Source organism: Elaeis guineensis, chromosome 2, assembly GCF_000442705.2.
Source record: "Elaeis guineensis isolate ETL-2024a chromosome 2, EG11, whole genome shotgun sequence".
Lineage (NCBI taxonomy): Eukaryota > Viridiplantae > Streptophyta > Magnoliopsida > Arecales > Arecaceae > Elaeis > Elaeis guineensis.
The window spans coordinates 78167536-78226087 of record NC_025994.2 but is presented as its reverse complement, the minus strand read 5'-3'; the positions used below and the strand labels follow the sequence as shown (position 1 = coordinate 78226087).

Below are 58552 nucleotides of genomic sequence, written 5' to 3'. Positions count from 1 at the left end.
CCAGAGTTTGTTCTGTCCTAACTCTTAGCTTGTTAGGCCTAAACCTATAAGTTGTTAGTCGTGGATATCTATTATGCCCATGTGACCACGTTCTGAGAGCTCATTAGAAGATTCCAATTGCTTTCTCGTGCGACAAGTAGAGTTGATAGGATGAAGTCAGCGTGTAGCTGAGATGTTATCCTATCCCATTCTGCGTCAGTGCGGTCCACAGGACTTTATCCTTGATGATCAGTGATATTCTAACCTGAAGGTTGGTGAAGCTTGCGGGTTCCATTCCCGTAGATGATAGAGTACCGACCCAGAGGTCGATCACACTCTGATCCCGGGATCGAAGGATCGTCGAGCTGGTGCGATCATTTTGCTATGACATCTCTGACGAACTTGATGGTGCCCGTCGTCATCTCAGCATTTCCATCATCTTAGGATTTTTGATGATGAGTCTCAAGAATCACGGCAGAGGTGGCACAACCCCATAACACTTGCCCCTCAATTTTTGAGTCCGAAGTGGAGACTTCGGGCAAAGAAAGTAGTCTTCAGAGGTGATGTGTCCTTAAGGCCTGATCGAGCGGACGAATCCGAGCAGCCTAATAGTTGCATCATCATGAGGGATTTAAATCCAATTTGATAAGTCACTTTGCGAATCGTATCTTTACAATTCTGGAAGGATTCATTATCTCAGAGATTCCAATGTAATAATGAGGGTCGAGTGGCTTGAGGTGGATTATTATTTTGACATCAAAAGCTATTTTTTCGCAGTTACAGACCCACAAACCATGAAACACCATCTGTCGAATACCAACTGGATCAGTGCTGTTTCATATGGACTAGTCAGCATGGCCAAATCATGAGGGTAGTGCATCGAGGAGTCGCAAAGTCAAACAGCCTCGATTAGAGACACATGGTAGGAATTTGATGGATCGGGAGAGGGATAGAGTCTACCTCTATTTTGTTTGTTACTTTGCCTCTGGCGACTTTGTAAATGAACTTTTGGTAAAGTTATGAAGTATTTTTACCTCTTCAAACTTAGATATTCTGTGGCTATGAGGTTAATAGATTTTTCTAAGTCTTGAATCTCAGTGTGGGTCTAAACTCTTGGACAGCATATGATTTGTCATCGGTGGTCTAGAGAAGTAACCAATTGGATGTCAAGGTGGTTCTTCGAATTCTTTTTAGACTCCTAATGTTTCCCCCCGCGTCGCTTGTTTCAGGCAAGGCTTTAATATGGATTGGTGTGGAATTGTCAAAGTTCAATCAGCAATATTGTTGTTTGGGGTTGACTGAATCAGAGGCTTCGATCTGGTTTTAGGAAGTATCTTGAGATCCTCTTTAGATGTATTCCAAGAAACTTGATCCTAGGGGTTCTAACTCAAGTTAGGATATCCCCGATGTATCTAACATTGTCTTGATCAAGATCTCGAAGAAGATCAGTTTACTGATTTGTTCATCCGGCTCTTTAAGCACTTATTCACATGATGCTTTGTGACTTTAGCCATCTTTAAGGTGGAGGGATTTTTCTAAGGGAATAAACTCGAAAACCATTCAGGCCTGCTCTAGCTTGCCATGTGGTAGATTGAGATGAGTCTCAAAGCATTTTTGTGGCCTGCTCCTCAAGGTTCAGGATGAACAAGGGTACAATTAATGGCCGCGACGTTTGTTATTTTAGTATTGGCCACTTGGTATGACCTGATTGCTAGGTGATCGAGCACACATCACTTGGGACTTGTATAAATAGGTCTTTTTCTGTGGCGGATGTACTCACCAGAGAACCTTCCTCCCCCCATGTGTCACCTTGCCATGATGGAGCCAATGCCCTGATCAGTGAAGGAGGTCGTAAAGAAGAAAATTGGCCTTTCTAAAGTGATGCCTTCATCTAAAAAGACCAAGGCTATTCCGCCCGAGTCTTTCAATATCGATCAGACCTCACTCTCCCCAAAGGCTCCAGGGGAGCGAGAGCAAATTGGCGGGAGTTCTTCCTTCTCTGGAGGGTTGGTTCATCCGGAGACCTCTGTGGAAACCTCTGTGGAGGCCTTAATTTGTCGAAGCCAAGCTCCGCTGCATTGCGAAGCACAAGGCCTCGGAAGCCTTCAGAGGAGAGTTTCTCAATACCTCCGCCATTGCTTTCATTCAGGATTTTGAGAACTGTAAGGCCCACCTGGAATATATGATGCCGCAGCTGGACCTCCACAACCTCCATTCTAAAAGCAATGACAAAGAAGTAGAGGCGTTCTCCTTAGACGAAGATTGAGTCTTCATTCTTTTAAATCTATCTATTCTCCCAGTATCTTTTTGGGCATCGTTTATGTAATTAAATTATAGATAAAAATATTTTTGTATCATGCGTACCTCTTTTATGAATGTTTTCTAATTTTTTTCTTGGGGACACATCTTTGCCGAAGCCTTTGATATTATATGCTTCTACGACTGTCAAGTTGTGGGCTTTGGAATATGTTCGATCTCAGTTGTCAGATGCACTATCAAGGTACTTAGATTTTCCTCTGTGGAGGTTATGATTTGCTCAATGAAGATTTTTGAGGTCATTTTTTAATTGACTTTTCAGTTATGTCTATGCTGAGTCATTTCTGTTGATTAGTTCAACTTCGATCATTGTCGTCGAATTATTTTTGAGACTTCTATTTGTGGAAGGTCCTAACTTGGATCAAGATATTTTTCTATTGTCGATATTTTATTAAATAGCATTTGGAGGTCTCGACCCTTAAGCCAAGATATTCCAAGGGATCGATCCTTCGATCCAATTATCAAGGTTCAAATAAACATCCGAATATCTCATAGTTGTATTCGATACCATGCCAAACATCTTTTTCAGAGGTCTTCATCGAAGCTGAGATATCTCTAAAGGATCATGAATTAAAGAGCTATACCCCTTGGGCATTTAATATTGGATACTTTTCTGATAATGATGACACATCCAAAAGATCAATTGAGATTCTGATCCCCATGTGGTGTGGTCTTTAAGACCTCTCCCTTAGCAACATGCATCCCATGGTTAGTGGGGTAGTTGAGGGTGTCAGGGTATGGCTCCTCTCTAAATGAAGTTTCCTACTGCTTGAGGCCAGAACTATCCAGCCATCTTCCCAAGATGTCATCTTTTTGGGCACCGGAGCATCGTCATCGCTTGCTTCCGCCTAGCAGAGCTTTCTCTTACCTTAACGTAATCAAGGTTTGTCTCAGAGGAGTGGGTTGGCTAGTGCATTTGCTTGGCATGGGAGGTATTGAAAACTTTCACCACTCTACTCATTGAGTTGAGTGGTGGTTGTCAGGGGTTCTCTAGGATATCACTCCATTGGAAGATCTTTGACTTTTTTGGAGGGTGATCCTACCTCTTAGCCAATGTAGCCTTCTAGTAGTCTATAGGACAACATCCTAGAGGTGGATGGGTCCTTGGAGGTGCATCGGTTATACCCTTGCCATATATAGGACCTGCTTGACTCGCCAAAAGATGCTCGTTGATCCAAAAAAGTTGTCCATGCAGCCTGCGCTCGACACACCCATAAGCGTGGAGTGATGTTTTGGGTCAATGTTGTGTGATCCATGCTCGACCTACCCATAGGCAGGGAGCATTGATTAAGGCTGACGTCAGTTCAGCCTCCACTCTACTTTTCCATCGACAGGGGATGGATCAGAATGAGGGCCTTTACTCGATCTGCCTATCAGAATGGGCCAAAATGATGCCCTCCACTTGACCTGTTTGTAGGTAGGGAGCACACCGAAATGGTGGCCTCCACTCGACCTGCCTATGGGCAGGGAGCGGGCTGAAGTGACAGCCTCCACTTGGCTTGCCCATAGGCATGGAGTGGATCAAAGTGATGGCCTCCACTCAACCTATCCGTAGGTAGGGAGGGGGCCAAAGTGATGGCCTCCACTTGACCTCCTCATAGACAGGGAGTGATATTTGAGGCTGATGTGAATGCATCTTGCACTCGATGTACTCGTAGGCACAGAACGACATTCGAGGCCGATGTCGATGTGTCCCATGCTTGACCTACCCGTAGGCAAGGAGTGCTGATTGGTGGTTCAAGGTCCCCAAAGAGTTGTCCCCTTTTAACATCATCCGGCCATTGCTTATTCACCCATAATAAGAGTTCACAAAAAGATAATTTTACTAATGAAAATAAGTGATTACAAGCCTTACTGGTGGTATATTTGGAATTCCTCGATGTTCTAGGCTCGTAACATAGGAGCGGTGTCAATCTGATTTCCTACCCCTCGATCGATTTTGAGGCTTGAGATCGCATTGATGACATTAGCTGTCTGATGATTGTTGTTGTTATCCTCGTTAGATTAGTGCTAGGATTGCTCCTTGGAGACTCGGCCCTACTGCTTTTAGACATATTTGCTAAGGTAGCCTCAATGAATTAGAGCTTCGATCTCATTTCTTAATTGGAGGTACTCTTCGATCTCATGATCGTGGTCGTGATGGAAGCGACAATACTTCCACTTGTTCTATCAAGTTGATGGGGTCTTCATCAATGGTGGTTGGCGAAGATAGTCTTTACCCTCGATCTCCATCAGTATTTGGGGTTGAGGGATGGTCAATGGGGCATAGCTGTTGTAGCGTCGAGGTGGACTCCTTGCCCTTAGTGCCTTCAATGGTTGGGAGGATTCAGCTTCATCTTGGGTTGGGTGCGCGTTCTCTCATGCGTGCTTCTTTTTGGAGGTCGACCTATCTCCTACCGATGTGTGATTCGATCCTCTTTGGCTCACATGTGCTTGCAGGCTCGGGCTAGGAGGTTAGTGTAGTCCCTCGGATAAGTCTTGTCGAGGGAGTAGATGAGGCGCTCATGGCAGAGAACTCGCTTCAGGGCCAACATGACGACGATCTCATCTAGATTGTGCACCTCCGACATAGTTGCATTGAACCACGCCACATAGTTTAGTAGAGATTCTCCCTCTTCCTGATAGAGGGAGAAGAGGTTGTCCAAGGTCCTCAGTTAGATCCGGCTATTACCAAAGTGAGCAACAAACTAGCATCCGAGTTGCTCAAAGAAAGAGATGGACTCCGATCGAAGCCCAGAGTATCAAGTTCACGTGGCCTTCTTCAAAGTTGCTAGGAAGATGAGGCAGAGGAGGACATTCGTGGTGTCCTGGAGCATCATGAGGGCTTTATAGCCCTCCAGATGATCTAGGGGGTTGGTAGAGCCATCATACAGTTCCATCGTTAGCATCCTAAACTGACTTGAGATCAATTCTCAGAGGATGGAGTTGGTGAAGGATGATCGAAAATTGAAGTTGACAGCATCATCATCCCCTTAGTCATCCATTTGGACCTCAATGAGTCAGTGCTCGATCTCGCAGATCCTTCGCTTAAGACCCTATCCTGGTGAGATCGTTCGGATCGAGGAGCATAGTGTAGCATCGAATCTCCTTCGAAAAAAATCAAGAGATCATCGGTGTTGTCTGCAGTAGATGGACCCGTGATAGGAGGGTGGCTGCCAAATGAGAGAGACCGATCAGAGCATCCCTCGAGGAGGATTCTTTAGGACTAGAGATTGGTCTCGACAGTTATGTTGAGATGGCACCATCAAAGGAGCGGGCTGCGGGGGTTGCTATTGCTCCATAGCTTGCTGCAGGTGCTGGACAGTGTTCATCAGCACTTAGACCTAGGGGATCAGGTCATCGAAATAGTGGGCCTCCGCAGTCACTGGTGGTTGCTCTGGTTTCACTTGCCCATGTGAGGCAGGTGGTCAGACGGTTCCATCAAGTCGATGGTCGAAGGGAAGTGGTGGAGCGCTACGGCATACTCTCTTTGACTGGGTTGCTAGGCCCTCCTTCTAGCATCAATTTATGTTGTGTCAGGGCTTCGGAGTGCTGATGCGGCTGATGACGGAGGCAAGAACCATGACATCAGGACACCAAATCGGGTCTGCTAAAAAGAAAAGTCTGCTCGCACTGGAGGAGATGGTGGGGGCCTCCGATGGGAGATCCTTCGATACTTAAGTTAGTTAGAACTTTGAGTACAGAAAGAAAACAGAGAGAGTACGGTATCTCTTGAATCAGCATGTTAGAGTTCTTCTCTGAGAGTTCTCCTTTTACCTTTCTATATAAAGAGGTGTGAAAATTTGTTATGCCCTAACCTATAGGTTATTAGTCCTGAGCCTGTAAGTTGTTAGTCATAGGTGTCTGTTACGTCCATATGATCGCATTCTAAAAGCTCATTGGGAGATTCCAATTGCTTTCTTGCATGGCAAGTAGAGCTGATAAGATGAGGTTAGTGCGTAGCCGAGGTATTGTCCTATCCTATTCTGTGTCAACGTGGTCTGTAGGGCTTTATCCTTAGTGATCAGCGATATCCTAATCCGAATGTTAGTGAAGCTTGTGGTTTTCATTCCCATGGATAAGAGAGTACCGACTCGGAGGTTGATCACGCTTCAATTTAGGGATCAGAGAGTTGCTGAGTTGGTGCGATCGTTTTGCCATGGCATCTCTGGCGAACTTGATGGTTCCTGTCGTCATCTCAGTGTTTTTGCCATTCCAAAATTTTTGAGGATGAGTTCTGAAAATCACGACAAAGGTGGCACGACTCCATAAGATTATCCATGCAAGAATAGGATCATTTGATAGTTATACCTGAAAATAGTAATTTTTATAAGATAAACACATAATAAATTATATTTGTAAGTATGTATGCAATTTTAATAAATTGAATTTAAAATATCTAAATCCAAACAAAAAGAATAAAGAAATGCTTAGATCCAAAAAAATCCACCACTCTTCGAGCTCTATCCTCAGTTCTGATGCGGCCTTAATGGTGCTAATCATGCAACACATGATTTGTTGCACTTTTGGATATCACCAATCAATCTCCTCCTGCCACAACAAACCAAGAACACAATGGAGAACAGAGTGGTGCAACATAGCATTAATTACCTACAGAAAACAAATTTCCAGTTATCAATTTAGCTAATATTGGTGCTTAAGGTTAAAGAATGAAGCAAGCTCAGACCAGATCATCCATCTTTCCAATTGGATCTCCGGTGGACCCACCAATTAACAAAAAACCTAGCAACCTTCCATCAGCCCACTTTCTCCCGTCCCCTTCTTCAACGTCCGACAAATGTGACGTTCATTGCAGCTTCCAATTCCCAATTCCAACCGGCCTATCCACGAGATAGTATGAACGTCATTGCCACCAGCCGGTCTCCCTTGGACTTTGATTTCTCGCGGGCACTCGGGGCCAAGACCTCTTCAAAGTCATCTATCTAGAATCTCCCCTATCCAAAGCAAAGGAAAGTCCACGCCTACCATAAAATAACGCCATCCGACCCACAAAAATATATCATCGGTAATCACTCAATCAGAACCGTTTGATCTGTGAGCCAAGGTCTCCGGTGTACCCCAATCTCCTGCACGAAGTCATCGGCGCTGGATGCCTGCGACGCCAGAAGCCTGCGACCAAACAAGGAGACAGAGTCCAACGGTCTAATTGTTCTAGCGCAGGCTCGCAGCGGGGGCAATAGAATATCTCAGCCGTCCTAATCTCTTTTTTAAAAATTCTAAAAATTACAGAAAAATTATATATAATAATATATCTAAATTTGTTGGACTGGGACCTCGTTCTCGGTTTCTTACCACTTTCGCAGCCTCGCTGCCCCATGTTGACGTGATCGCCGCGTGGGAGGCGAGGGAAAGCTTGTCTTTTTAACCTTACTCAGCCTTCGTTTCTTCGACTTGCCGTGGTGCTTAGAAACCTATCCTTCTGGGATTTTTTTTTTTCGAGGTACTTTTCTTTCTTTGAAATACTTATATTTGATTACTTTGATATCTTGGTTTCAGCGCGGGTTGGTGATCTCTGTTCTTGGTCGGGGCTTTTAAATTACTGTTTTATTGGTTATTTTTTGAGTTCTCGAAGAGATTGGGAAGAAATGGTTCCGTTCGGCCTAACTTTGATCGTCGTATTGGAAAGTGTTTCAGTTCTTGGAGTTGTCGCTCGCTTTGTAATTTTCGGTCCCAGTTCGATCTATAGTTTATAACCGGATCCATTAATGTTTTATTTGCTGATTTTTTTGAGCGTTTACAATTTCTCTTCCTTTTCTTCCTTTGGACTTTTTTTCTTGTTTCTTTTTTTGGGGAGATGGGGTTTAGGAAATAGGAAGTTTTGATTGTTTTCCGTTGATTTTATTTATTTCCGAATCATACCCATGTTTCAAAATTCTCCTTTTTTCTTTTTCTGATGTTGATGCTGATTCTGTGGCTAATGGATTCAGTTTCTGGGTTCTGATTGGCATCCCCTTTTTTGATTCTGGAGGCTTTTACCTTTTTACTGATGGTGATGCTGTAATTTCTCCTTTGTTTTTTCCAAAAGAAATTCTTGTATGGGCTGAAAATTTGCTAGTCTGGGTTTTTATCAGAATCACGTGTCTTTTATTATCTTTGTAGCTACTTTCGTTTCTAAATTCCTGAATCTAGGGTTTGCTCTGCTCTTATCTATCTCTGTTCTTATCACTTATTAATGTTTCTATTATATGATCTTTTCTCGGAGAGAGAGAGAGAGAGAGAGAGAGAGAGAGAGAGTAAGGTATCTAATTTATACAAGCTTTTTATCTTAGTGCCTGCTCCATTTGTATTTGTAACCGTTGGTGATTGGTATTTGCATCAAGATGAAAAGCTGAAGCAAGGGAGCTACTATTCCTTTTTGAAGTATTTTTGTATTCTAAAATTTAATATCAGATTTCAATCGCAGTTCTTTCTTGATTCACATCTATTGAATATCTGATGCTTGGTTATTCATTTCAATTGTTATTGCTTTTAATTTCCAGCTTCTTCTGCTACAGAATTGTTACTCTTTGGTTTTCAACATATGTACTTGAATATGCTTCAGATTTTTCATCGATATGTCCTTATATTGTGGTCACTGATGTTTCTGAGTATACATTTTGTTGGGTGGATGTCTGATCTGGACACTACCTTCCAAGACCTTTTCAGTACCATGCGATGCAGCAAGAAGAAAGAAGAAACAAAACAAAAAGAAAAAATAATCAAAATACGTGGATCAGCCACAAAAGAGCTCACTTCCACAGGACATGCAAACTTCATTATGAAAAAGAAATTTTACAAGAGGAGACCTCACCCTCAACTCTTGTACACCCAATTCTCTCTCACTAGAAATTTTTCTCACAAAAGCTCTCTCTCTCTTGGAAGACCCCCTAAACCCCTGCCTGGCGACCGCTGTCCAGGAGCCTCCTACTCCTTATCTCTCAGCACTTCCGCCTCTCTCTTCTCTCTTCTTGGGTTCTGCGCGGCTGAGAAAACAAACCACACCTCTCTCTGTTCGTCACAGGCTTTTTTAAAGGCTTAAACTGGGTTTAAACCTAATTAGATTAGGTTTAGGTCTCCTTAACAAATCAAATCATGCTCCTGAACCGTCGGATAGTCACTGGGAATTCACTGGGCTGTTCGATCGCGACCGGTCCATAGAATAGTGCCGTGGACCGCATGAAACGCGTGGGAAACACCCACGTGGTCCACAGGCCAAGCCGTGGACCACCCGGTCCACGGTGGATCGGTGTAAAGGGCCAGGCAGGCCGCCTGGGCCTGGGTCGGTCCGCGCGCGTGGGCCCGCGCACGGGCTAGGCCGTGCGCCCGACTGCGCCACCCGCCCGCCGCCGCCTGCGGCCACGCCGCCACCGCCGCCGCCCGCCGCTGGCGGTCCTCCACCGCCTCGAGTCTCGTGCCGACTTCAAAAGCTCGTATCTCCTTCGTCCGAGCTCCGTTTCGGATGATCTTGATCTCGTTGGATTCTATTTTTCGCCACGAACCTCGCTGTGGGCTCAATGTGGGCTGAATCTTAAGGCATCAAATCCTAACAATCTCCACCTCGACTCGATATTCAGCCTCCTCCAAACTCCGAGAGCTTCTGGATCTCCTCGCCCCCATGCTCTGGAACAATCGCCTGCTGATCATGGATGGGCAAATATGGGAGTCGAGCCAGACTGCTCGATCCCATCTCCGTCGTATGCTGTGCTCCTCCTGACCTGAGACCTGCTCGGGGCATCATCCTGCGGCAATAGGAATCTCACCTTGCGACGTCGCCTCTCATCCTCCCGAGTCTCCTGTCTCGTGCCCGATCCGCCTCCTAGAGCTCCACCTCGCTCTGGACTCCACCTGGCTCCCGAAGCTCCACCTCGCACTGGGCTCCCCGCCAGGTAATAATGTCCTCTGTTCTCCTTCTTCCCCTCCAGCATAATCCTATTGCCGCGTAGCACCCTCAGAATTTCTCCACCAGCTACCGTCCTGTAGCCTCTCGAATCCAGTCTGCTAAGTGAGATAAGATTTTGCCTGAAATCGGATATATATCGGACCTCCCCCAATCTCCTCACTGCACCGTCATGTGTCCTCTAGCTGACCGTCTCAATGCCTCTGATCGCACAGCTCGATCCATCCGACAGATATACAGTACCCTCACTGTTCTTCAGAGAGTCAAACTGCTCTTCTCTGCAACATATATGATAGGGGCATACAGAATCTAATATCCACTGCTGGGAAGAAGTAGATTCCTCGTCAGATATCTCAAAGACATCTCCATCTGAATTGCTGCCGGCCGTCGCTATAGCAGCCACTGTCTGATTTTTGAGTTGAGGGCAATTTCTGGCTAGATGCCCTAACTCCTCACACCGGTAACACCTGGTTTTGCTCAAGTCCCTCCTGGACTTAGACCGCCCTCGTTGCGATCTCCTGTTGCTCCGTCTACCGCCTCCTGCTCCTCCAGAAGCCACCAAAGCTGAGCTATCGCCACCTGAGCTCGAAGCTGGGTTCTCCCTCCTGAGAACCTCGTTCTGGAGTATCGCCGCGGTGACCTCGTCCATCTTGATAGTGCTCTTCCCCACTAGAAGAGCAGTCACCAAGACTCGTACGAAGGGGGAAGCGACGCTAGCAAAACCAGCGCCCTGGTCTTCTCTTCAACATTCTCGCCAATGCTAAGGAGGTCGGTGAGGATCTTCTGGAAGTGGCTTAGATGCTCCTGCACGCTCTGTCCCTCAGTCATCCGCAGTTAGTAGAACTGCCTCCAGAGGAAAAGAGTGTTGGTGAGAGACTTCACCATATACAACTCCTCGAGCTTTGACCACAGTACCGTCGGGGAAGTCTCGCTCAGCACATGGATCACCACCTCATCCGTCAGGTACATGCGGATAGTACTCACCGCCTGCATCTGTAGCCGTTTCCAATCCCGCACCTCCATGGTGGTCGGCTTCTCATTGCACAAGAGAGCATCGATCAACCCCTGTTGGATGAGCACGTCCTTCACCCTTGCCTGCCACAAGGAGAAATTGCTCTTACCATCGAACTTGTTGATTTCCATCTTGATTGTTCATGTTTTCTCCATCTTCAGTCTTGCTCACCACTACTGCAATCTGCGTCCTTGTACCGCCTTGCTCTGATACTACTTGTTGGGTGGATGTCTGGCCTAGACACCACCTTCCAAAACGTTTTCAGTACCATGCGATACAGCAAGAAGAAAGAAGAAATAAAATAAAAAGAAAAAACAATCAAAATATGTGGATCAGCCACAAAAGGGCTCGCCTCCACGGGGCATGCAAACTTCACTATAAAAAGAAATTTTACAAGAGAAGACCTCACCCTCAACCCTTGTACATCCAATTCTCTCTCACTAGAAGTTTTCCTCACAAAAGCTCTCTCTCTCTTGGAAGACCCCCTGAATCCCTGCCTGACGACCGCTATCCAAGAGCCTCCTGCTCCTTGTCTCTCAGCGCTTCCGCCTCTCTCTTCTCTCTTCTCTCTTCTTGGGTTCTGCGCGGCTGAGAAAACGAACCACATCTCTCTCTGTTCGTCACAGGCCCTTTTAAAGGCTTAAACTGGGTTTAAACCTAATTAGATTAGGTTTAGGTCTCCTTAACAAGCCAAATCATGCTTCTGAACCGTCAGATCATCATCGGGAACTCACTGGACCGTTCGATCGCGATCGGTCCACGGAATAGTATCGTGGACCGCGTGAAACGCGTGGGAAACACCCACGCGTCCACAGGCCCAGCCTGGGACCGCCCGATCCATGGTGGACCGGTGTAAAGGGCCAGGCAGGCCGCCTGGGCCTGGGCCGGCCCACGCGCGCGGGCCCGCGCACGGGCTGGGCCGCGCGCCCGGCTGAGCCGCCCGCCCGCTTGGGTCGCGCGTCCCGCACGCCTGGGTCACGCATCCCGCACGCCGCCGCTTGCGGCCGCATGGCTGCCGCCTGCTGCCGGCGGTCCTCCGGCGCCTCGAGTCTCGTGCCGACTTCAAAAGCTCGTATCTCCTTCATCTGAGCTCCGTTTCAGGTGATCTTGGTCTCGTTGGACTCCGTTTTTCGCCGCGAATCTCGCTGTGGGCTCAATGTGGGCTGAATCTCGAGGCGTCAAATCCTAACACTTTTGATCCTCTTGATTATGTTTTTAAAATCGCTTTTATAATTTTTTGGATTTTTCTTTCTACGATGCTTGCATTCATTGCCACATAAATTAATTCTAAAGTCAGCTAACAATATTTTTCTAATACCTGATATGCGGCATATGCCTGTTAATTTTCCTATCTCAAATGCGCAGCTTCTTGACACTCTTCTGTAATACCTGATGTTATTATTTTTCTTCTTCCCCCTTGACTCCACTATCTTATCTGCTGTTTCTTCATATCATATTGATTTCGGTGATGCTTTTAACCTGTCCTTGTTCTTTCTTTTCCATCACTTTGATCCGTTTACTTAATTAATGCATTTGGTATGCTAACTTTTTCCTCATCATCACTATACCGGTTTTAATTTGATCTTTATCTTGTTCAGGCACTTCACTCTTTTATATAGACATTTTCTTTCATCTTGTTTGTGACATTATTTTTGTGTTTACCTCCTTATCTCCACCTCCTTTGGTCTGATATTATGTTTGTGTTGTTTAAGTAACATCTTTTCCAAATTCAATGTTGGATAGCATTGATGTTATACACTAATAGTTTTTCTTGTGCTGACAGGAATAACATTGACAGATTCCTGTGGTGATTAGAGTTTCACGGTTTCTTTACTGCTTGTATTGATATCTGTCAGCATTTTCAGCAAGCACTGGTGTTGACATGTCTAAAATTAGCACAATGAGGACACCTATGTCTAAGGCCTCTAAGCAACGTTCTGCCAATCCTGGCTTTTTGGGTTCCAATCCTTTTGATTCTGATTCGGAATTAGACTTGAATCACAAGACTGCAAGAGCTTCCTCAGCCCCTGTGGTTAGTGAGGCAAATAAGAAAAGCTCCCAATCTGGTTACAGTGAGGATGAAGGAAGAGGTACTTCTTCTTCATCATCATATTCAGGCTTTTCATCTGCAAGAAACAAATATAAGAATGACTTCCGTGACTCCGGGGGTTTGGAAAACCAGTCTGTGCAAGAGCTAGAAAATTATGCTGTATACAAAGCTGAGGAAACTACACAGAAAGTAAATGGCTGTTTGAAGATTGCTGAAGAGATGAGAGATGATGCTTCAAGGACTCTCGTCACCCTGCATCAGCAGGGCCAGCAGATTAATCGGACTCATCTAACTGCCATAGATATTGATCATGAACTTAGTAGGGTATGCTTTCATTACTTGATGCTGTTTTCTGTTGAAAATAGGTCTTTTTGAACATGATAATCTAGCAAGATATGAAGCCCTTTACCTTTGTAAACTTGTAGGGTTATGGTTACTTTGTTTTTTCTTCTCCAGCAATAAGGCACAAGATTAATTCATAAGATCTTGTGTTATACTTTATAAGACTCTTGTTCTTCTGAGGTTCTGTTTCTTAAATTACTATGTTGGTGGGAGTGGATAACATTTCATGCCATTTTTCCTATTATATGCTATAGAATTGTTAAAATAGAAAGCTGCTATTTCCCTTATTATTTTTTTTCATCCCAAGTCTGATTTTAAGCTTCCTCTCTTCCTGAATCGCAGCTTTAAGATAAGAATTAGAAAACTTTATCATATGGCAGCAATGTATCTAATAGTTCAATATTAGCTGACATTTGGCATTGCTGCTGACATTGTGAGTTTTGAATTAGCTGCAGAGACACTTCCTAGTTGTTGGTATCTTTTGGTGAATCATGGGTGAAGAAAGTAAATCATTAAACATTTAATGAGTGCGAGCCTGTAAAATAGGATTTGGCCCCTATCTAGGAGTTATCTTTGCCTTTTCTATTTGCCAGGGGGGTTTGGAATAAGTTGTATTGGTAGGGATGCTAGTTGGAGCAATACTTATGCCATTGCTTTATTTTAGCACCTTATAGAGATGATACCTCATACGGTTCCACTCATCGTAATATAAGTCCCATCTCAAGCCTAAATCATCTAAACTTGATGTATTTGTGTGGCTTTCACTCTATCATTGCCCAAAGATGAGAAATGCAGATCCTTTTTTTTTCCTTTCCTTTTTTCTCCTCCTGTAAACAGAAATTATGCAAATGCTTGTTATGCAGCTTATTCTATTTTAAGCTTAGTATTAAGGCCACTTGTTTATTGAAATTTGATGAATTAGTTGATTTGAGAAATATATGGTATTACAAATTTTCTTGATTGTTTGTTCATTAATTTGTTTTAAGATTTGCTGCAACTTGAAGGGATTGCCCTTTGTTAAAGATCCCAACTTCTCCAACCTAAACAAGATGGGATGTGCAGCAAGGCATTCAAGTTAGGTTCCCCTCTAATCACGGATCCCTTCCTAATGCATGCATTGTTTCTTTTTTTCCAGGGTGAAAAGCTTTTGGGAAGTCTTGGGGGAATTTTCTCCAAGACATGGAAGCCAAAGAAAAATCGTGAAATAAAGGGGCCTGCTTTAACAAGAGGTAAATCTTAAATAAAACGTGACCGGGTGATATAACTTAGTTATAGGTTCTCTAATTTGGTCAACCTATGCAACCTATACGCAGATGATTCTTTTATACGAAAGGGTAGCCACATGGAGCAAAGACAAAAATTGGGATTATCAGGTCCTTTGCCTCGGTCCAATCCTCGAACTTTTCCTTCTGATCCGACATCTGCACTGGAGAAAGTTGAGGTATAGCTGATAGTAGTGTTGGAAAATTTTTAATTATTAGTATTATAATTTTATGTTTGATACTTAATTAATAGCTTTCTACACACAATAAATATATAAATTAAGATTGATGTTACCCGATTCGAGGCATGTTTGAAAAGCGCTTCCTTTAGAGTAGAATTTGCCCTGCCCAGATGCAAACAGTTGATGGGGTCTACTCCCAAGATACAACGAACCACTTTGCGTTCCCTTGAAGTGCACTCTAACAAAAGACAATGAGAGTCGAACCCGAACTAGCCAAATCCAGATGCGTTAAAAATCAGCAAATTTGATTGAAATAATTTCTCCCTCAATCCTCTTTATGTGACATAACATTCTTTTCAAATGCTTAATAGACTTCACTCAATTTGTACTCTCAACTCTCTCTCCTAATCTCGGATGGAAGGGGATGTTGTTCTGATGGAGAAGTATGATCTTTTTCTTATTTATAGATATGAAAAGGTGAGTATGATTAAATGCTCACTAGATACATCCCCTTACTAATCTATCCGTTCATCAAGAGTGGGATCCTGCAGCTTCTTTAGCGACGTAACCCGATCTCCAGACAGTAAGATCCGTTATCGTTTCGCTTCGCCTGCTCTACTTCTCATCGTATTCCGTATAGCTGTACTTCCCGACTTCTTATCTGAGTACACCATATGGTAGGAAGGATGGCTGAGTGGCTTAAGGCATTGGTTTGCTAAATCGACAAGGGGGACAGACCTCGAACTACAAACTAGTCCTGTGTGGAAGTAATGCATCTTTACGTGATAATGCATTACGGGGAGAAAGCGACGTTTAAGATATCTCGTAACAAAAAGATATGTTTGTAGAGAGGAGAGAGAAATAAAGATAAAATTCTAAATCTTATCTTTTTTGAAAATCAAGGAATCTGAATTAAAGAAGTTGTTTATATTTATGGGATTCTTTAAAAAATCAAAATTTTGAATTAAAAAAAAATATTATCTGGTTTGTTCAACAGGTAGAGAAGGCCAAGCAAGATGATACCCTTTCCGATTTAAGTAACTTGTTGGGCGAGCTGAAGGACATGGCTACTGACATGGGTGCTGAGATAGAGAGGTCAGTTGTCTGTTTCTTTCCTGTACATCTTTTGTCATCTTGGCCTCGCCTCGGTTTCAATTTGAAGTACTTTTAGTTGCTGATTTTGGTTAGATGCTTGTTTCATTTATATGACCTCAGCCCTGAGCTGAAGCCAATCCCTGTTGATGATCCGCATCTTACTAGATATGTATATATGGTAGAGTTCTGCATTTTGGGGAAGAAATGTGGTGTAGAACGGCTTTATGGTAAAGAAAAGGTGGTAAGGTTGGCAGTGGTGCCTGCCTGAAGTTTACTTTGAATGATAGCATAGATGAATAGTAAGAACAACAATACTTGAACCTTTATTCTCATCAACTTGATGTGTGCATCGCGTAGCATTGTGAGCTTGTATCCTCTCAGTTGCAGTCTGTCCTGTTCAATCACCAATTATTTTCATATTACATCATGGGATACACCTGAATTCAAATGAGTGTTTGAACTCGTGAGGTGCGGAGAATATTGAGGATTGGATCTCATTATTATATCATATGGGTATCCTTTGTGTGTCGTTGAATCATCTTCCTGCTATGCATTGTTCTTTCCCCTGCCTCCTTTGCATGGAACTTTAGTTGATGACTTTGAGTGAACTCATTTTGTACAGGAAAATGCTTTTCAGATAATTACTGAGGCACATTTGTATTATTGGTGTTGCTAGATGTTTTATGGCATAATAAGCTACTTAGTGGACATTGATGGCATGTGTGATCTTATCCAAGCATTTCATTTCTGGTGAAACTATTTTCTGTTCGAGATAAAATTAACAAAAATAGGCCACCTGACACTAAATGCTGCATTAAAGCATAATGTTTTGAGCATAGGCTACATTATTTGTTTATTTTTATCATTTCCAATCTCAGTGAGATCCCACACCCCCCCCCTCTTTTCTGCTAAATTGGATTTGATTGTTTTGTTTGGTAATTGCAGGCAAACCAAAGCTATGGATAATATGCAAGATGATGTCGATGAACTAAATTTCAGAGTGAAAGGAGCAAACATTCGAGGGCGTCGGCTGCTTGGGAAATAGATCGCTAATGTTTGAAAGAATCTTTATTGAAGACACAAGCTGGTTTTCAGCAACTGTCTGTGACCTTGACTGGGGCATCATACTTTATCATGACATTTTACCCATTGTATTAAATTGGCTCATGCCGGTTGTATGCGTACATAATTGATCTGATTGCATTAATTGCATGCTTTTATGCTTCCTTGTGAAGTTTACCACTTTTTACAATTTGCATCATGGTAAGAGTTAGATTTCCTATGGAAAACCATGATCTAAAGGGAAAGAAAAACAAGCTTAAATTTTTTATCTAGAATCAAGAATGGATTATAGGTTCCTGACACTATACTAAAATCAGAGCTACGTTATGTGCTTTATTAAGAAAGTTATGAATCATGAAACATTGATTTATAAACGGATGTCTCAAAGTGACTCAATTGATGGGAATGCAAAACAGTGAAAAAAGAGAATGGCATTGCTGAGGCTGAGATCTGATTTGCTTCTCTGTAATTGTATGATGCTTTGAATGCAAAGAGGGATCTTTTCCACTGAATAATGTGTGGGATCCATGGGTCCTCTGCTATCCTGCAATTCGAACATTTGTTAATCCAGGTTATAACAGTGATGGAATGAATCCCTTCAATCCAAGCTTGCTTTGCTTTGGAATGTGATTCTTTTGTAGAGGAGAAATTACAGTGGGCCGTCTTACATTCTTACATGTTTAATGTCATTGCAATAGAAAATAAGAATTGAAGAGAGGACCAATAGGAGATATCTTTAATCTGGGAGCAAAAAAAAACCAGCTTGGGAAAGACAACCCCACCTTGATAAATTAACTAATTCTCCCATTGATTTCATTCCCCTAGGTTTGCTGAAAGGGACCATCTCATTATCTCCATCTGATCCCATCTCCCTTGACCTTCCGGCCATATAAAAATCATCCCAAAATAGGCCTCCTCATCTGACTCACTTTTTCTCCAGCAGCCGCCTTGTGCTCTCTCTCTCAGCCCTTCCACCTATCCCTCTCTCAGATGCCTTCCCCTCACCACCACCACAGCCACCAATGCTCCTGCTGCTGCTCTTGTTCCTCCTGCTGTTCCTCCTTCTCCACCCCCTCTCTTCCCCCTCTCTTCACCTCTGATCAACTCCTTCAAGCCCTCACCACGCAACTTCTACTCCAATCCCAATCCCAATCCCAATCCCCTCCTCATATCTACTCCCATCACTATCTCAAATCCCAACACCCCTTGTACCAACCCTCACCCCCAACACATCAGCAGTCAAAGGATCACCACCATGACCACCAGACTCACCCTCTTCTCCACTCCCTTCTTCGCCGCGTCGCCGCCCTCGAATCCTCTCTTTCCCACCTCTCTTCCCCTTCTCCCCCCCTCTCCCCCCGTCTTCTTCTCCTCCTCATCCACGACCCTCGCCGGCGTCTCGTCCGCCGTCTTCTTCTTCTCCTCCTCCTCCTCTCGCCCTTCTCTTCGAGATGCGGCGGCGAGGACCATCCAGGCCCGCTTCCGTCTCTTCCTGGTGCGGCGGTCCCAGACCCTTCGCCACCTCAAACGCCTTGCCTCCATCAAATCCCACGCCGCCGCCCTCCGATCCTCGCTCTCGGACCAGACGGCCCGCCGCGATCCCAGAGCTCTCTCCGAGAGGGCCATGGACCTCCTCCTCCAGCTCGATTCCATCCAGGTGAGCCAAATAGAAAAAAAAAAAAAAAAAGATTTTTTTTTTTTTTTTTTGTTGATTGGATCCAGAATCTTTATTGATTTCCTTCTTTCATTTGGTGGCAGAGTGGTGATCCGATGATTCGGGAAGGGAAACGGTCGATCAGCCGAGAGTTGGTCAGAATTTTGGAGTTTGTGGACAAGGTGTTGGTGAAAGAGCACGAGTTGTCTCTCAGAGCAATGGAGATCGTGGACATTGGCACTAACGGAACCGAAGGATTTGAAGGAGTCGCTAGGGCTCCTGCGGATGATGAGGTGCTTCTACAATCTACCAAGCCGGCGAAAAAAGTGAGCTTTTTTGAGAATGGGAGGGGATCTAGGGCTTCTGCTGGCGCTCCTGAACCATTTTCAGAGGATTATGAAGAATGCAGTGATCGTGGTCTTCAGAGAGATCACGCAGAGAGATTTGGAAGGGCAGTCGCGGGAATCAGGATAGTGGAGCATTCGGAACCAGAAGAAAGGATTCACCAGCCAAATGATGATGAGAGGAGCTCCGAAAGTGGCTCTGAGAATGGAGATAGATATAGAAATGGTGGCAAGTTCCGCGGTCAGAATGGCGGTTTGGGTGGTCTCTCTGCTCCCTTGCCTGTCCAAATGGAGCAGAGGACAAGAGTACAGTGATTGCACTACATCTCCTTAGGTTATTCATTCGCATCTATGATTTCACCACGGCTGGTTGCCTTTGCCCGTCCTTCGCCTCTTGGGAAGGTAAGAGAAGAGCTGTTGTTTCGTTGTTGTGTCATTATTGATTTTGTTCTGTAGGCTTGGCTAAGCGACTGTTGTACTTCTGAACTGCCCTTTGGGCTAATCGTTTCAGGCATGAATGTTGTCCCACTTCTGATAATCTAATCTCATTGTTGGTGATTTACTTATGTTTTGTTCTCTTCTCCTCCTGCTATCATATTCTTGGCCAGGGGTAAGTAATTGCTGCAGTAGGGTCTAGTTGGTGATGGCAAGGTGTTGTCTGCTAGCTTGAAGACTCCCAGATGTAGTTGTTCCTTTAAAATCCACCAATTAGGATGCCTCGGAGCTCATTCAGTTACACTGTCTATGGATATGTGAAGTTTACTACCCTTACACAACGTTGAAACGGGCTATTGTTTCATTAATTTTTGATCAAGGCAGTTGCTTTCTTGGTATAGTTGGGTTTTGAGAGGACTCATCAGTGTATTCTGATTGTATCTAATTAGACTTGAGTACATCACAGATCTTATTTCTTAAGCAAGAAGGTTGCATACCTCAGATTGTTGGAGTCTTAGAGACCTTTTAATGGCCAAAGATTTTCCAAGTGTTCTTACTGTAATACAGAAAGCAGATTTTATATGGAGGATAACCATAGAATAATAAATTAATCTGGAGGTCAAATTCAACATTTGAATATCTACCAAAGTGAATTGAAGTTATGACTTCGTTCCATTTGTTGGCTGGTTTCAGCTTGCTCATAGGCTTGTTCTGATTATCAGCTCTTGATATGAGGAGCTCTTATGGCACTATATATAATGGAAACAGATATAGACATGGTGGATTCACTGGGATCAAAATAGGAGTTTGGGTTTCTCTGTTTTGAAGGTCATGCGTGAGATTTAGTCCCCATCGAGTAAATAGTATGAGAAGCAAGGGTTGATATGCATGGTTGTGCTCAAAACCTGGTAGCTTAAGCTTTTGGGTGAAGTAGGGTACCCACCCACATATGTATCAAGGTCTCCTGCATTGGCTTCCCATCTCCCTGACAATCTGTTTCCTTGCTGGTTCAGAATGGGAGATTATTATCTCATGGCAATGTGTTTCTCTATTGTATTCTTGTCAGTTTTGTTATGCAGGATAGTAGAATTAGCAACCTGGTTTGTACTTCCAAAGTGTCCTTGGATAGTTGTTCTCTATGTGAACATTGTCCCACTTTTCATAGTCTGAATCACATTTTTGCTGATTTATTCATGCATCTGGAGTTATTCTTCTGTATTTTTGCTTCCGGGTTTCTACTTTCATGGTCTTGGGCATGGCTATGTAATTCTTTTACTAAAATCTAGTTGCTCCTCTAGTTTCTTAAATTCCTTGAGTGAAGATGCCCAGGGCCCTTCTAGCACCCAGAGTAAGTCTAGGTTAAAAGAAATTTTGCACTTCATACCATTGGTTAAGTTTGTGAAACATGGCCTCTGCTTACGTGAAAATAAGCTTCTTATCTCTCTTATGCAAGGCAGGTTGCAATCTTTAATTAGTTTCAGTTTAAAGAAGTTACTCTCTTGGTATCAGATTATGAGAGGACTGGTCATAATTTTGATTGTTTTTCATAGACTTGAAAACATTACAAATCACAAGTGAGAACTTTTAGGTCTCAGATTGTTAGAACATGTCTCACGACTACAGATGTTTTAAATATTCTCGTTTTCAGTGTATAAATTGATGTTATGCCAATACATGGCAAAATCCAGCTTAAAGAAAAATTAATGTTCGAAATCTACTGAAGCCAATTGAGTCTTGCAAGTCTGTTGCACTGCAGGTTAAATTCTGGTACAGAGATCATTGGACCAGCTTGAGTTTGTCCTTGCCATTTTTTTATTCAAGGCACAAACTAACATCCATCTTTTTAGAAGATTAAGTTTGTTCTGCATCTATAGACTAGGTGGAGTTAAAAAAATTATGCTGGAGACAAAGTTTTCCCCCAATATCTATGCTTGCTTTTATAAGGTCATCTGAAGAGCTTTTGTCTTAAACTAGATTCCAACTATGAGAAGAAAAAACAAAATTTATAAAGATTGAAATAGGATTATGTTTCCACCCTCAACATTGACAGATTCTCCTGTTCTCCTTGCAGTCATTTGATCCATTCAGATTATGAGTATAAAACAAGCATAATATATCAGTTCATAGATTTAATTATGCCCAAAATCTTAGAACTGTAGTTCATTGTCAAAACTTGCAGGAGGAACAAGTTTTGGCCACTGTATGCAAGAAATGTGAATATAATAATTCCATAACTGATTATCCCTTAATCGCTGAAACCAAAAAAATGTATTATAACTTTTCAGACCTACAGGTGTGATCGCCCCCCTGGTTCCTTTTCCTGTCTTCCCAAATTACAATTTAAAAAAAAAGGGGTACTAACTTACTAACTCACTGTTCGCCTTATCTCATGTAGTAAAAAGAAAAGAAAGTACTAACACATGGTTCTCCAAGGTACATATTTCTACTAATATTACCTAGGACTTGAGGACAGCAACACAAGCAGCCATCTTAGTTCTTAGCTTCGACATCAGATATGCCATAAGTGATTTATCACTAACTCGCAAGAATTTCCTTGTGAGTTGGGATCCTCTCTAGTCCATGGTTAGACATGAGGCTCTAGCCATAGGGATGGCAAAATCGACCCGACCCGATGGGTATGCACCCTACCCAAACTCCATCAAACCCAAAAAATAAGGTTTGACCGGATTTGGGTAAAATCCGAAAACTGTAGTACGGGTATAGATAGGGTATGAGTAGTATTGTTTTCTATCCGAACTAGAACCCAAATCTGATCCGTATCTACGGATATGGATAATATCCGAACTCATATCCGAATATATATGTTTATAATTCTGTTTTGATAATTCTATTTTGTTTGATAATATGCATAAAATTATTTTGGTTGTTTATATGTTCTATGTTGAATTGTAATTCTATTTTTATGTTTGATTTCTATAAATCTGGACTTATAAATTATGTTCTATGTTGAATTGATAATTCTATTTTGGTTGATAATGTGCATAAAATTATTTTGGTTGTTTATTTTTTTGGGTATGGGATGGATGTGGGGCGGGTATGGATTGAGTATAGAGAAATGGGTTACCCATGGATATCCCGAGTTCATTGGGTATGGAGATGGGTATCTCTTTTCTTATCCGATCGGACATCGGGTAGGGTTTGAGTATAGGGTATTAAGTTCGGATTAAGAGATGGGTGATACATTACCCGACCCAAACCCTAACCGTTGCCATCTTTATCTAGCCATTATAGGGTCTGGGGAGCGTTAGATATATGCAACCTTATCCCGGATATGGAAAGGCTGGTTTTATGTTTCAAACCGGTGATACCTAAGACACAATGGAGCAATCATATCATGTGGCGCCAGGGCTTACCTAGAGGATCCGTTTATAATGCGAGAAAAATCTAGCAGTAAGCATAGTAAACAGTGCTGAGTTTACAAATGGAAGCCCCAAAAAAGGAAAAATATGATCAGTTTTTTCCTGATCCCCTGTAAGAACACAAAAATGAAAAGTTTTTGGAAGATGAAAATTTTAGCTGAAGAATGCTACAAAGAGCATATGGTGCTAAAACCTTCATTTTCAATACGATGTGAAGCTTATCGATTTGATGTTCATTTTAAGTGCTTCCAACTGTCTGGTTTGTTTAAGCATTTGACTTTTCTTGTTGGTTAAGAAACCTTCTGCATGGAAAAAGAAGGCTTTGAATTTAATTGGGTAACTGTTTTAATAGTGTTTTGTGGTGGTGGCAAATTACCACCATAACACTGATGAAGGAAAAAGAACTTCACATGATGGTTCCTAGCTATAATTGCATCTCGGTTATGTTGTAGTAGTTTTGATTTCTCTATGGCATCTACAAAAGCATGTCCAAGGAACCACTGATCCAATTAGTGTGTTTAGCTAGGAAGATAAAAGACAACTTCATTGTGCTATTCTGAATTCTTAAATTTGAATGTATGGAATGGATTTTTTCTGGAAATGGTAATTATGTTTATGACATCTTTTCATAATTTAAAGTTGCTTTGATCATTTAAACCAATTCCAAACAAAGGATTCTAAGACTATATCCTACATGGTTTTAGTTGAAATATATTTCTCTCAATTATAAGAACTTGCCCTCCAAATAAGCACCATTACTTAAAACAAATGCAATTTGAAAGACATGGTAACGAGGCATTCAACTACAGTGAAATCCTTTACTGCGGATGAAGAACACCTTTTTAAGCATAAAGAGCAAAAGGGAAGGGATAATTCAAGAACGAAACAATACGTTTCATGGATGTGAACAACAGGCCATTAAACCAATGACCAGATGCACAATATAAAGAAGAGAAAGGATTTACTAGCTTGATTATCTGAACCTGTTGGCTCCGCCAGGTTGCAGAGTAAGGCAAAGAATTCATTTGCTGTTGCCATGAAGAATGTAATGCACACCCATGCCCCCTAGGATTTTATTTATTTATTTATTTTAGTTACTATTAATTTATTTTTGAGGATGAGGAAGGAATCCCACTTAGATTTCATAAAATGTTCCATAGAATTTGTAAATGCGAAGATACCAGCTCTTTGCAAGGAAAGAAATAAAAGAGAGGAATACGGTGACTACAGGTTGGTACACTGCAACTGCAATCTTGGTTTAAAGGGAGTGGTGAAGAGGCAAAGATCAAAGAGTGATGCCACTGCTAGTTGAGGGATTCTCGGAACTTGTGGTGATGGTTTTCTGAAAGTTGTAGTGAAGCTGAAGGGTTACTTGTTCAGGAGGCAAGTACTGATCCATCCTGTGAGTAGACCTGCACATGCCGGATCTTTGGATTTTTAGCCACTCCAAGCCATCATTCTTTAGGCAGATGCTCTTGAGCAGTTCCATGCTGCACCAAACATCCTGCTTCTCCAAATTACCTGTTTGTACTCCATTTAGTAGCTGGTAGTGATTTCATGTGATAATCTTTTAATTGCATGCTGCGCAAAGAATCAAGGTTCTCCAGGGTACCTGCAATGCCAGGCAATGATGAATGTGAATGCCTTGGAGTGTGGAGAAGTCTGAAACTTTCCCCAGGTTGGGTTGTTCGCCATTGCCGATTCTTTCAGCAAATGGATATGCCTGACCCGGGACAATTCGGAATCGTTGGCTTCTTTAGACCTGGCATTGCTGGTTTTCCACTTTCCCACATGCCATTCTTCCCAATTAGGCATGTCCACCAACCATACTTGTTCTAGCTTGGGGAATGAATGCTTGGAAGAATGCTTATGACCGATGAAACATGCTATATCCAAAGATAATTTAGATTAAGGAGCAGATTGCAAGGTGGAAGCGGCTCACTGAGTGTGCAGTCATCGAGAATCAACCGTCCAAATTTGAAAAAATGATGTCGACGAAGATGACATTGCCATCAATCTTGGGAACTCATGGCCAAAGTAATCTTTTACCGTAAGACTTTTTAGGCAAGGTGGTGTGCATAGATAGCTCTTCAAAAACCTCTTTGATTGTGTTCATCTCCTCCTCATTGCTTTGAATATGATCCAACACTCGTAGACGAGAGAGGCTATCAAAAAGAGCATCCAGTTCATGTATGTGGTTCGGAAAAAGCAATAGAAGGCCTCACCAACTTGTGTGTTTCTTAGCAGATCAGGAATTGTTGTCGACTCCTCGACTGCAACAGATATGCTGGCACAGCTTCACAGGACCAGCACTACCATGTAATTCTTGTTTCTTATCAACTACCGAGCTTTCGTCTGTGCTAGATATCACTCGAGGGAACTCAGGAGGCCATGCATTTTGCGTCCTTCTTGATCATAAGCATAAGGATCTGGCAGTGGGAGTCTTTGCGTGGTCAGCTGTCTGTAGTAACTTCAACTCTTCCATCAATGAACTGAACTCCCCTCAATAGTGAATCGAGTTTTACATAATTTTACCATGGAAAGGCTGTAACATGGTTTGGAATTTTGATGAATGTTAAATTTTGCACGGGACTAGGTCAGATTATGGTCTTCGTGTTTGCAAGTTTGTTCTTACAGACCAGGTAGGATTATATTCTTGGCTTCTTGCTAACCAACTAAGAAGGGAATAATTGCTGGTCTGTAGAACATACGGAGCTACAACTTTGTGTGTTGGACATGATTTTCCCCACTGCTTGGATTGCTTTGTACCAGGACAATGTTTGTGTTCTAATTTTTATGCTGAATCCCAGCTATAAGAAGCCAAGCCAACAAAAATTTTCAAGATTAAAATGGGGCACAAAATTTTCAAGATTAGAACATGAAATTGGAAAGCATTACTGCCCTGTGATGTAGTCAAAAGAAGCATGAATTAGGGAAAGCTTGCCAATCCAATATCATGAAGGCAAAAAAATTTAACAAAAAAAAAAGAGGACAAAAAGGGGGAAAGAATAGAGCACTAGCAATTCTAGGTCTAACAAGAAAGATGTCAATGGATACAAATGTAGCTCCTGTTGCAGAGATGGCTATTGACTTGTTACAGTCAAAATGAACACGTCAAGACTCGGCACTCGAACTTTGTGCATCCAAGTACCGGAAAACTTGCATATGAACTACGTGACATGCTTATACCATCATCCTCTTTGGCCTAAAATCCCACTGGTATATCTATCAGACATTCCATCGATCAATCATGATAACTAATTTCTGCCGGAAAATATAATTTTCAACAATGCAATGCAGAACAACGTCATCCTAGGCACTTTTTTTTTTTATTAGTATCGTTATGAACACTTTCTAAAGCATCCATTTCACATCATTTAGAAACAGGCAATCATCTTTCTTTGTTGGAGCGCACCTTTCAGGATTAATCACCATTTATACACCTGTCTGCACCAAGACAGGAGTAAAGAAGATGCGAACACAAATGGGAAATACTACTACTCCACAACCTTTCATCATCAACCCAGAGTTTGTCCATAGCAGCCATTTTGAAAACCTTCCTTCAGTCATAGTCAGTTTTGACGGTCCCTATTTTCCATGGTATCCATTCGATCCATTCATATCATCAGCATCAACAAGCTTCTTCAATTTAATTGACAGATGATAACACACTTGCAAACTGGAGTAGTAGAAGTGTCATCCACTGTCAGAACTTAAATGGGAGGAGCAACAATTGCAAATCATAATATTTAAAAACTGAAAAAATGATTCTGCATGACAAACCTTCTCAGAGACACTGCAAATAGAAGAAATGTGTTATAACTTCCCAAGCCCGCCTGGATGTGATACACTTTTATCCGATCCTGTTGTCCAGAGAAGGGTTCAGATGGCTCCTGGAAAACTGCTAAGGCTTTGTCTGCTGTTGCAACGATGAAAGAATGTGACTTGGTTTTGATGTTCTTCCAGTCATTTCGAAGAAAAAAGAAAATAAAGGTGATAAAAAGGCAAGCAATTTACCTGCAAAGGACTGCAAACTTCAGAGAACACTCCAGTGCTAGTTGCGAACTCTTAAGAGCTGACAGTAACGGTGTCTGTGAAATTTGTCGTGAAGCTGAAGCCGTAGGAGGCATGCACAGATCTATCCTCTGAGCAGACGTGATAGGACGATGAGAAAGGATTTACTAAATTTGATTATCTGATCTGTTGTGTGAGCTGGAAAAGAGTTCATATAACTAACTCCATTGAATATTTCATATAATAGTATCAGAAACTCCATGAATCCATCATGATATCTGCAGTCCGTTAGATATCCAACCTTCAAATAATGCAACACGTTTCTATCATGCTGCAAGCATCTCTTATTTGATCTAGAAACAGGCAATCAGCTTTCTTTGTTTCTATCATGCTGTAATTTTCTTCTCACAAATCTGAAATGATGCAAAGCTTTTTTTTTTTGAGATGAAAATGAGGCAAATCATATGAGAGAGATGATATGATCTTGTGCTACATGGGAAAGAATAAAGAGAGACTGATGTAGCCAAAACTGTGTAGTGGTCATTGGGCTCTCCCACAACAAGAAAGTAAGCTGACGCAAGACATTGGCTTTCTCATGCACTCATGTTGCCATGATGCATGCACCATTGAGATTGTAGTGGAGCAATTCAGATGCCAAATAGAAATCAAAATCCACATGTGAACTACTCTATCAGAAATAATTTTTGTGGGTAAGAGCCAAAATGTTAACCTGCAGAAGATGCATGAAGACTTGAGAGTTCAACCATTGCAGCTATCTTCTTTGTGGTACATATTCTCAATTTGACAGGTTTCCCGATTCTCCTTGTAATAATTTAATCCTAAAAAATCATAATTATAAAACAAACATGACTTTGCTCAAAACTTCAAAAAGTATCATCACTTGTTAAAATTTACAAGAACATCAATTATGGGTGTTATTACGTAAGAACTTTGAGCATGGTGACACCATGAACAATTATCTCTTAGTCAGTGAAGATCTAGCATGGAATGTGATAACTTTTCAAGCCTACCTGGCTGTGATGAACCTCCTTGTTCTCATTCTTCAATTCCATTGAATCCTCTAATACTTCAGCAAGATAAAGTTAAAGCTTTTAGATTTCCAAAACCTTGTCACTGAGCAAATAAGCAACACCATTTATGTAAACTATAGAAGACTACAATATTGAGCATAATACTAACACATGGTTCACCAATACTTGTAACACTCAGGACTTGAACATAGCAACAAAAATAGGCATTTTACTTACTAGGTTCTCCATCATTGGCAAAAATATTGTTACAAGTGTATTGCAAGGACATTATTGTTCATAGAGCCAAATGTAGATGCATACCGAACAAAATTCAACTGTACCTACAGTTAGATGCACAAAACTGATGATGGGGATATCAAAACAGAAGGAGAAAACGTTAGAATGATGTCGATCAGAAATAAAGCCAAAACAAAAATTTCATATGAAACAACAAAAAAATGAACATTTGTTTTCCATCAAGAGAGTTAAAATGAGCAAATTAATTTCTCATGTTTAATTTCCACAAAACCTTATGCCTTCATCTTCCAAATGGTATGAAACTTACAGCTTGATGTTCACTTTCTTTTTTTAATTTTCCTTTCAAGCAAAATCTGTGGCAGGTCAACTATTTCTGTTTGCAAGATGTTCTTTTTGAAAAATAATGCTGGTCACAAGTCCTTATGCCTGCATGTTTTGGATAAGCATGCGACCTTTTATATAAACTAAGAAATCTGAAGCTCAGAAACTTCAAGCTTAAAGTTCCATCACATATGTGTGTCAGCAGTTCTATGTTGTAAAAGTAACTGTTGAAAATATGGTCTGCCATACCACACGATATTGCTCATACGAATGTACCACATCATACTGGTATCAGATTCGGTATGCTATCTCATGCCGTACCAATACTCAGTATGCTGTCTTGTACTGTACCGAACCGCATACTGATATTATAATAAAATAGTACTACACGGAGTCCGATACTGAGATGGCGAATGTCGGTTGAAAATACCTCTAAAGATATATGTTGGATAGTACTACACATGATGGATCTTTTAACTGCCATCTTGATATTATGAAGCACATCGCCATTAATCTGCCCTTCTTCACAAAACCATGAAATATGTGTATGACAACTGTCAAATATATGTATGCATGTATGTGCAGACTCACCTAGAAACTAACTGTGAAAAGGATCTATTTGTTCTCCATATAAATCCATGAAGTGTTCCTAACCCTGCCAGGATCCCATCCACCTCAGTGCTCGCAAGAACGAGACTCCTAAGATTGTATAAATTCACGATACTTGTGAGGAGGACAGACAGAGAATCACAAGACTCAAGGATCCGGAACAGTAGATTTTTGAGACTTCCTATGGTTTCAGGATGCTTGTCAAACTTCAACTGTTGAAGTTAAGAAACAGGGAGATTGTATTAGACTCTCTACATCAGAAGCTTCTGCGGATCTGACAAAGACTAGGCGAATGCTTGCAAAAGGAAGTTTCTGCTCTGTGAGGCTACTGATCTCATTTTCCATTAGAATATTAAACTCCCTCAAGTGGTCATGGACTCTGCAGCATGTTAGGGATCTGACCTTCAACCATGCAACACAGGAGCTTATTATGGTGCAACGCTTCCTTTGTGAATATCCTTTGTCTTGATAAAGGTAATGCACCGACGTGATATACTATTTGACAAGCTATCTTTCATCATGCAATAATTCTTCTTCGTAAAAGCCAAAATGTTTACCTGAAGAAAAGGTCTCAGAATACATCAGTTGCAGTTAACAGTATTCCTTCTTACTTTCTTCAGATTAAAAAATAATAATAATAGTTATCTTCTCGTGGCTTTACATGAAGCAGATTAATTTATAAGGGCAACAAATCAGCTGGTCTTTAGTTTTAGTTTCCATGTGCTTATGTACATTGGAGTACTAATATATGGCACACGCAATATAACTATTTTATCCAACGAAAAAGAAAACCGATCATATTGGGTCCTGGAAGGGGCGATCTGGAACAATCATAACCTTGACATTCTTTTTACACTATTTTAATCTGAAAAAAAGGAATATTTTGATGCATGGCTGTGGTGCTGATTGTTGATTTACGTAAAGTAAATTTGATAAATATATGATATTCCTCTTAATCTGTTTTTAAGAGTTTAAGAATTTATATGAAAGAATATATTTATCAAAAATATATAAATATAAGAGAGAAGGGAGTATATTTATAACAACGAAAGCAGCAAGTGCAATAAGAAGACCATCAGCAAAGCATGCAATCATATAATTAGAAAATCCAAATTAAAAAGGGGAAAATAGGTAAACAACTTGGCTAATTTTTTGATGAGAAAAATAACTTTGCCATGTAGTTCAGGTTCACTGAATCAAAAAAAGTAAAACCAATTATAGTTTGTTAAGATTAGTAGTAAATCAAACTGATGTGGTCTTATAAGGTGATTATCCAACAGGTTAAACATAATAGGCCAGATGAAGATGCCAATGTTTAAGCCCCCACCACCAGAGATGAAAAATCAGAGCAGCACAAACACTTGCCTTGCATATGATTCAAACTTCCTGAAGGCAACTTTAACATGATTTTGAAAAAATTGATCACCTCAAATTCAATTACAATTGAAATATACAGATCAAAACCATTTAATATACGATCCCAATCACAATGATTTGGAAATACAAATGTAAGGTCACTTATACGTACACAATTACATTACATCTACAGAGCTTTCTGCAAATTCTGATACTGCATCAGAGAGGTGAAGATCCAGACTTGTTACTAGGACATGAGAATTCTGAATGCAGGTAACATGCTTAACGGACCACCTACTACTGCATGACAACACCTCCTAATCCCTTTCTTATTTTGATGTGTCACCCAGACAAAGTGAAAACTTTGAATAATGTCTCATGTCAAAACTTTAAATACTTGGCATTTCTACTGATGCATTTATGGACCATTTGCTTATGATTCCTCCATCCTCACTGGAGTCCATGTAGCACGCTGCACATTATTTCTCCTGCAGCGGGTTACAAACCCAAGAGCATAACCCACAAAGACCCCAACCATGAGCATGATTGCTCCTTTCACATACCATGAAAGTTTAGACTCAACAACCACCTCCCGATCATCATTTTTAAGGGTATGACCAGATAGAATCTCCACCATGTCATGCATTTGCCCATCATGATTTCCAATATAGGTAAGTGTTAATTTTTCCCTTGTAGCAACAAGCCTGTGTACCCAAACTCCCCACCCCGGTACATTGACCTTTCAGGTTGCGGGAAGATGGGGACATCTAGATGAGTAGGCCTTGGCTCCCAGATTGGCTGCCAATCTTGACCAGCCATTCCAATCACCACATGAACCGGTGCACCCCCAGACTCAAATTGAGAGGCCATATCCACGCAACTGAAGTTTTTCACAGGACAGAACCTCTCATACCTATGAACATGACCCCAAAGAGCAAGGGTCACATTGTACTGTACCAAAAGTGGTTCCAAATGCTCAAGCATTCTCTCTCTCATCGGAGTATCTGTTACTTCATTACTTGTTGTGTACATAGGACGGTGGCCTTGGACAACAATGAAGGGTGTTTTGTTTCTATCAACACTCTCCAAATCAGCTTTGATAAAATTGTACTGGTCACTGCCCTTGAGAAAGTTGGTTTCAGTTGAGATGTAAAGGAAATGTACCACACCAGCATCAAAGGAATAGTAGAGGTTCTGAGTGTTGGGGGCTCCTGTTCCAGTCGGCAGAGAGGAGTTTCCAGGCATTTTGAATCTGAGGCTGTATGGGACTCCACATTCACCACCCCCATCCTTCCGATAAACACCATAAGACCATCCTGGTCTCCAAGGTTGCAATGGCCAGTCATACTCATGGTTGCCTATGCACACATGGTATGGGACCATAGAAGCAATTGGTTCAATCTGATTGAAGAACTCATCCCATATCCATGAGAATCCCCTCGCGTAACTAATGTCCCCAATGTGTGAAACAATTGCTGGCTTGTTACCAAGGGCTTCAATGTCACGGAGGATCCACTTCACAGTTGACTTGCTCTCCTCTTGTATGCGGTAGAAGGTTGTGTATGGAGTATAAGTTCCCATGTCCCCAAACAGAAAAGCAAAAGTCTCATTTGAGCAATTGTCACGAGATATAAAGCTATGTATTTCACTCCAACCTCCTGCATCACTACCAACCTATGAACAATACATTCAATATTCAGTCAACTAGAACCCCCAGAATGAAATCATCAAGATATAGCAGTTAACATATTCTTTTAATGAATCTAAGAAGAATAACTGACTCAAAACAGCCAGAAGATCATCAGGATAGTAAGAAAACAGCAAGCAATGGACAATAGATCGGAAAATGGAACTGTGTTCTTGTTGATAAGGAAAACAACTAACCCCAATCTCCTTCCGGACAAAACCCAGTGAGAAGAGTAATTTCTCAGCATGTCTCACAAGGCACAGAAAGATAGTGGCCACAAGAACAAGAAATTAATCAACACTGAAAACTAAGACCATACATAAACATCAATAGAGACTGGTATAAAAATTGCCTTGGTTGGTTTCTAACTGAACTAATTTGAAACTAATTGGCAGAACATTAACCAATTAACTGTCAAGAATAGTCCTAAGTCCTAAGTTTCATCCATACTACCTTCAATTCCTTGAAACATGGATGAGCATTTTGACCACGTTTCTAAAGAATCTAAACTCTGAAAACGGTGAGGTGCATGGCTGTACTAGTTTGACACCAACAAAGAAACATGCTAAACAACCTAGCCTCCGTGCAAAGATCCACTTTGGTTAATGAAAGCAGATTATGGTCAGGATTTACCGAAAGCCTAACATTGTTTTTTTACTGAAAGCCTAACATTGTTTAATCTCATATAATGAACATTACTATATAAGCCATCACAAAAATAGAAGTGCAAATACATTTGTGCAGAAAAGAAGAACAAAATTAAAGCCAATCAGTCGACAAAATCAACAGATGGCATCTACAGGTGTTCGCCGAAAGAATTGTCTAGCCTACAAATTAATAAATCCAATGAACTATGCCACACTCTAGCCAGTCTAGCTAGAAGCAAAAGCCTGCAGCATCACCATAAGCATGGCCCTGGGGTGAATCAAAAATGTAATTTTGTCGCTTCCTATATCTCTTCAGGAGCATAACAACTATTAGTGAGACTAATCAAGACTTAAACTTTCTGCCATGCCTATGCCTAGGCATAATTTATCGATTTATTTTCTTCAAAGATTAGGATAAACCTAAGAATCTCAACTTGAAATCAATAATCTAAACAACTTTAGTGATGATGAAACAGTATCGAGTTCATAAATTTATCAATTTGGAAGCAGTTTAACACCAAACTGGCAAGAACTTCTCAATCATCCAACCACAATAGGATCAACAAACAACATCTAAGCCAAATCCACCTTACCTTATAGTAGTACCTTGTCCCCTTCTTCAAACTCTTCATCACCCCATCATGTATAAACCCCGGATCCCTCCACCCGAGGCTCGAATTCGCCGGCGAATCGCACATATCCTTCCTCTCATACCTCCTCACCTCCGTCCCCACCAACTGATCCAGGCTCCCTTCCTCCAGCCCATACCTCACAAAACTCTGCGCCCCATCCCCTGTCACAAACATCACCCTCATCTCGTCCTCCCAGTCCGTAAACGAGAGATGGATCTGGTCGGGTCCCGCCGCCCTCTCGAAGCCGACCTCCTCGGAGACCGCGAGCCGGTGGCGGATCCCGGGGAGGGGATTCTGGTCGTGATCGTGGTGGCGGTAGTTGATCTCGTTGGCGGTCCAGCGGAAGAGGCGGAAGGAGTAGTTGGAGCGGAGGTTGACGAGGGGAAGGTGGAGGGCGCCGGCGCCGGAAGGCCAGGAAGGGAGGAGTTGAGGAAGAGGTAACCGATGAAATGGTCGTCACGGGAGTCCGGGGGGGAGTAGATGCCGAGCCAGTCGAGGGGGGAGGGGGAGGGGACGCCGGACCACTGGATGCGGACGGTATTGTTGGATTTGGTGAGGTGTTTGGGGTGGCGGAGAGGGAGGGTGGGAGGACAGGGAGGAGCGAAAGGAGGAGAGGAGGAGGAGGAGAAAGAGGAGGGGGGGAGCCATTGATTTGGATTTCGGAGAAAAGATTGGGGGTTTAGAGGGTTTGGAGGAGGAGGAGGGTGGGGGAGGAGAAGAAGGGAGATTTACGTTAGATTACGTGTTTGATGGTGGAATTATGTGGTCCTAACAGAGGAAGAATGGATGGTGTACTACGTTAGGTTTGGAGGAGTTTGGACTTTGAAATAGAGATGGAAACGAAGGATTTAGCAGAGGGTGCGTTTGGTCACACTTTTTGATTTTTTATTTTTTAAAAAATATTTTTATTTTTTTAAATTTTTATTATTAAATAAAAATAAAAAATAAAAAATATTTTGATAACTACCTTGCTATAAAGCAAAAATCAATATTTGAAATGATGGATGAAGAACTCGATGAGGAAGAAGGATTCAAAAGAGAGAAAAAAAGATGGGGAGGTGAAAACTCGACAAGGGAGAAGATTCGGACTCTTTACTTTTTGATTTAATGTTTTAGATATGGAACAAAAAAAAAATTTAAAAAATAAAAAATTTTATTTTAATATAAATAATTATTTTAATTTTAATTTTTTACTTTCATGATATTATCAAATATTATTTTTTATTTTTATTTTTTAAAAATTAAAAAATATATTTTTTTTAACGACTAACCCAACGCATCCTAATTGGTTGGAGGATTTTTATTTTGATTTTAGTTTCATTCTCTGGTATTGAAATTATGCTTCAATCACAAACGACAATATATTATTCTCTTTTCATTCCAATTCATTTTGATTCTGATTACGAATAAATACATCTTAGGATGATTAGAAATTAGAGATTAACATTAATGTAAAGACTTGGATTATTGAAGTATGCATTTTTAGATATATCTTTTGTATTTACATGTATGAATTGGTGTGTGTTGCTGCCGATCTTTGGATAGAAGCAAAGAAGGGGTCGGTCGCCTACCGATCTGGAGTTTGGTTTTCAACCGAAGATATCATTTTTGAAAAATTTGAAATATAATTCTACACTCGCTAGAGATTCTCTGGTAGGAGATCCTCCGATACTTAAGTTAGCCAAGATGGAGAATAAGAAGAAAAGAGGAGAAAGAGAAATAGAGAGAGGGTATTGCTCCTTGATCGCTTCCCTTAGGGCCCCTCCATTCTCTCTTTATATAGAGAGAGAGTAGTTATGCATTATCTCTAAATTTGATGATAGAAGTGGCGAATCTACACCCACTAGCCCAGAGACCATGGGTTATTGGTTGTGAGCGCTATCGTAGGCATTGGATACATAATTTTAGCTCACATGTATGGAATCGAAGGGAACCGTCCAAAATTTGGGAGATTTTGTTAGGTTAACTTTCCTTCTTAATAGCCTAATGGTTCGGAGTTCATCTGGTGTGGGCTACGTTGTTAGCATGAATTTGATCCTAGGATTGGCATGCCTCCGTGTTTGGGGTCGGATTATAGCTGATGTCAGGGGATTATCTTGGCGGGCGATTTGATCCTCCAGTCTTCCATCTCAAACATCCAAGGAGACCCTTTGGCATTGATGTAGCTTCGATAAGTGTCGTCGGTAATGTCCAAGGTGAGTGCTCGATCCCTATCTGAGGTTAGAGAGATCGAAGTTGGATAATTTCTCCCATAACACTTTCCCCTACTTTCAAATCCAAAGTGACCTCATTACTTCAGACGAGAGAAGTAGTTGGGTCTTGTGTTTGACCCGGCCTTGGCACCTAGCACGGTCTTTGGGTTGGAGTATTTATTTTTTATCATTTGGTGAGGAGAAAATCTTGGAGCTTCATTAATGTGCTACTTCACAAAATCTCATTACAATAATAAGGTGTGAATGGCCCAAAGCATCATACCGTGATAATTTGAAATGACCGTCTCGACAGTTATTTCTAGGACCATCCTAATTCGTCACATGGCAAGCATCGATAGGTCCTGACTGCCTTAGTGGATCAGCTCATGTGGCATGATTAGGAGGTTGGTGTGGTGGAGAGTCGTGCCCCTAGCATTGTTGATGCTTACCACATGGCAAGATCGGTGCAAGGTGCTTTAATCTAAGCCATCGACGAACAATATATATTGACTCTTTTTTTTCTATTTTTCTTCTATTGTCTCAGTTGAATCTTTGTCCTCTTACTATCGTTGCTGTCAGGAAGGTACTCGCCATTGTCTCCTCTGCTCCATTGCCCTTTTCAATTTTTGAAGCCCCCAACTTTTGATTGGTTCTTTTTTTTCTCTTTTATTTTTTCTTATTTTGTTCATCCAGCTTTCTTTTCAACCTCCCTTTTTATTTTTCAATCCACTTCATTTGTCTGTTTCCTTTGGTTTTGCTCTCCTTTGTGGCTTTTGATGGTAGCGAGGCCAAGGGTGGAACTCATCAGGGTGGCCGAAGTCCTCGATCACCCCCTCCTTGGGTTGGTTTGAGGGGCATTTTCAGACCACTATTGAGTTGGGCTCCTCATTTAAGCACTGATTGCCTGACTCTCAGGGCTCGGGTAGTTCCATGCATGGGTTCAACAATTTTTGGGCACAGATAATGAGGAGTCTAACATTTTGGATCTGATTGGAGAAGGTTTTGGACTTTATATTCCATTCCTTCACTTTTTGATTGGAGGTTCCTAGTTGGGATGATCGGATCATTAGGACGTTAGAGGGCACATCAATATGTACGATGAATCCCTTAGAGCCGGCCTCTGTTTTCAGCTTCATTCCTTCATCAGCAATGTGTTGGATTTCTACCAAGTCCTTCTTGCTTAGATTACTCCAAACTTGATTTGGATGATCGTCATCTGCATTATCTTTTATGATATTCTCGAGATTGCACCAAGATGCTTGTTCTTTAGAGCATTGTTCACCTTGAAAAGACACTCCCATAAAAAGAGATGGTGGTACTTTTCTCTTCGAGAGTGGGGGGAGAGGGTGTTGTGGTGAAAGGAAGGAGGGCACCATTAGTCTCACATTGATTGTGAGTCAAGAGAGAGTCTAATTTATATAGAAAAGGGACTAGACTTCTTGCATGAGGTGTCTTGTAGATTAGAATCCAGAGAGGCAAAATAATGAGGTCTATGGACCAGAGTAGATAATATCTCACGTGTCAAGATATGAGAACTTGACCGCAATATTGATAGCCATATAGATCTCAAGCCTGCGATTGTCAGGTACCTCTCGCTCATACACAGGCTCTCTTTAATTAGAGGACTTTGGTGATAATAAGGAAGGAGGACATGCCTCCTATCCACATATAGATTTTTTCTTAACTAGAGGTGCTGTGGTATAATAAGGAAGGAGCACTTCATTAGTCTCACATTGATTGTGAGTCAAAGAGGCTCTGACTTATATGTGAAGGGATCATTTTTCTCTATGTAAAGGTGTCTTTTAGATTAGAATATAGAGGACAGAATATGAGGCCGTAGACTAGGATAGATAATATCTCACGTGCTAAGTCATGAATTTTTATGAAAAAAAATTTAATAAAGAATAAATGTATCAAAAACATCTTAGTCCCACCACCACTGATGTTGGGGTATCTTAATTTTGTGGCCCGTCTAATAATTTTGATGCTTGGCTGATTGGAAAATATTGCTGCTATGCGTAGTTTGGTTTGGTGAAAGGACGTTTGGAAAATATTGCACTCATCTCAGAGTGCTTGGGTCCAACTTGACAAAGGCGAGGCTTTGGAATTCAAGGGAATATACGGACAAGAATGAAAGCGAACCCAAATTTAGAGTGGGTTGATTAATGTATTTATATATGCTAGTTCCCACAAAAGGAGAAAAAAGAATTAATATATGATATGCATAAATATTCTTAGTTATACTCTATTAGAATTTATTGAATGAATTGTAGGTACCTCACAAAATTTATGTATTAGAAAATAATTATCTATTAATTCACCGAGCAATAATAATTAGTAGAGCAATTTCAGCTTAAGACAAATACATTAATGGTTTTAAAAGTTTACAGGACATCAAAAAAAAAAAAATTATGGTAAAAATTGGTGTATAGGATATTCTTTGGTTCGATCTTGGACCACATGGTAGGGCTGTTCAAAAGGTAGGATATTCTTGATTCCAGATGCCTTGTTGGGAAGCAAAGAAAACGATATGAAAAAAGACTGGAGCAGATATTCCTCCTTAAGCTCAAATGCTCTATTTCTACGCTTTCACATCCTGTAGGGACCAAATTGGTTCCTGTAGGGTCCAAATTGGAGGTCCAGTGCAAGCTGATTCGAAATAGTAAATGGTTCAAATTAGGCCAAAAATTATGGCGAAATGGATCATTTAAACTATTGTAGCTCAAGTGTAGCTGGGCGAGGACTGGTCTACATTTCTGGAATTCTATCCAGGTCTGAACTGGGTTGGCTTTTGGTTTATGGAGCATTAAAGATCAGAAGGAAATTGAGGCTGTGGTTTGTTCATCTAATGAAATCGGAGACAGCCTACCGATCTGGTGTTGGTTGTTGACCGGTAAGCGCAAGGTCCAGAAGAAATCAAAGGAAACAATGGCAGTTTGGCTCCAGCTCGTGGTTTTGGTGCGGCGCACCATCCCAAGTTCAACAACCCGACTTCTTTTTTTCTTTACCAAAAAAAAAATTGCATGATAAAATTTGTTTTATAGTACGGTCGATTGGATAGCTTTCTATATCGTTCATCAGATTGGACCGTTATCTGGACGTATTCGGATGTTATTCCACATCCACTATATAACTTTGTCTTGTCTGCTGCTCTTGATTGTATCTATATGGGCTCCTAATATGGGCTTCAACAAAAAAAAAAAAAAAATGGTGAAATTCTATTTCTATTTAAGAACAACTTTCTTGTGAATTTGTTGCAAGTTTTGCTATTAGCATAATTTCGACGGCTAGGATTAGGGTTTAGGTTGTATCCTTCATGCGGTAGAATGATTAATCTTCTTTTATGACGTTAATCATTGATTTGTGCTTTGTGCAACTTTCAAAGCTCTTCAATCTCTCCTTTCTATCCATCGGTACAGATCATGAAACAGACATTACACTTTAAAAACTATATAAAGTACAATCGAATGGTTTAAGCCATGAAAGAAGACCAATCATTTTTTTCTTACAAAAGATAAAACCTGCACCCAGGATTGATATATAATAAATCTTATAGATATTCCTACAAGATATTTGTTGGGACAATTCAGTCGACTTCTCAATTTGAGTTTCAATCGACCTGATAAGTACGAACTATCGACTATGTAGACTATTAACAGGTTGGCCGATTGACAGTCGACTATCGTCAACCATCTTTGGCAAACTCCAATTATGTTAACTCGACTGATTTTAATCAATAATCTCGGCATATCAGAGTTGCCGACCGATGATCATTCGGACTTCCTCTATTACGGACATACAGTCAACATCTTCAGACTACAGACATATAGTCGGCAAACTAGAAACTATCAGCACAGAAAGCACATAATGGTCAGAACATGATTCGTGACGGGTATAACCATCCATCCCACGATCACATAATGCCAAGATAAATAGGATCCACGTGTCTAACCGTTACAAACGGTTACCAACAGTTTGTCTATAAAAGGAGGTAAATGAACAACATTTGGTAAGAACTTTTAAGAGCTGAAACTCTGCTTATCTAAATATTCATCTGCTATTCACCATTTTCACTGACTTAAGCATCGGAGGATCTCCGTCGGATACAATTTCAGTCAGTATAGACTTCATTTTGCAGGTACCTTCACCGACAACAGGCACAACAGGAGATTGATGCAATAGATTGGCATGCCAGGTAGGGGGCTAGACAAGCAAGCATGATAAAAATCAAAACTCAAAATAACTCTACAGGATCCGCGAGGCAATCTTCCCACTGAAAAGATCTCCCTCCCCTATTTTCATTTGCAGAGCCCAGCTCTTCGCATCCTGTAGTCACTACGGACGCATAAATTGCTGCTCTAATATAACAAATAAAGGTGTTAAAGGAGGCGGTGCACAGTCTCCAACAACACTAGACACGGTAGCAGCAGCAGCCGTTGGTAGAGGAGCCGGTGGCTCATTCAGTGCCATTTAGGTACAGCCGCCGTCCTCCACGGTGCTCACCCTCTTCATCTCCAGAACGACGACCATCTCGATGCTCTCACCAAGTCGAGCAACCACTTTCTCGACATTCTCATAATGCCACTCATCATTCGCGGTGATCCCCCTCTTCTTCCTATATACATAGTATCAAGAAGGGGAAGAGATTGCATGTACCTTCTGCTTCTCCATCCTGGAGTTCTTTAGGAGATTTTACCCATGGATTCTTCCAGCAACGACGGCTCGATGACTATGAGTGCAAATTCAAGAAAATCGACCACCAACTTGTCCGACTTCAAGTGGAAGGTCAAAAGTCCTCCAACAACTTCGACTTGCATACTGCCTAACCTCTCTCTCAGCATATCTTGAATGAACCGATCCTGTCTCGATTCAAGATGCCGCAGATGGAGCCATATGACGGCTCCACCAATCCAATTGATTATTTGAAGAGTTATAAGGCTCTCATGATGATCCAAGGGGTGACCGACACTCTCCTATGTATTGGCTTTCCGATAACTATTGGAAGGCTACTTGAGCTTGATATTCTGGACTTCAGTTGGAGAGCATAAATTCTTTCGAGCAGCTCGAGTATTCCTTCTTATCTCATTTTAGCACTAGCCAAAAGGTGCTACGAACATCGGATAGTCTCTTCTCCATCAAGCAAGGCGAGATAGAGACATTGAAAGATTTTATGGCTCGCTTCAACACGACCACACTTGAGGTCAGAGATCTTAATGAAGATATGACCATCTCGGTTATGAAGAAAAATCTGAGGGATCCAAATTTACCTACTCTCTAGATAAGACTCTCCTCCGGATTTATGCTGAACTCTTAGAGCGCGCATACAATTATATTCGCACAGATAAAGACGCTTTTGACCGATGCTAGACAGAAGAAAAAGATCAGAAAAAAAATAAAAAAAAGTGAAGCTCCGATCGAACCAAGTCGGTCAATGATCAATAAGGGAGCTTCACTCCATCGACAGAGTCCAAGGTCGAACAACTATGGCAGCAAGTATGACTCCTATGCTTTTCTTTCTGCTCTCCATACGCAGATCTTAATAGAGATCGAAGGAGAGGAGTATCTTCGACATACCCCGTCAATGAAAGCGCCATCGAGGAGTCACGATAAGAAGTATTATCGATTTCATCGTGATCATGATTACGATATCGAACAATATATTCAACTCAGAGATGAAATAGAGGCCCTGATCCGATGTGGCTATCTTGAAAAATTTTGATAAGATCGTCCGACTCAACCTCCCATCGATCAACAGCCCCAGCCACGAGCTGAGAAAATGATCAACAATCGACCAAAGGTGAGAGTGATCAACATGATCTTTGGATGACCGAAAGATTGGGGGGCAACTTTTAAAAAAGAATCGATAAAGAAATGATGACTTGACAATATAATCTATTTTTCGAAAGATGATGTTTGGAGAATAGAAATTTCTTATGATGATGCTGTCATCATCTCGACGATGATAGCAAACTATGATATAAAAAAAATTCTAATCGATAATGAAAGTTCTACCAATATTCTCTTTTACTCGACTTTCTTCCGAATGTGACTACCGACTGACCGACTCAGAAGAGTCTCAACATCATTGATCGATTTTACTGGAGATGTAGTTACCGTGGAAGGAGAAATTACTCTCCCATTAACCATAAAAATAGATCCACGATAAAGTACCATTCTCCTGATATTCACAGTCGTTCGAGTTTCTTTGGCTTACAATGCCATATTTAGATGACCTGAACTTAATGCTTTGAGAGCGATAGTATTAATATATCATTTATTGGTCTGATTCCCAACAAAAAATAGAGTCGGAGAAATGCATAGAAATCAATAACTTGCTCGATATTGTTTCATGATCTCTACAAAGAATAATCAATCTGAAGACTCTCTGTCCATTAATAAATTAGACTAAAGAGAAAATGAAGAAAGGGGTGAACCAGCCGAGCAACTGATTTTTATCCCGTTAAAAGAAGAAAATCCTGAGAAGATGGTCCAAATTGGATCACAATTATCAAATTCGGAGCGACAACAACTGTGAATCTACTAAGAGCAAATACCGATATTTTTACTTGGTCGGCAACTGATGTGTCAGAAATTCTTCTGAAAGTAATAACTCATCGGCTAAATATTGATCCTAAAATTAGGTCGGTGAGGCAGAAAAAAAGACTTTTTGCTCCTAAAAGGCAGAAGATCATCGATGAAAATATCGACAAGCTCCTCGCAATTGACTTCATCAGAGAAGCTAATTATTTCGATTGACTCACCAATATAGTGATGGTAAGAAAAATCAATCGAAAATGAAGAATCTACATTGACAACATAAATTTAAATAAAGCTTGTCCGAAGGATAGTTTTTTCTCACAAAAAATCGATCAACTAGTTGATGCGACTTCAGAACATCGACTTTTGAGCTTTATGGATGCCTTCATAGACTACAATCAGATTCGAATGGCATCCGAAGATGAGGAACACACTGCCTTCATAACCGACAAAGACATTTACTGTTACAAAGTAATGCCATTCGATTTAAAGAATGTCGAAGCTATTTATTAACGGCTGGTCAACAAACTGTTCAAAGCATAAATTGGACATAACATGAAAGCCTATGTTGATGATATACTGGTGAAAATTTCTTAAACTTCTGATCATATTCGAGACTTGGAAGAAGTCTTCGACATATTTTGACGATATCAGATGAAATTGAATCTGATTAAGTATGCATTCGGAGTAATTTTCGAAAAATTTTTCAAATTTCTTATGTCATAATAAGGAATTGAAGCTAATCTCGAGAAAATAAAGACTATCATCAATATGAAGCATCCAAACTCTAAGAAAGAGATACAACAACTCACTGGAAGGATCGCCGCACTTAACCAATTCATCTCAAGATCAGCAGAAAGATGTTTATCCTTCTTCAAGACTTTGAGACAAACAAAAAACTTTTTATGGTCAGATGAGTGTTGACAGTCCTTTGAGGATCTGAAAAAATATTTGACATCTCCATCATGACTCACAAAATTGAAGGTGAGAGAAATATTGTATCTTTATCTGACGACTTCAACAAAGATGGTTAGTTCGATACTTGTCCAAGAGGATAAAAATTGAATTCAATGATCGATTTATTATATCAGCAAGGTACTTTATAATATTGAAATACGATATTCAAGAGCAGAAAAGATGATCTACACTCTGATCATATCATCACAATGACTTCGTTCGTACTTCCAAGCACATCCAATAATTGTCTTGATAGATCAATCATTGAAGGTAATTCTGTACCAACTTGATCTTCAGATCGAATGATGAAATAGACAATAAAACTTAACGAGTTTGATATCAATATCACCCACGATCGTCAATGAAAGCACAAGTTTTGGCCGACTTTATCGTCAAGTACATCGTATTCGATAATAATCCTAAGGATGAACTCGATGACAAATTGAAGTAAATTGAAACTCCTAAGATCGACTTAGTATCGATGTGGGTGCTACATATTAATGGAGCATCCAACGCACAAGGCAGTGGAGCCAGTCTCATCCTCATAAATTTCAAAGGGATCATAACTGAATATATCCTTCAGTTTAATTTTAAAGCCTCGAATAATCAAGCCAAGTATGAAGCTCTTTTAGCCGGTTTGAAGATTGCCAAAGAACTTGACATTAACAACTTGAAGATCTTCATCGACTTACAATTGATTACCGAGCAAGTTAAGGATGAGTTTGAAGTCTGAGATTCTGTTATGATGAAGTACCTTCAAAAAGTGAAAGATCTTACATCAACTTTGAAATATTTTGAGATCTCTCACATTTCAAGAGCAGAGAATATTCGAGCTGATGTACTTTCTCGAGTCGCAACTACTTCATTTAGCTTACTTGGTCAGATATTTATTAAATATCTTGAACAACCAAGTATTGATAAAGTCGAAAAAGTACTGCAAATCAATGATAAGCCAATCTGGATGGACCTAATCATTCAGTATTTGACTGATGAAATTCTACCTGCAGATCCTTCAGAAGCCAAACGACTATGGTGGATGGCCTCGTAATATATTTTGATGAATGAACAATTCTATAAAAGGTCATTCTCTCTTCCCTTACTAAAGTATTTGAGACCAACGGATGCTGACTATGCACTCCGAGAAGTTCATGAAGGAATTTATGAAAACCACTTGGAGGACAAATTATTGACTTATAAAGTCTTACGACAAGAGTATTATTGGCCCACCATAAGGAAAGATGCAGCTGAATTTGTTTGAAGATGTGAACTATATCAGAAATATACTAACATACAACATCAACTAGCCAATCAATTGACATCAATTATTACACCACAACCCTTCGCACAGTGGAGAATCGACATACTTAGTTCTTTTCCTTCGACATCTAGTCAGAAAAAATTTATAGTGGTTGCCATTGATTATGTTGCTCCTTGGATTGATTTTGATGATTACAAAGCATTTGAAGGGGTACTAATGATTTTCGCTTGAAAAAGACTTATTGCTCTTCAGGGGCAAAATCATAATTTTTACCAAACTCTGATTTGAAAGCATCAAGTGATAGAATAAAAGATTTGTGATCCATTAGTGAAAATTTTATTATTTTTGGACTTGTATTTTGAAAGATATTCATGTTTGAAAAATATGAGTCGACTCATGAGTCGACTCATGACATATGAGATGATTGGCACGCAGAATTTTTGACCGACACAGACTTGGCACACCCTATGAGTCGACCCCCAAGGCATGAGTCGACCCATGAGTCGACCTCTGCTGTTTTGAGGCCAAATTTACAGAACCTTGAATTTCTGATGGTTTTCTGGTGTTCTTCCACAGAGGTCGACCCATGAGTCGATCCCCAGGCATGAGTCAACCCATGAGTCGACCTCTGTGACAGGATTGTTCTGCAACGGCTAGTTTTTAATCTGTTTTAAGTACTTTTAATGCTCATTTAATATGGTCTAACGGCTCTATTTCAGCCCAGAATATTTTTCATCATTTCTTGAAGCTATAAAACGGACAAATAGGTGGGAATAATTAAGAAGAGAGATTTTGAAAAGAGAATTTCAAGCTAACTTTTCAGCCCTAAGCAAGAGCTCACTCAAAGCATTCAAGAAGCCTTTAATCCAAGCTCACCAACTCCTCAAGTGTACATTCAAGTCTCCAACCACCTTGAAAAAATCAAAAAGGGTCTTCTTCTCCTTGAGTAAAGTGTATTTAAAATCTCATTCGCTCATTAAAGGAGCTTTCTTTGTACTTTTTGTGCTATTCATTGTTATACTCTGTTTGAGTTATTGTTTTTGTTTTGGAAGGATTCCAAAACAAGGAAAAGTTGATCCGAATCTTGAATCGGAGTGTATTGGTTTGGCTTGTACCCAAAAAATAAGTAGACTAGCTTGGGATAGCTAGAGTCAGAGTTTCTGACGTTTGTATTCAGGTTGAATACAAGTTAGTGGATTGGAATTCCCAAGTAGGAGCTTGGGGAGTGGATGTAGGTGCAAGGTTGGCACCGAACTACTATAAATTCTTTTGTTTGTGTTGTGCCTAATTGCTCTGCTTTAACTCTTCATTACTCTCTTGCATTCTTGCATTTAGCCATTAGCCTTGAATCAACTTTACTCTCCCTATTTATTGAGCTATTGTCCAATATTTTTCATAAGACATAAGTTAAGCTTAAAATTTTTAGAAACCCAATTCACCCCCCCCTCTTGGGTTGCATAGCTGGGCAACAAGTGGTATCAGAGCCCGGTACTCTAGCCCTACTTTGATCTAACCAATCAAAGAGCCAAAGATCTATGAAAACTCAAGTCGGCACTTCTCTAGCCGAGGGGCAGTCCACTAACCGACCTCCACTTTTCAATGGGTCTAATTACACCTATTGGAAAGCTCGGATGAAAATATTCATTCAAGCACTAGACTATGATATGTGGAGTATCATAGTGAACGGCTCTCACACACCCACTAAGATTATTGATGGTATGGAATCAGCCAAACCTGAAAAAGAGTGGGATGAGGTTGATAAGAAAATGGCCCAATTAAATGCTAAAGCTATGAATGTTCTATATTGTGCTCTTGATGCTAATGAATTTAATCGCATTTCTACTTACTTGTCTGCTAAAAAAATATGGGATAGGTTAGAAGTAACCCATGAAGGAACCAATCAAGTAAAGGAGTCCAAAATTAACATGCTTGTGCATAAATATGAATTGTTTAAAATGGAGCATGATGAGTTCATAACTGAAATGTTTACTCGCTTTACTGATATTATAAATGGTTTAAAGAGTCTTGGTAAGTCCTATTCTAACAGTGAGCTTGTAAGAAAGATTCTCAGGTCCCTACCAAGAACTTGAGAAGCCAAAGTGACCGCCATCCAAGAAGCCAAGGACTTGAACATTCTACCCTTGGAAGAGCTTCTTGGATCATTGATGACACATGAGCTGAGTATGAAACAACATCAAGAGGAAGAAGTTAAAAAGAAGAGAATAATCACCCTCAAATCCACAGCTCCACCAGATGAAGAAACTGATGACACCAAAAATGAAGAGCAAGATGAAGAGATGGCACTCATTACCCGAAGATTCAAGAAATTTTTGAGAAAAAAGAAACAAGGGATGAGGAAGAGGCCATTCACAAAAGGAGAACAGAGCAAAGAAAAGGATAAAGACCAACCCCTTATCTGCTATGAATGCAAGAAACCGGGACACTTCAAGTCTGAATGCCCACAACTGAAGAAGGGTCCCAAGAAGTACAAGAAGAAGGCCATGATGGCCACTTGGAGTGCGAGTGATGACTCAAGCTCCGAAGAAGAAAACTCGACTGAACAAGCCAACCTGTGCCTTATGGCACATAAAAATGAGGTAATTTCGAAACTCCTAGTGACTTTACATTTGAAGAACTGCATGAAGCTTTTTATGATTTAGTTGATGAACTAAAGAAACTAGGGATAAAGAACAAAGATCTAAAATCAAAAATCAATCTTTATTGAAACAAAATGAAAGCATTTCAATTGAAAAATCCACCCTGCTTCAAGAAAATCAAAGTTTAAAGAATGAAATTGCCAAGCTAAAATCATTAGTTGAAAAATTCACCTTGAGTTCTAATAAACTTAATATGATTCTTGAAAATCAAAAGGCCATGTATGATAAGGCTGGACTTGGCTATAACCCTTTGAAGAAACAAAAGTATCTGAAAAATATCTATGTAAACTCTTCAAATAAAAAATTTTCTAATATTACTTGCTTCAAATGTGGTAGAGTAGGACACAAGTCATACACTTGCTTCTCTAACAAATCTGTAAACTCAAATGTAAAGAAAATATGGGTTCCAAAAGAACCATTATGACTAACCAAAAAGGACCCAAGAAAGTTTGGGTACCTAAAATAAAAACTTGACTTTTGCCTGCAGGTGTGTCTAGCATCCCAAGGAGGAAATAGGAAATGGTATCTTGATAGCGGATGCTCGAGACACATGACTGGTGATGAATCCCAATTCATCACTCTTGATGCTAAGAATAGAGGGATGTCACCTTTGGAGATAATGGCAAAGGAAAGATCATTGGTATAGGTAACATTGGTATCACTCCTTCCAAATACATTGAAAATATTTTGTTAGTAGATGGTTTAAAGCATAATTTACTGAGTATTAGTCAATTTTGTGATAAAAGATATAAAGTTATTTTTGAATCTTCTGTTTGCATTGTAACTAGTCCTATTAATGAAGGCATTAAATTTATTGGACATAGACATGGTAATGTTTATATGGTAGATTTAATGATTTATCCAAAATAAACATGCAATGCCTAGTATCTTTAATGCTAAAATTAATGAGACTAGTTGGCTTTGGCATCGTAGACTTGTACATATTAGCATGCATTCACTTTCAAAATTAATTAAAAAAGAATTATTCTATGGTTCCCAAAATTGAATTTTGAAAAGGTAGAATTTGTGATGCATGCCAACTAGGTAAACAAACAAGAGTTTCATTTAAATCAAAAATATTGTTTCAACCTCTAGACCTTTAGAGCTTTTGCATACTATGGACCTTAGAATTAGTCTGGAGGAAAATGATATGGTTTTGTAATTATAGATGATTACTCTCATTTTACTTGGATTTTCTTTTGGCACACAAGATGAAACTTTTCAAGTTTTCACTAAATTTTACCGAAAAGTCACTAATGAGAAAAGATTTTCAATTCAAAATATTCGAAATGATCATGGAACTGAATTTGAAAAATCAAGACTTTGAAAAATTTTGTGATGAAAAAGGAATGGCCATAACTTCTCTGCACCTAGGACACCCCAACAAAATGGGGTAGTAGAAAGGAAAAATAGAACCCTAGAAGAAATGGCCCGTACCATGCTATGTGAAAGCAACCTTCCAAGATACTTTTGGACGGAAGCTATTAACACAGCATGTTACATTTTAAATCGTGCTTTGATTAGACAAATTTTAAAGAAAACCCCCTATGAGCTTTGGAAAGGAAGAAAACCTAATATTGCATATTTTCATATTTTTGGTTGCGATGTTTTGTATTAAATAATGGTAAAGAAAGACTTGAAAAATTTGATGCAAAATCAGATGAAGCAATTTTCTTGGTTACTCCTCCACTAGTAAAGCTTTTAAGTTTTTAACAAAAAACCTTAGTAGTAGAGGAGTCAATACATTTGTCTTTGATGAATCTAACGATTTCCTTCAAGGAAGAATGAAGGTGTTGATGATGCAGATCCTCTTATAGAAGGAATGAAGGAGATCACTCTGAAGGATTCAAAATTCAAGATGATGAGGAACATGAAGACAAACAGGATGAGGAGGTGAAGAATATCAAGAACAACCTCAAGGTACAAATACCTACCAAAGAATGAGGTATGTTCACAATCACCCTAAGGAGCTAATTATTGGTGATCCTATGCATGGGGTAAAAACTCGTTCTTCACTTAAAGATGTATTTAATCATTGTGCTTTTGTCTCTCATCTTGAACCAAAAACTATTGAAGAAGCTGAAAATGATTATAATTGGATTAATGAAATGCAAGAGGAACTTAATCAATTTGAAAGAAATAATGTATGGACTTTAGTATCAAGACCTAAAAATTATTCAATAATTGACACAAAATGGGTCTTTAGGAAAAATTAGATGAACATAGAAATGTAATAAGAAATAAAGCAAGATTGGTTGCTAAAGGTTATAATCAAGAAGAAGGAATTGATTTTGATGAGACCTTTGCACCTGTTGCTAGATTAGAGCATTAGACTTCTACTTGTATATGCTTGCTTTATGAAATTTAAATTATTTCAAATGGATGTCAAAAGTATATTTTTGAATGGATATATTACTGAAGAAGTCTATGTAGAACAACCCCAGTTTTGATAATCATGCTTTTCCTAATCATGTTTTTAAATTAAATAAAGCTCTATATGGTTTGAAACAAGCACCCGAGGGCTTGGTATGATAGGCTAAGCAAATTTTTACTAAATAATGATTTTTCAAGAGGTAATGTAGACACAACCCTTTTCATTAAAAGAAATCAAATGATATATTTTATACAAATATATGTTGATGACATTATTTTTGGGTCTACTAATGAATCTCTTTGTCAAGACTTTGCTAAGCTCATGCAGGGGGAGTTCGAGATGAGCATGATGGGAGAACTTACATTCTTCCTCGGACTCCAAATCAAATAAACGAAGGAAGAATCTCCATCACCCAAAGCAAGTACACCAAGAAATTACTCAAAAGATTTGGAATGGAGAACTCCAAAGCAATTGGCAACCCATGAGCCCTTCATGTAAGCTTGACAAGGATGAAGAAGGTAAATGTGTAGACTTAAAATATTATAGAGGTATGATTGGCTCTCTATTATATTTGACTGCAAGTAGCCTGATATCATGTTTAGTGTTTGTCTGTGTGCTAGATTTCAATCTAATCCTAAAGAGTCTCACTTGAATGCTGTTAAAAGAATCCTTAGATATTTAAATGGACTCAAACTCTAGGATTATGGTACTCTAAGGACTCATTAATTGATTAATAGGATATTCAGATGCTGATTTTGCTGGATGTAGATTAGATAAAAAAAGCACTAGTGGAACTTACAATTTCTTGGAGTTAACCTAATCTCCTGGTTTAGCAAGAAACAAAATTCGGTAGCACTGTCTACGGCTGAGGCGAATACATTGCACCGGAAGTTGTTGTGCTCAAATCTTGTGGATTAAGCAATAACTCGAAGACTTTGATATCAAACTTAATGAAACACCCATAAGATGTGATAACACTAGTGCCATAAATCTTACTAAAAATCCAATTCACATTCAGGTCTAAACATATTGAAATCAGACATCATTTTATAAGAGAACATGTTCAAAATAAAGATATAATTTTGACTATGTTTGCACTAAAAATAATTAGCCGATATCTTTACAAAGGCCCTAAATGAAGATAGATTTGTGAAATTAGGAGAGATCTAGGAATTCTTGATCCATTGCTTAAATATCTCTCTAATTCCAAGGAATCGATGTTAAAATTTCTTTGAGCTCAATTTCCATCATCTTCTTGGACCTAAAAGCTCAAGATTATCATTCTCACAATTGTCATTGAGCAAAAATTTTCTCCCAGAATTCTAAATTTTTTTGGAATTTATTCATAATTTTCTTGAAATTTTGTGAATCATGAGTCGACCCCCTAGGGTCGACCCAATGGCATACTTGTAATTTTCGGCCAACATCCCACGGGTTCATCTCTTTTTAATTAAAAATCCGTTCATGAGCCGACCCCTCCATTTCGTCTTCCTTCCTCCAAAACCCGTAGTCCTCCTCTTCTTTCTCTCCAAATCCAAGGTCTAAGCCCAAGATCTTCTCCCATCACCTCTCCACCTCAAATCGCCCCTTGGAAAAGGCACTATTCCATTTTTCTCCCTTGATTGGAGCGGTTGGAGCGTGCCCTAGCTTCCACCATTCTTTCCAAATCGGGATTTCTCTCCTCCAAAAATCCCTTTCCATCCCCTAATAACCCTCTTCTCCTCACCCATTTGATCTTCCAAGTCTCCTTGCTTGCTCTTGTGGTGAGAATGGCTCCAAAAATGAAACTCCCTCAAAGAAGGAAATCGGTCCGTGAGTTGGAAGAGGGCGTGCGCAGGAAAAGACAAGCTTCTCAGACCTCTTCTGCTCCCATTCCTGCTTCAGCATCTGCTCCAGGTTTTTCTCAGTCTCCTCTCAGCCCTAGTAAAATTCCTCTCTCCGTCAGAAAAGTAGAAACCAACAAAAATGTTGACTTCAAATTTTTTGAAAAAGAGGGTTTCTCCATTGGTTCAAAGATCAAAAACCAAGGTTGGGATTTTACTGTTCACTTAAAGAAGTTACATATGTAGATTTGGTTAGAGAGTTTTATCTGAATCTGCACTATGACAATGGAATAGTAACATCTACTGTTAAGAAAATTGATATCTGCTTAGATCCTATTATTTTGGAAGAGATTCTTCATTTGCCCTGTGAGGGATATTCAAACATGGAACTCCCAGTGAAGGAAGAAGGGATTAATGTGATTTTAGGAGGAACCTACTCGGGAAGCCTAAATAAATTAGAAGCCAAGATCCTGTCCATTGAAATGAGAATTCTACATCAATTGGTTACAAAGCTTTTCTTCCCAAGAAGTGGTAGACATGACCTCCTTTCAGACCGAGACATATGCATCATGTTTCATGTGATCACCCAAACCCCCTTAAACCTCCCAGCTTTAATGATTGAGGCCATGAGAGAAACACTGAATAGATCGAAGGCACATCTGCCTTTTGGTATGGCCCTCACACTGTTATTCAGGAGGTTTGGAGTTAGTTTTGAGGGGAGGCATCTGCTAGGCTCTCTCACTCTAACACCATCAACCAACACACTTTGCACCGCATGGGATTCACTAGGACTGATGGTGGTTGGATTAAGGGTGCAGAAGAGAGAGTTGAGGACAGAGCTGAGGACAGAGCTGAGGAAGAAGGTCCTTCATCACCTCTCCATGACATCAGGGCAGCATCTCCAGACATCCAGTTTGTTTCAGATCCAGAGGCTGGCCCTTCAGAGTCCACTAGGAGGCACACTCCAGTTCAGCAGCCAGACAGTAGAGTACCTTCCTCAGAGATCAGATTGGCAGATGATCAGATTGAGATGATTTCTCAGCGTGTGGCTTCCTTGCTTTCTCGACAGTGGAGCACTTCAGCTTTTGCATCGGGATCCACATCATTTGATGCATCTGATCAGACTTTGATCCCCCATATCTCCACTGTATTTCAGATGATCTCAGATCAGTCAGTTCAGATTCAGCAGCTCGAGGGTTACATTTTGAGACTGACTGAGAGGATACTTGACTTGCAGGGGTAAGTGTTAGCTCTGGCACATCCACAGCCACAGGAGTGCACTACTGAGGTCTTAGACCTATCTACGGAGGCAGCCAGACTTAGAGGAGTATTGGAGAGTAGATTTGATTTCCTGAGGAGAGAGATCAGAGGCTCTAGTGAGCATGCATCTACACAGTTCACTGCACTGCTTCAGTCTGTTTCGAGAGCTCTGAACCTTCTTGACACCATCAGGCTCTCTCTTGTAGTTCAATCTATTGCTTCTCAGCCTCAGGATCATCTCGCCCACCTACTCGTGCCAGCACCTCCACTCGTGGCAGAGGCAGACGGGGTAGAGGACGAGTCCTTGGTCGTGATCCTTCATCTCCCCACCCATCTCCGATACATCTGATTCTGATCCATCCAGTCATGAGCTCTACTAGATCTTTGTAGTTAGCCTTGTCTGTTGTTTCTTTCTAGGATCTATTTTTTGGGCCATGTAATGATATTAACTGGTTGACTTTTATATTATGGAATATGTATTGGAACAACTATGGTATCAATCACTTTTTGATTATATATATCTACTCTTTGACTTTTAATGTATGTCCTTTAAATTGAGTTCCTTTCAGTTATGTGCATGCTTAAAATACTACGAATTGCTATTTCATATCTATGGTACTCAATGGTATATTTTGTTTTATGATTGCTGTATTCAGGGGGAGTAAACATTAATGTCAGTAAAATTAATGATTAGTACAAGAAGTTTCAAGAAACAAAAAGAGAAAATGCATTCAAAAAAGAGGGAGAGTTAACAATGTTTGATGATGTCAAAAAGGGGGAGAAATTAAAGAAAAGTATCAAAAGCAAGATTAATAAAAGACTTAAAACCAAAATGAGTGAATTGCTAAGCAAAAGCAAATGAGCAAACTTTAAAATTAATTCTTAAACATGCTCTGATATACTTTAAAATTAGACATGCTCTGATACACTTTAAAATTAGACATGCTCTGATACACTTTAAAATTAATTCTTAGACATGCTTTGATACACTTAATTTTTAAACATGCTCTGATACCAAAATTAAATAATCAAATGAGAATGAGTAAATTTTCAAGATGCTAAGAAATTTGAAAAACAAGCAAATGAGCAAATGAGATATTTTCAAATACGTAATTTTCAAATTCTTAGGCAAATTCTGCTTTGCTCTGATAGTAAAAATAAATTTTGCTCCGATACCAAAATCATATAATCAAATGAGAAAATTTTCAAATCATTAAGCAATAGGCAAATTGTTTATGCAAATGAGCAACACAAGCAAATGGGCACATGTATCACGTGCCAAAAGAATCAATCTTCTTTTCAAGCAAATGCACTTGTAAGTAATTTTCAAGTTGGCAATAAATTTCCTATTTATCTTCAAACTACCTATAATGAAATTCATGCTCATTGATTCATATATATGCTTTCATTCAAGTATTTTATCATCATCAAAAAGGGAAAGATTGTTGCCCTTTGGATTGATTTTGATGATTATAAAGCATTTGAAGGGGTACTAATGATTTTCGCTTGAAAAAGACTTATTGCTTTTCAGGGGCAAAATCGTAATTTTACCGAACCTTGATTTGAAAGTATAAAGTTATAGAACAAAAGATTTGTGATCCATTGGTGAAAATTTTATTATTTTTGGACTTGTATTTTGAAAGATATTCATGTTTGAAAAATATGAGTCGATCCATGAGTCAACTCATGGCACAATGAGCTGTTTGGGACGCAGATTTTTTGGCTTGGCACAACCTGTGAGTCGACCCATGAGTCGACCCCCAAGGCATGAGTCGACTCATAAGTCGACCCCTGCTATTTTTAGGCCAAAATTACAGAATCTTGTCTTCTGATTGTTTTCTGTTGTTTTTTCACAGAGGTCGACCCATGAGTTGACCCTCAGGCATGAGTCGACCCATGAGTCGACCCCTGTGACAGGATTGTTCCGCAATGGCTAGTTTTTAACCCATTTTAAGTACTTTTAATGCTCATTTCTTATGGTCTAACGGCTCTATTTCAGCCCAGAATATTTTTCATTATTTCTTGAAGCTATAAAATGGACAAAAATGTGGGAATCAAGAAGTAGAATTAAGAAGAGAGATTTTGAAAAAGAGATTTCAAGCAAACTTTTCAGCCCTAAGCAAGAGCTCACTCAAAGTATTCAAGAAGCCTTTAATCCAAGCTCACCAACTCCTCAAGTGCACATTCAAGTCTCCAACTACCTTGAGAAAATCAAAAGAGTCTTCTTCCCTGTGAGTAAAGTGTATTTAAAGCATCATACGCTCATTAAAGGAGCTTTCTTTGTACTTACTTGTGCTATTCATTGTTATACTTTGTTTGAGTTATTATTTTTATTTTGAAAGGATTCCAAAATAAGGAAAGATTGATCCGAACCTTGAATCGGAGTGTATTGGATTGGCTTGTATCCGAAAAATAAGTGGACTAGCTTGGGATAGCTAGAGTCGGAGCTTGGGGAGTGGATGTAGGTGCAAGGTTGGCACCAAACCACTATAAATCCTTTTGTTTGTGGTGTGCCTAATTGCTCTTCTTTAACTCTTCATTATTCTTTTGCATTCTTGCTTTTAGCCATTGGCCTTGAATTAATTTTACTCTTCCTATTTATTTAGCTATTGTCAAATATTTTTCATAAGTCATAAGTTAAGCTTAAAATTTTTAGAAACCCAATTCACCCCCCCTTCCCTCTTGGGTTGCATAGCTGGGCAACAAAGGAGCTCTTCTCCCATCCAATCCAAATATTGACTAGAATATGAGTTGAAATTAAATCCTAAAATCTCTCAATTGGAAATCTATTTAAAAGATTCAACTTCTTAGGTTTTTATCCACACAAATCGCCATCAAGATCCCTTGATTTCTCCTTATTCATCAGTGGTTCTTCCTTGCTTTGGCCATCAAAAATTAGATTAAAATCCATCAAAAGCAAGGTAAATCTCTTCAATCATTCTCTTTCAATCTTCTATGGGATTATAAGCTTGAATTTATGCTGATTTTCTATTGAAATTTTTTTGAAAAATTTTTTGGTTTTCCTGATTTTGTTCTATCACCGTTTTGCTATGTTCTTTGGTGCCGTTTACCGTCGCCAGTCATCGGAGTTGGCTGACAAGGGAATGTTGGGGACTGCCCCTCCAGCCTTGAGGATCACCGACAGGAGTGGTTGCCATTCTAGCTCGAGAACATGGGGACCAAGAGCTCCCCTGTTCCATGAATGAAGAAGAAGAAGACAGGGGATGTGCGGATCCGCTGTCTCGTGAAGGAAAAAAAGAAGAAGAAAAGAAAAAAAAGGAAAGAAAAATTTTTTTTCTCTCTCTCCTCTCTTTCTCTCCCTAATTTTTCTCTCTCTACTTTTTGGTCTCTCTCTATCCTCTCTCTATTTTCTCTCACTAAGATTTTAACCCTTTAAGTTTTCTCTCTCTTCAATATTTTCTTTATTTTCTTGAGATTGGTAAAATTAGAGGTCCATCTTCTATCATTAATTTGATCTTACTTTAGAAATTTGATTCGAAGAACACACCCAATTCTTGGTCTGATCTTAAGTGAAATTTTGATATGAGATTTATTTTTGAGAATATAAAAATATAATTTTGAATAATAGGTTCTGAAGAATCCCTTCAACGTTAATTGACCTATTTATTCAATATTCTGTAGGGATAAGTAATGATCTACCTTCTCTAGATCTTTCATTTATAATATTATTTTGAATATGAATTAAACTTATTAATTGATTTATATATGATTTACTGATCTCATGAAAATATGTTTTGATTAGAAATAGATATAGGAGTATCGTAACTATTTACTGATTTGAAATCATATATGTATATTTTGATTTGATTATGAATATTATTACTTTGTTAAAAATTTTTTGATATGAATCGATTTTGAACTCTCAGCCCGATTACATTTTGAACCCTACCAATTGGGAGTTATGCATTGGTACTCTGAGCTCATGATTTTGTTTTCAGTCTGACCACAGGATATAAGTGTGGTATTTCAGCCCCACTATAGGATACAAGTGTGGTATTCTGGTCCTGCCATAGGATATAAATATAGTATTCCAGTCCAACTATAGGACATAAGTGTGGTATTCTAGCCTGCCCATAGAGTATAAGTATGGTTATAGTTAATGGCTGATGAGTTAAGTGAAATTTATTTTGAATTAGATTTTTGAATACGATTGATTTCAAAATCAGATATATAATTATGTATATGAATATTTGAAGATACTGATACTATTGAATTCATATTTTGAAAATAAATTTGATTATATTTATACATTGAATAATAATAAACTATATTTTAATAATTATAATTTATATTATCATATAAATTATTTAGTTAAGATTATCATTGCTTACTGGACTGTCTAGCTCATTACTTTTATTTTACTATTTTTATAAATTCAGAGATCTAGCTTGACTCATAGATTTGATATGGGAGAGCAAACTAGAGATAAACTTTGATATTTTATTATGGATTTTTTGTATGTATATCTTCCTAAACATTTAAATTTGTATGAATATCCTTTCAAAATTGATATTTGTATGCATACCCTCATAAAATACTTATTTTGCATGTATATCCTTTATTTTTCTTATTTTTTTTTACATATGTACCCACATCATTTAATGTCGTTAAAAAATTTAATGATTTAAAATTTAAATGACTAAAATATCCTTATGGCTAGATGTGTAAAAAAAAATTTATAAAGATATATATATATATATATAAATAGCAATTTTATGAGGGTATTCATGCAAATTTGAATATTTAGAATGATATACATGCAAGCATTCTAATTTAATTTTTATCTATTTCATCTAGATAGGTTTAGACCCTCTTACTCTATAATGTAGTAACATATTACATAATATAATAACATGATCATGATATTATATAATATTTTATATTTTAAAATCTTATATTATATTTTATTTTTATGCAAGATGGGATGATTATATCCATCTTATAATAACATGATATACCTTATACACTTCACAAAGATATTTTTGATAAAAATTTTTAAAATAAAATATAATAAGATTATAAATTTTTATTATTATATAATATCCAAATCTACAACTATGTCCATTCTATGCAAATGTACAAGCTATTTAGATACTTTTCTTAGAAATATATTATTATACATTAGAGAAAATATGGATGGTTACGAACTGTTTATTTTTTAGATAAAATAATTTTATTCTATCATTTGATAAAAAGATTATTTTATTTATATAAATTAATAAATTAAATAAATTTATTATTTTAGTTGTATATGTTAATTTTTTTTATTAGAATAAGGAAAGTGTTATAGCCCAAAATCAGCCCATCTTAGCCGAGGCCATGTAGGAATCCCAGCTGACCTAGCCCAAAAAAAAAAAAAAAAGGGGATCAAACCGGGAAGAAGACTCCCGGTAGGAGTCTTCTTCTCCGACGAGTCCCGGGCAAATTAGGACTCCTAGGACCCCTCGGAGTCCTAGGGATCTCTATAAGAAGACCCCTCACCCTTGAGACCGAAGATCGGCCTCCTCCCTCTCTCTTTCTCTCCATTTTTCTCAATCGAAGCCATGGATATCGTTCGAGTTCTCGCCGTGATTGCACGCCGGCGAGGTCACCGGAGGTCAAGGTAAGTTTCCCTCTTCTTCCCCTCTTTCTTCTCCTTCCTCCCCGTGCATTGTGCGCGGCTGCCGGCGACGAAAGTCATCGATTTTCGATCGGGAAAGTGACCCTATTTTTGAGCTTTTTCTTTGGATTTTTTTCCGGCGCCGGCGATCGGAATTGATCGCCGGCCATGTCTCCTCCGTGACCGGGGGAGTGGCCCCCATCGGCCGTCGGCCTCCGCCGCGGCCGCCATGGCCCGATCGGCCGATCAAGGCCGGAGGACCAAGGGTCCCCTGTTCCGGCACGGGAAGAACCAAAAAAAAAGAAGAAAAGAAGAAAAAGAAGGAAAGAA

General features: G+C 39.7%; 3 protein-coding genes across 5 annotated transcripts; 2 read left to right on the top strand and 1 right to left on the bottom strand.

Moving 5' to 3' along the window:
* Positions 1-7609: 7609 nt before the first annotated feature.
* On the top strand, positions 7610-17348 carry LOC105058104 (SNAP25 homologous protein SNAP32). 3 transcript variants are annotated; one of them, XM_010940903.2, is made up of 6 exons: positions 7610-7735; positions 12967-13557; positions 14711-14804; positions 14889-15016; positions 16017-16114; positions 17060-17348. In XM_010940903.2, exons 2-6 carry the CDS (start codon positions 13066-13068, stop codon positions 17157-17159), a joined length of 912 nt encoding a protein of 303 aa, XP_010939205.1. In that variant the 5' UTR covers positions 7610-7735; positions 12967-13065; the 3' UTR covers positions 17160-17348. The 3 variants fall into 3 exon arrangements, with proteins under 3 accessions (XP_010939205.1, XP_073107994.1, XP_029124287.1); XM_029268454.2 differs by lacking the exon at positions 7610-7735 and adding an exon at positions 8502-8655; XM_073251893.1 differs by lacking the exons at positions 7610-7735; positions 16017-16114 and adding an exon at positions 7775-8655.
* Positions 17349-18038: 690 nt separating this feature from the next.
* LOC105058095 (BAG family molecular chaperone regulator 8, chloroplastic) lies at positions 18039-19740 on the top strand. The gene is given in 4 exon segments (XM_073251892.1): positions 18039-18538; positions 18541-18592; positions 18595-18833; positions 18935-19740. Coding segments are annotated over 4 exon segments (1218 nt in total). The 5' UTR covers positions 18039-18166; the 3' UTR covers positions 19490-19740.
* Positions 19741-30595: 10855 nt separating this feature from the next.
* On the bottom strand, positions 30596-34244 carry LOC105058079 (probable inactive purple acid phosphatase 2). The gene is given in 5 exon segments (XM_010940869.3): positions 30596-31286; positions 31289-32252; positions 33506-33966; positions 33969-34111; positions 34113-34244. Coding segments are annotated over 5 exon segments (1923 nt in total). The 5' UTR covers positions 34193-34244; the 3' UTR covers positions 30596-31011.
* Positions 34245-58552: the final 24308 nt, after the last annotated feature.

Bases quoted from the DNA above. Each gene is read 5' to 3' on its own strand.
- LOC105058104 (XM_010940903.2), top strand. From the start codon at position 13,066: ATGTCTAAAATTAGCACAATGAGGACACCTATGTCTAAGGCCTCTAAG. The intron at 13,558-14,710 runs GTATGCTTTCAT...CTTTTTTTCCAG, and splicing joins TTGATCATGAACTTAGTAGG to GGTGAAAAGCTTTTGGGAAG. The intron at 15,017-16,016 runs GTATAGCTGATA...TTTGTTCAACAG, and splicing joins CTGCACTGGAGAAAGTTGAG to GTAGAGAAGGCCAAGCAAGA.